Genomic DNA, 72,089 nt, shown 5'->3' on the forward strand with positions numbered 1-72,089 from the left:
ATTAAAAGAAATGATGCTTGAAGTATGCACTACTGTGGAAAAAGCGAAACACACAAAAAACATAGCAATGTTTTAAGAGTCAATTCGTTTAAGGGTTAGAAGAAATTAATACTAGAGTCTTAGAAGAATGATAATATTATATAGTGACAACATTTTGTAAAACTGTCCCTGTGATAAAGTGGAATGTAGTAATGTACTACTGAACTTGTATTTATAGGCGAACATTTTAGAAAATATAACCTTAGTATGGATGTATGGGTTATCAATTATTTCAATAGATAAAGTACTATTAAAAAGAAAAAGATGGTGCAGGATAAAATATGTAGCAAATTTGAAGGAGAATGAAAAAGAAAAGAGAGGCTAGAAATGACGAGGACTTGCAGAGTTGGAAAAGAGAGATTCTGTTCAACCCTCGAAGAGGAAAAAATAAGCTGACCAAAGGCCAGTGAAAACTTAGAATTAGGTGAAAGTTTAAATCAAAAGAAATTTGTTATTAAATTGTATGAATGAATTAAAGCAGTAACATTAAATCCTATCAATTAGACAAAACTAGCTCATGGAAAACAAGCCAAGGGCATATAACTCTCCTACCAAAGTCTAATAAATTCATATTACCCACATTAATAAAAGAGAGGGAAAGAAAAAGGGCAGAGTCTGGGAACAAAAAAACAATGAAACACAGTAGATATGAGAATTGTGTTGAGAAAGGAACTGTATGTTAGTCTTATAGCTATTTAACACATGGAATTGACTTCATTCAAATGGATAAGAAGCTGATTGTTAAATCAATATTTGTACCATCATAAGCAGCACAATCCTTTACTAAATGACACTAAAAGACTCTAGTGCCCACACACATTAACGTGCAGAAAATGGGCTAAGAAAACTGCTCAGCCCCAGGCCATATTTCTAGTTACCAACTTCCATTGGGGGCAAGGATCAGAATAGAAAGAAGGTTCACCCAGAAGTGAAGCCATTGGTCATGGAGGAAAATGAAAAGTTGCTTAAAAGAGCTGTGTCACCCCCTGGTTAGGGGGCCTACCAATAAATGCCAAAGGGAATTTGAGAATCACTACAAAAGTGACATATATGTACTATTTTTCACCTTTACAAATAGGGATGGTTTCTACAGTTAGAATATCTCTGTCGCACCATCTTATATGGGCTGCCTAAGGTACAGAATTCTTTTCCTTTAAGTTCACAGGCTTCTGGATCAAGAGAAGCCATCTCTGCACCTGATTTGGAGACCACCATGCATCACTGCCAGTGAAGAGAGTGTTGTTCAGAGCTGCTGAATTTTGAGCTTGATAGAATATTTGGATGGACTTTTTGAGTTACATTATTCAGGGAGAGCTGAGTGACGTTTGTCTTCAGAATGGAGAGTGAGACATCTTTTTGATGACCAAAAAGATGGAGTGTGTTAGTCATTAGTGTTGTTTATGAATTATTTCTGGCTTTTTACCTTCAGGGCACATTAAATTTTTGTGTCCTCTTTGGAATTAGCTGTGGCATGGAAATTGTTTCTAGAGAATAGAATGTGAAGGGAGGTGGTTTATTACTTCAGGGTAGATTCTTCAAGGGACAGTGCATTATTATCATTTTCCCCTTTCTGACTCAACAGCAGAAATTATGTTAAGATAACAGTTTCGAATCCTGAATAACTAAGAACAGACAAGCTACATAATGGAACCATGTAGTTAATATAGCATAAGCAAGACTTAAATCGTCTTTTCATAAGAACATTTAAATTTGAGTCTGTTTATTTGGTCATTTTGTTTATCATTTATTCATTGTGCTACTTACTACTTTTTATCAACTCCTATGAAATTCATCTCTTCATTTTTTTTTTTTTAATTGATGGGATGGGAGAGTAATCACCTTCACTAAGTTTTTTTGTTTTTTGTTTTTTTTAAGTTATTTCTTTATTTTTGGCTGTGTTGGGTCTTCGTTTCTGTGCGAGGGCTTTCTCTAGTTGCGGCGAGCGGGGGCCCCTCTTCATCGCGGTGCGCAGGCCTCTCACTATCGTGGCCTCTTTTGTTGCGGAGCACAGGCTCCAGACGCGCAGGCTCAGTAGTTGTGGCTCACGGGCCTAGTTGCTCTGCGGCATGTGGGATCTTCCCAGACCAGGGCTCGAACCTGTGTCCCCTGCATTGGCAGGCAGATTCTCAACCGCTGTGCCACCAGGGAAGCCCCAACATCTCTTGATTTTTTAAAGAAGAGTGAAAGAGTTTTTAATTATGACTTTGGCTTTGTCAAAATCCCTAGATTTCCACATTAAAATTTATTTAATGCAGTATTATATAGATCACTTATTGTTTTATCTTGTTAGAGTGCACTTTTCTCAAGACATTTTTTTATCTTCTAAAGATAATAAGTTTTTTCTTGAAATAATCTTTGAAAAATATTAATATTTCCCTTTCTGCTTTTTGTTGGCTTGCATTTGTTTTGTATATCCTGGACCATTCAATTATTTTCAGTTGTTTGTGGCATTTAATATAAACTCATTTCTCATGTTTAGTTTAAGTCTGTATTTGATTTGCTTATACAATTTGTCAATTTTGTCATTTAACCTGTGGATTTAACTCACTCATGATAAATGTATTTATAAATGTTTGGCTTTATTCTTGCAATCTTTACTTTTTATATTTTGTAGTTTTTCTTTTAATTTATTAGACATTTTTTACTGATCAAATGTTTTTGTTTATTGTTCTACTGTTTTGAACATTTTATCTAATTATATTTTCTAATATCACTCAGAAGTGTTTATCAATCGTATTTGGTCATAATTTTTAATAATAATTAAAATTATTAATAATAATTAATAATGTTTGCTATTAAAAATCATATATATTCTTTATTCATATTTATTATCAGTATAAAACTTTGCTTTTAGATGTATCAATTATATCTCATTTAAAATTTTACTTGAATTTTTTACATTAAATTTTAAAAATTATGTTATCACCTAGAGCCTAACATATAATTTTTGTTGGCTCCTCTTTTCCTGTTTCTTCCTGCATACTATGTATTCCACTTCTTGATTTGTATTTTATTACTTACTTTTTGTTTTACTAAATTTATTTTTAAATATATTTTTGGACACGTCAAGGATATTTCAGTTGCAAAGGGTGGAGAATTCACCATGAAGTAAGAGATAGATGAAAAAGAAATTTAATAGTTAGGTTATTATCCAAAATATCATAGATGGAGCTTTTCACAGAAATTATTTAGTCTATCTATCATCTATCATCTGCCTATCAATAATGTGTTCCTTTGTTTTCTACTTCTCTTTATATGTTGCATTTTGTCTTTCAAATTAAGGTTTACCACAAAGTTAGAACCATGATTTCTGTGTTGTCAATATTATATTATGGACAAAAATTAAAAGACAACCTTCCTAGCAAATCCAATGAGAAAGATACTGGAGAGGGGATCTAATTAGCTCAGCTTGAGCCCATGTTCATCCCTGTAACAGTTTATCTGCCCAGGTAAATTGGGTGGTGTAATTGTATCTGCTTGGCTTACCAGATAAACTTTTTGGACAGGTAATGAGATAATATTCCCCAACAGAGCAATGGCTGCAGTAGAATTGAGCAACTTCCCTCTTTCCAAAATTCTACCAGAATAACTAGTTATAAAGCAGAACAAAGGAAAAACTGTACTTATAGATCATTTATATTTTAGTCTTTGCGTATCAGATCTTTTCTACACCCTGTTCCATTTACTCCGTTATGGAATCCAAAAGTCACAATATTTTTCCATTAAAGACCTTAATGATTTTTCTTTTACATGGTCTTCCAGAACTTAATGTTCTGGAGGATATTTCTAAAGCTAACCCAATTCTCTTTCCTGTGTGACCATCTCCCCAAAATGGGAAGCTTACAGCCTTCCTTTTTATCCTTAGAATATGTAACTTTCACTGAGTAAGGTTTTGTTTTCTTTTCAGAATTGTTGTCCATTGTTCAGTGGCCTTTTTGGTATTAAAAAGTTGACTATTTTTTTAAATTTCAGTTTTCACCATTCATTTGATTATTTTATACCTCCCTGTCTACTCAGTTTTGTACTCCTGGAACTGTTTTTATGTGGATTTGGATGTTCTGGGTCCTACGTGTTGTGACTTTGCACTCAATACTTTAATCTCTGCTTTGTGTGTTAGTTCTAAATTCCAGTGGAAAATCTAAAGTTGATCTTCCAAGTCACAGTCAGTATTCAATATTATCCATTCAGTTTCTCTGAGTTTTCCCCATTATTTTGACCACCATGCATTTTATTCCTTAAATACCGTATTTCTCCAAGATTCTTTATTAATCACTTCCTTAGAAAAGAGCTGGGAGTCATTTTTATCACTAAGTTATATCTTGTTTTCTATAGTCAGGGTTTTTTTTTGAATATATAATATAATTTTTAATTACAAAGATAATAACAAGCCCTAGTGAGAATACAGACAGAAAGAAGAAAATGGAAATCAGTTCCTTTTTTCTTTTTTAGGTCTTTTATTTGTTATTAGTTATCTATTTTATACATATTAGTGCCTATATGTCAATTCCAATCTCCCAATTCATCCCACCACCACAACCCTTCCCCCTGCTTCCCCCCTTAGTGTCCATACATTTGTTCTCTACATCTGTATCTCTATTACTGTCTTGCAGTACCATCTGTACCATTTTTCTAGATTTCACATATATGCGTTAATATACGATATTTGTTTTTCTCTTTCTGACTTACTTCACTCTGTTTGGCAGTCTCTAGGTCCATCCATGTCTCTACAATGACCCAATTTCATTCTTTTTTATGGCTGAGTAATATTCCATTGTATATATGTACCACAACTTCTTTATCCATTCATCTGTCAATGGGCATTTAGGTTGCTTCCATGTCCTGGCTATTGTAAATAGAGCTTCAATGAATATTGTGGTACATGACTCTTTGAATTATGGTTTTCTCAGGGTATATGCCCAGTAGTGGGATGGCTGGGTCATATGGTAGTTCTATTTTTAGTTTTTTAAGGAACCTCCATACTGTTCTCCATAGTGGCTCTATCAATTTACATTCCCACCAACAGTGCAAGAGGGTTCCCTTTTCTCCACACCCTCTCCAGCATTTGTTGTTTGTAGATTTTCTGATGATGCCTATTCTAACTGGTGCATATTCAGGTTTTTTATCTATAGCTAATTGCCCTAATTAATCCACTTCATATCACAACTGTTTTGAAAATTTTCTGTTTTTCCTTATATGTCTGATTATTATTTTTTAAAATCTATCCCCTTTAGGGAAAAAAAAGCCTAGACTAATATATACTGATGGCTTGTTTAGCATCCTTCAAGAATCATGTCACTGTTAAGTATTCTGAAGGACAGGAATACATTTTCTATTTCAATTGGTTCATGTGGAAGCTGAAAAAAAATTAATGAAGAAATCTTCTCCCCAAATCCTTCAGAGGAAAGTAAATAGAGCATGCTTAACATAAGGCAATTAATATCTATGATTAAACCTAATAATTACTGGTGACAAAGTGAGCAAAGCTATTGTAGTAAACATCTAGCGGGCTGGTGTGCCATCCTTGTCCCTAAGGCAGGATACTCTCATTGTCCTGACATTTTTATTGGGATGATTGAGGCTATCAACAGTTAGAAGGTTAAGTGAACATCCTGGACCATATATGCTGACGTTATTTTGTGTGTCTGTCAAATGTGTTTGTTCCCAGAAAGCAAAAATGACACACTAATTCTAAAGGACATCATCAAAATGAGCAGAATGTTCAATAAGCCAATCCCACCCTTACTGGTCATTGTGCCAATGTTTTTCTTCTGAAACAAGTGTTTTCTTCTCAGATGCTTCATCAATCTTAGTGTCTATTCAGTTATGCAGACCTAAATTACTGTCTGGCTGCCTTATATAACTTACTGAAAAAGACATTAATAAATATTACTGGGGTTATGTGCAAACTTTTTACGTCATCTTTTTAAAAAATCATATTAATATCTTTAAAAAACTAAAATATAAACTAGATGTTTTACCTATTTCATCATCCTCCGAAGTGAGTCTATGAAAAAGATCACTTTCCTATCCATTCTGTTTATCAAATCCCAACAATTGAATTGTCAAGGGCTTTGTCCAATGGGACTTTTATGTGTGTGTTGGTTTATTTTATGGATGTTTGACATGAGAGTTGGTCTGTTTGGAAGCCTTCCAGCAGATAGTGAACTTCTTTCTTCAGTCAGGTCGTTGGCTATGGAGTTCTTTAAATGGCATGATTCTTTTTAAGTTGCTTTTCACACTGAGTGAAGCCTGAGTGTATGCATAGCTTATGGTTAGCTGTTCAGTGTATTGGTTACTGGAGGAGATCCCAAATGTCCTGTATTTGAACTCCCTAACTATTTTCCAAGCTGCCAAATATTCCATACTTTGTGAAGTATTAGGGTTGTTTATGTCCATTTAGTCTTAGTTCCAGGGTCCAGTAGGAAAGAAAATACCACATGATTCAGGATATTTTCCAAATATGCTAAATAACTTTTTTCTTCCAAATTTGTGTAATGGCACCCAAATGTTTGCAGTGGTAAATCTCTTCCTCTTTGTCTCTGTTGCCCACATTGACAGATTTCAATGCTATATCTCTCAGTTCATTTTTAAACACTCCCTGGCAGCTGGGATTGTACTAGGCACCTTGTGTGGGAATAGCTAGCTCAGAATCTAAATCCCTCCAGTTTCTGCCTTATTACCCAGCTTGCCTTGTTTCCAGTCCCTTCTGTTCTGAGCTTTGATTATTTTCAGGGCTTAGTTTAGAAAATCTGCTCATTTATTCCTCCAGGTTTTCCCCTTTTGCCTGCTTTGAATCAAAGTCTATTCTACACTGATGAGCTTTGTTCTCCATCTGTTCCTATCTGCTTCATGTCTTCCAGAAATTCCACAAAATTCTGATTTATTGAAGACACCCCCTCTTATGTTCCAGTGATGTTAAGATTTTTAAAAATTATTTCCAAATTTATTTTGAGAGGAGGAGGAAATTATGTGTGATAAATAAACTAATTTTTAAAAAGATAATTGAATTTATCTATCACATCCATGCTTCTGTCTCTCTTTTGATTTATTTTCTCTTCTATTTTGTATCCATATCTGCTCCATAGTGTTTTACATAAGGAGACAGTGATGAGAAATCTCAGATACTCATAGTCATAATTTTTCCTGATGAAAACTTCTCCATTCCTAAATTAAAAGATATTCCATTGAAAATCATAGTTTTTAAATTTAACATTGGTCTTTCTCTGTACTTTTAATTTTATTCTACATAGAAGTAATATAGCCTTTTCTTTTTTTTTTTTTTTTTTTAACATCTTTATTGAAGTATAATTGCCTTACAATGGTGTGTTAGCTTCTGCTTTATAACAAAGTGAATCAGTTATACATATACAATATGTTCCCATTTCTCTTCCCTCTTGCATCTCCCTCCCTCCCACCCTCCCCATCCCATCCCTCTAGGTGGTCACAAAGCACCGAGCTGATCTCCCTGTGCTATGCGGCTGCTTCCCACTAGTTATCTATTTTACATTTGGTAGTGTATATATGTCCATGACACTCTCTTACCCTGTCACATCTCACCCCACCCCCTCCCCATATCCTCAAGTCCATTCTCTAGTAGGTCTGTGTCTTTATTCCCGTCTTGCCACTAGGTTCTTCATGACCTTTTTTTTTTTTTTTTTTCCCCTTAGATTCCGTATATATGTGTTAGCATACTGTATTTGTTTTTCTCTTTCTGACTTACTTCACTCTGTATGACAGACTCTAACTCCATCCACCTCATTATAAATACCTCCATTTCATTTCTTTTTATGGCTGAGTAATATTCCATTGTATATATGTGCCACATCTTCTTTATCCATTCATCTGTCGATGGACATTTAGATTGCTTCCATGTCCTGGCTATTGTAAATAGAGCTGCAATGAACATTTTGGTACATGACTCTTTTTGACCTATGGTTTTCTCAGGGTATATGCCCAGTAGTGGGATTGCTGGGTCGTATGGTAGTTCTATTTGTAGTTTTTTAAGGAACCTCCATACTGTTCTCCATAGTGGCTGTATCAATTTACATTCCCACCAACAGTGCAAGAGTGTTCCCTTTCCTCCACACCCTCTCCAGCATTTATTGTTTCTAGATTTTTTGATGATGGCCATTCTGACCGGTGTGAGATGATATCTCATTGTAGTTTTGATTTGCATTTCTCTAATGATTAATGATGTTGAGCATTCTTTCATGTGTCTGTAGGCCATCTGTATATCTTCTTTGGAGAAATGTCTATTTAGGTCTTCGGCCCATTTTTGGATTGGGTTGTTCGTTTTTTTGTTATTGAGCTGCATGAGCTGCTTGTAAATCTTGGAGATTAATCCTTTGTCAGTTGCTTCATTTGCAAATATTTTCTCCCATTCTGATGGTTGTCTTTTGGTCTTGTTTATGGTTTCCTTTGCTGTGCAAAAGCTTTTAAGTTTCATTAGGTCCCATTTGTTTATTTGTGTTCTTATTTCCATTTCTCTGGGAGCTGGGTCAAAAAGAATCTTGCTGTGATGTATGTCATAGAGTGTTCTGCCTATGTTTTCCTCTAAGAGTTTGATAGTGTCTGCCCTTACACTTAGGTGTTTAATCCATTTTGAGTTTATTTTTGTGCATGGTGTCAGGGAGTGTTCTATTTTCATACTTTTACATGTACCTGTCCAATTTTCCCAGCACCACTTATTGAAGAGGCTGTCTTTTCTCCACTGTATATGCTTGCCTCCTTTATCAAAAATAAGGTGCCCATATGTGTGTGGGTTTATCTCTGGGCTTTCTATCCTGTTCCATTGATCTATATTTCTGTTTTTGTGCCAGTACCAAACTGTCTTGATTACTGAAGCTTTGTAATATAGTCTGAAGTCAGGGAGCCTGATTCCCCCAGCTCCATTTTTCGTTCTCAAGATTGCTTTGGCTATTCGGGGTCTTTTGTGTTTCCATACAAATTGTGAAATTTTTTGTTCTAGTTCTGTGAAAAATGCCAGTGGTAGTTTGATAGGGATTGCATTGAATCTGTAGATTGCTTTGGGTAGTAGAGTCATTTTCACAATGTTGATTCTTCCAATCCAGGAACATGGTATATCTCTCCATCTATTTGTATCATCTTTAATTTCTTTCATCAGTGTCTTATAATTTTCTGCATACAGGTCTTTTGTCTCCTTAGGTAGGTTTATTCCTAGATATTTTATTCTTTTTGTTGCAATGGTAAATGGGAGTGTTTTCTTAATTTCACTTTCAGATTTTTCGTCATTAGTGTATAGAAATGCAAGAGATTTCTGTGCATTAATTTTGTATCCTGCTACTTTACCAAATTCATTGATTAGCTCTAGGAGTTTTCTGGTAGCATCTTTAGGATTCTCTATGTATAGTATCATGTCATCTGCAAATAGTGACAGCTTTACTTCTTCTTTTCCGATTTGGATTCCTTTTATTTCTTTGTCTTCTCTGATTGCTGTGGCTAACACTTCCAAAACTATGTTGAATAATAGTGGTGAGAGTGGGCAACCTTGTCTTGTTCCTGATCTTAGTGGAAATGGTTTCAGTTTTTCACCATTGAGGACAATGTTGGCTGTGGGTTTGTCATATATGGCCTTTATTATGTTGAGGAAAGTTCCCTCTATGCCTACTTTCTGCAGGGCTTTTATCATAAATGGATGTTGAATTTTGTCGAAAGCTTTCTCTGCATCTGTTGAGATGATCATATGGTTTTTCTCCTTCAGTTTGTTAATATGATGTATCACATTGATTGATTTGCGTATATTGAAGAATCCTTGCATTCCTGGGATAAACCCCACTTGATCATGGTGTATGATCCTTTTAATGTGCTGTTGGATTCTGTTTGCTAGTATTTTGTTGAGGATTTTTGCATCTATGTTCATCAGTGATATTGGCCTGTAGTTTTCTTTCTTTGTGACATCTTTGTCTGGTTTTGGTATCAGGGTGATGGTGGCCTCGTAGAATGAGTTTGGGAGTGTTCCTCCCTCTGCAATATTTTGGAAGAGTTTGAGAAGGATAGGTGTTAGCTCTTCTCTAAATGTTTGATAGAATTCACCTGTGAAGCCATCTGGTCCTGGGCTTTTGTTTGTTGGAAGGTTTTTAATCACAGTTTCAATTTCAGTGCTTGTGATTGGTCTGTTCATATTTTCTATTTCTTCCTGGTTCAGTCTCGGCAGTTTGTGCATTTCTAAGAATCTGTCCATTTCTTCCAGGTTGTCCATTTTATTGGCATAGAGTTGCTTGTAGTAATCTCTCATGATCTTTTGTATTTCTGCAGTGTCAGTGGTTACTTCTCCTTTTTCATTTCTAATTCTATTGATCTGAGTCTTCTCCCTTTTTCTCTTGATGAGTCTGGCTAATGGTTTATCAATTTTGTTTATCTTCTCAAAGAACCAGCTTTTAGTTTCATTGATTTTTGCTATTGTTTCCTTCATTTCTTTTTCATTTATTTCTGACCTGATCTTTATAATTTCTTTCCTTCTGCTGGCTTTGGGGTTTTTTTGTTCTTCTTTCTCTAATTGCTTTAGGTGCAAGGTTAGGTTGTTTATTCGAGATGTTTCCTGTTTCTTGAGGTAGGCTTGTATTGCTATAAACTTCCCTCTTAGCACTGCTTTTGCTGCGTCCCATAGGTTTTGGGTCGTCGTATCTCCATTGTCATTTGTTTCTAGGTATTTTTTGATTTCCCCTTTGATTTCTTCAGTGATCACTTCGTTATTAAGTAATGTATTGTGTAGCCTCCATGTGTTTGTATTTTTTACAGATCTTTTCCTGTAATTGATATCTAGTCTCATAGCGTTGTGGTCGGAAAAGATACTTGATATGATTTCAATTTTCTTAAATTTACCAAGGCTTGATTTGTGACCCAAGATATGATCTATCCTGGAGAATGTTCCATGAGCACTTGAGAAAAATGTGTATTCTGTTGTTTTTGGATGGAATGTCCTATAAATATCAATTAAGTCCATCTTGTTTAATGTATCATTTAAAGCTTGTGTTTCCTTATTTATTTTCATTTTGGATGATCTGTCCATTGGTGAGAGTGGGGTGTTAAAGTCCCCTACTATGATTGTGTTGCTGTCGATTTCCCCTTTTATGGCTGTTAGTATTTGCCTTATGTATTGAGGTGCTCCTATGTTGGGTGCATAAATATTTACAATTGTTATACCTTCCTCTTGGATCGATCCCTTGATCATTATATAGTGTCCTTCTTTGTCTCTTGTAATAGTCTTTATTTTAAAGTCTATTTTGTCTGATATGAGAATTGCTACTCCAGCTTTCTTTTGATTTCCATTTGCATGGAATATCTTTTTCCATCCCCTCACTTTCAGTCTATATGTGTCTCTAGGTCTGAAGTGGGTCTCTTGTAGACAGCATATAGATGGGTCTTGTTTTTGTATCCATTCAGCCAGCCTGTGTCTTTTGGTGGGAGCATTTAATCCATTTACATTCAAGGTAATTATCGATATGTATGTTCCTATTCCCATTTTCTTAAATGTTTTGGGTTTGTTATTGTAGGTGTTTTCCTTCTCTTGTGTTTCTTGCCTAGAGAAGTTCCTTTAGCATTTGTTGTAAAGCTGGTTTGGTGGTGCTGAACTCTCTCAGCTTTTGCTTGTCTGTAAAGGTTTTAATTTCTCCATCGAATCTGAATGAGATCCTTGCTGGGTAGTGTAATCTTGGTTGCAGGTTTTTCTCCTTCATCACTTTAAGTATATCCTGCCACTCCCTTCTGGCTTGCAGAGTTTCTGCTGAAAGATCAGATGTTAACCTTATGGGGATTCCCTTGTGTGTTATTTGTTTTTTTTCCCTTGCTGCCTTTAATATGTTTTCCTTATATTTAATTTTTGACAGTTTGATTAATATGTGTCTTGGTGTGTTTCTCCTTGGGTTTATCCTGTATGGGACTCTCTGTGCTTCCAGGACTTGATTAACTATTTCCTTTCCCATATTAGGGAAGTTTTCAACTATAATCTCTTCAAATATCTTCTCAGTCCCTTTCTTTTTCTCTTCTTCTTCTGGGACCCCTATAATTCGAATGTTGGCGCGTTTAATGTTGTCCCAGAGGTCTCTGAGACTGTCCTCAGTTCTTTTCATTCTTTTTTCTTTATCCTGCTCTGCAGTAGTTATTTCCACCATTTTATCTTCCAGGTCACTTATCCTTTCTTCTGCCTCAGTTATTCTGCTATTGATCCCATCTAGAGTATTTTTAATTTCATTTATTGTGGTTTTCATCATTGCTTGGTTCCTCTTTAGTTCTTCTACGTCCTTGTTAAATGTTTCTTGCATTTTGTCTATTCTATTTCCAAGATTTTGGATCATCCTTACTATCATTATTCTGAATTCTTTTTCAGGTAGACTGCCTATTTCCTCTTCATTTGTTAAGTCTGGTATGTTCTGACCCTGCTCCTTCATCTGCTGTGTGTTTTTCTGTCGTCTCATTTTGCTTATCTTACTGTGTTTGGGGTCTCCTTTTCACAGGCTGCAGGTTCGTAGTTCCTGTTGTTTTTGGTATCTGTCCCCAGTGGCTAAGGTTGGTTCAGTGGGTTGTGTAGGCTTCCTGGTGGAGGGAACTAGTGCCTGAGCTCTGGTGGATGAGGTTGGATCTTGTCTTTCTGGTGGGCACGTCCACGTCTGGTGGTGTATTTTGGGGTGTCTGTGGCCTTATTATGATTTTAGGCAGCCTCTCTGCTAATGGATGGGGCTGTGTTCCTGTCTTGCTAGTTGTTTGGCATAGGGTGACCAGCACTGTAGCTTGCTGGTCGTTGAGTGAAGCTGGGTCTTGATGTTGAGATGGAGATCTCTGAGAGATTTTTGCCGTTTGGTATTACGTGAAGCTGGGAGGTCTCTTGTGGACCAGTGTCCTGAAGTTGGCTCTCCCACCTCAGAGGCACGGCCCTGATGCCTGGCTGGAGCACCAAGAGCCTTTCGTCCACACGGCTCAGAGTAAAAGGGAGAAAAAATAGAAAGAAAGAAAGAAAGAAAGAAAGAAAGAGGCTATAATATAGTGAAGTAAAATAAAGCTATTGTAAAGCAAAGCTATACAGACAAAATCGCACCCAGAAGCATATACATATACACTCACAAATAAAGGAAAAGGGGAAAAATTAATATATCCTGCTCCCAAAGTCCACCTCCTGAATTTGGGATGATTCGTTGTCTATTCAGGTATTCACCAGATGCAGGCACATCAAGTTGTTTGTGGAGTTTTAATCCGCTGCTTCTAAGGCTGCTGGGAGAGATTTCCCCTTATTTTCCCTGTTCGCACATCTCCTGGGGTTCAGCTTTGGATTTGGACCCGCCTCTGCGTGTAGGTCGCCTGAGGGCATCTATTCCCTGCACAGACAGGACGGGGTTAAAGGAGCAGCTGCTTCGGGGGCTCTGGCTCACTCAGGCCGCGGGGAGGGAGGTGTACAGAGGAGGCGGGGCGAGCCTGCGGCGGCCGAGGCCAGCGTGACGTTGCACCAGCCTGAGGTGGGCAGTGCGTTCTCCCGGGGAACTTGTCCCCGGATCACGGGACCCTGGCAGTGGCGGGCTGCACAGGCTCCCGGGAGGGGCGATGTGGAGAGTGACCTGTGCTCACTCACAGGCTTTTTGGAGGCGGCAGCAGCAGCCCCAGCGTCTCACGCCCGTCTCTGGGGTCCGTGCTGATCGCCGCGGCTCGCGCCTTTCTCTGGAGTTCGTTTAGGCGGCACTCTGAATCCCCTCTCCTTGCGCTCAGCGAAACAAAGAGGCAAGAAAAAGTCTCTTGCCTCTTCGGCAGCTGCAGACTTTTTCCCGGACTCCCTACCAGCCAGCTGTGGTGCGCTAACCCCTTCAGGCTGTGTTCATGCCGCCAGCCCCAGTCCTCTCCCTGCGATCCAACCGAAACCGAAACCCGAGCCTCAGCTCCCAGCCCCGCCCGCCGAGCAGCCAAGCCTCTCGGGCTGGTGAGTGCTGCTCGGCGCCGAGCCTCTGTGCGGGAGTCTCTCCGTTTTTTTCCTCTGTGCCCCTGTTGCTGTGGGGTCTGCGGTGATCGCCGCGGCTCGCGCCCTTCTCTGGAGTTCGTTTAGGCGGCGCTCTGAATCCCCTCTCCTTGCGCGCCGCGAAACAAAGAGGCAAGAAAAAGTCTCTTGCCTCTTCGGCAGCTGCAGACTTTTTCCCGGTCTCCCTCCCAGCCAGCTGTTGTGCGCTAATCCCTTCAGGCTGTGTTCACGCTGCCAGCCTCAGTCCTCTCCCTGCGATCCGACCGAAGCCGAGCCTCAGCTCCCAGCCCCGCCCGCCCCGGCGGGGGAGCAGACAAGCCTCTCGGGCTGGAGAGTGCTGCTCGGCGCCGAGCCTCTGTGCGGGAATCTCTCCGTTTTTCCCTCTGCGCCCCTGTTGCTGTGGGATCCGCGCTGGTAGCTGCGGCTCGCGCCCGTCTCTGAAGTTCGTTTAGGCAGCGCTCTGAATCCCCTCTCCTCGCGCACCAGGAAACAAAGAGGGAAGAAAAAGTCTCTTGCCTCTTCGGCAGCTGCAGACTTTTTCCTGGACTCCCTCTCGGCTAGCTGTGGTGCACTAACCCCTTCAGGCTGTGTTCACGCCGCCAACCCCAGTCCTCTCCCTGCGATCCGACCGAAGCCCGAGCCTCAGCTCCCAGCCCCGCCCGCCCCGGCGGGTGAGCAGACAAGCCCCTCGGGCTGGAGAGTGCTGCTCGGCGCCGAGCCTCCGTGCGGGAACCTCTCCGCTTTGCCCTCTGCACCCCTGTGGCTGCGCTCTCCTCCGTGGCTCCGAAGCTTCCCCCCTCTGCCACCCGCAGTCTCCGCCCGCGAAGGGGCTTCCTAGTGCGTGGAAATCTTTCCTCCTTCACGGCTCCCTCCCACTAGTGCAGGTGCCGTCCCTATTCTTTTGTCTCTGTTATTTCTTTTTTCTTTTGCCCTACCCAAGTACGGGGGGAGTTTCTTGCCTTTTTGGAGGTCGGACGTTTTCTGCCAGCGTTCAGTGGGTGTTCTGTAGGAGCAGTTCCACGTGTAGATGTATTTCTACTGTATCTGTGGGAAGGAAGGTGATCTCCGCGTCTTACTCTTCCGCCATCTTCCCGAGGACCTCGCCTTTTCTTTATCAGTATTTTCATTTACCAATTATGCTTTATGAGGTAGATTTTTCATCAGATTCAAATCTCACAATAATCTGCACTTTTTAACAATATAAGGGAGTGAACTCAGAAGCCAATACAGAGTGTTTCTCATGATGATTATTTGCATATGTTTAAGTTATTTAAAACATTTATGGGCTTTCTGTTAAGACAGTTCAAAAGCCTGTCTATTTAGTGTAAATATAAGTGTGTGTTTGCATGTGGATGTATGTATATGTGTGAGTGTGTGTGATTCACCATAGAAGTTCTATTTATCAGAGAAGCAGAGGTTGCAGTAGTGTATTCAATGCTGATATATCCTTTCTAGTCTACTCAGTTCTCATTGTAGTGCATAACTAATCTAAACTTTAACATATCAAGAAACTGTGAACTGTGAAGTTGATATTTCAAAGACTCTGTCCTCAGTGTAACTCCTTTATCACTATTAACAATATCTTTGGTAATTATTGGTTACTTCTTTGTCATTCTACTTCTGTTATTGCTACTCCTTCGTTCTCCAATAAACTTTAATTTTATGGAGATGACAAAAATTATATATTGTCAAATTTATTTTGTATTACTTATACGTATAATTTCAAAGTAGCTCTAAGTACTTGCAATGAAATTTGCCAACTTTTTTCTTTCCCTCCTTTTTTAAACTTTTGGTTGGGCTTATTAATACACCTCCTATGTTGAAACATATGGTGATAACTTGTCCAAAATTATTGTTTTTTGTTTGTCTATTTAATTAATAGAAAGTTATTCTACTATGGGCTCTGATGTTGAGTAATGTTACAATTGACTTCACGTAGCACAGTTTCTGTTAAGGTGACAGTATATTGTACTTCACACTAAATACTTAGAAAGATTTATATTTTCTAGTCCCAAAGCAAATTTTGTTCTAATTTTACAATGATTTCCAATTTGCAAAGTAGAAAATTATAAACATCATGTTTTTCATCCAGATTTGACTTTTAGTTGAATTGTTCTTAATTTGTTATCTCAGGTTAGTAGATCTCACTGAATTCATCAAGGCTTCGTCAACTTTGAGTATTTTAATGAGTATTGAGAAATAATTGTTGGAGGGCAAATTGAAACACCGTGCAATCAATCAAGAACCTCATTTACTATGTATTAAATTATTTATTTTACTAAATTATTACTTTCAGAAAATTTTTATATCTTCTCACATAGTAGTTGCAACATAATAGATTAGATGTTGGAAATTGAAAAATATTTTATTATATACTGATGATAGATTATCACACTTTTAACTAAACCCATGCCATGTTACAGGTGAGAAACTTTCCCTTTTGCAAAGTAAATTCCTTTGCTATTCCACTCAAATACGTTACTTGAAATGTCTTTTAGTGAAATCCCCATATCTTTAGCTATTTATCCATCAATGGCTAAGAGCAAGTTCTGTATTTTCAGAATATGTATCCTGTAATTTCATTTTGTAATCTGTGGACCAGGGGAATTACTTAATTGTTCTGATTTTTTAGTAGTTTCTTCTAAAATAGGAATCATAAATTTACCTTTTAAGATCTGAGATAAGTATTTATGACATAATTTAAGTAAAACTTCTAGAATGATACTGGTATTATCATATGTGCTAAATAAGTGTTACTTTCTTTTGTTCCATTTGCCTGTGTTGACTATCCTTCTAGCTTCTTATCTAGCTAGGTACATTTTCTTTTTTATTTTTTATGTCATGTGGTGGTGTCAACAAGTCAGTTGCTTAAAATAAACACAAATTTATTTTTTATTTACAAAATGTTCACTGTGGTTAGGGCAAACCTCTATAGCAGTTGACCCCTATGTTGGTTTATTATTTCAGGCTGCTTTTATCTGGGGCAACACCATATGAATGCTTACTTGAAGATCACAGTGACATGGCAAGAATCATCTTAACTGCTTTCACCTAGAAATGGCATTTATACTTAAGATCACAGTTCATTAGTCAATGAAGTCATCTGGCTATGTCTAACTTCAAGATGACTAGAAACTTCAGTCCTCTGGTGTGCCCAGATACGAAAAAGAACTAGAGATATTAAAAAGCAGTAATAGTATGTAAAAGTTTATCTACTGATTTTCTACTCTTCTACATTAAAATTGGAAGTGCGAAAGATACTGACCTTTGACACATTTTTAAAGAAGAAAGTTAAAATCTGGAAAGAGAAAATTATTTATTTAGAGTAATACAGTGTACAAGTAACAGAGCTAAGGCTCATAAACAGGACTTTTTACTCTTAGTTTTCAATATTTTTTCCACTACTAAAAATAAAAATAATTTCAATTGAATCTTATTAAAAAAATCTAAGAATCCAGTAGGTAATAAATACTTACTTGGAGGCCACAGAAATAGTAGAGCTTTAAGATGATCAAAACTATACAAAAGTTTTGGTAGTAGGTATGAAGAAGAAGAGACCACAAGGAAAACTGAAAATCTTGGCTAAAATATCTAACTAAGGAAATTGAAGTTATAGTATTCAGTATGAAAAATAGAGTTCCCCCAATCTGTGACTGGTAAGGGTTTACTTGTCCACGGTTTATTCCTTGCAATTTGGCCTCCTTAAAATCTCCATAATAATGATTACAGGTAATGCTTAGAACTATTGGTTCAGTAGACTGCTCAGGCATCCATTCAGGCCACAGGTCCTGTCAGGATGAACAGGTCAATATGGTGGCTGGATTCCGACCTCCTGGTTATGCCAGAGAGGGAGTGAGACTTCCTCAAGCATAAAGGCCAAGGTGGCTGGATATGTCAAGAGCCAAGTCTCTGCCACATCATACAGATGATGGATATCAGCCACTGATATCACATGGAAGGACGTACGGGTACTTCCTTCAATATGAAATTTAAACTCCCATAGCCCAAGTGTTGTTTCCCTACTACATTTCATTGTATTGACCTAAAAATAAAAAATAACTGGGGGAACCTACACATCCATTATTGATCCTCAGTATATTAATTTTCCTCAATAATTATGGACCTTGGGCCCTAGTGTGAGTTTAGTCAGGTTATTTCCCTGTATTTGTTCAACATTATCACAAAGCAGAATTAAGTGTTATGGTGGGAGAAGATTTCCATATACATAAATCTGAAATTGGAGATGAAAAGTTAAAATTCGTATCTAACCTGAAAATAAAGATTTGGGATTTATATAATAATGTCAATTATAGATTTGCTGCTTCCCAGCTCTAACTTTACCCCATTTGGCTTGTTTTGTAAAAATGAATCTTGATCCTTTAAATATTTTTCCTTTCCTAGCTGGCATTGAAGCTTTGCCAATAGAGAGTGCTGTAGAGACATTGCAGGAGGAAAGAGTTTGCTTCCTGATTTGGGCATTCTCACTTGTGGTCTCCTGCAGCATGTAGCTTTCTCCAGCACCAGACTCCTGAAATGCTGTCAGCTTCTCTATTGTTTGGCTTTGACAGGGCGCAGTAGCCAGCAACACTCAGGTCAGCAGCTTTCCTGTAGCACCCACCACGGGCAGTTTCTCAGAGGAGTACCTGCAGCTAGTACAGAGCTCACAGCTTCTCTAGATGCAGGCTTCTGCAGCACTGATAACTACTCCAGTGCCTGGCTTCTGCAGTGCATGGACCACAGCAGTGCCCAGTAGACAGTAGCCTTCGTCTTCATCCCCCTTAGACAGTTTTGTAGCACAGTGTCTCTGGTGATAGACTATTCCTTAAATATCTTTGTTAAGCACCATGGAGAACAGATTTAAAGTAAATTCCAGCTGTGCTTTTCAGCAGGATCTACTAACATGGCACCATAGTGACTTCTTCGCCATTCAGTGAGCCACAGATTCCCTCTCCAATAAAGTCTGGCTCTTAGTCCAGGGTGTCTCTTCCATGAGTGCTCTATCGTAACTGTAGGGGTAGTGATTGCTCTTTATATCTGCTATTTCTATGACTTCAGAGTTCTCTTTTGCTTCTTACTGGCCAATTCCTTATCATTTTAATCTCTTACTATGATTCTTTATATTAAACTTTCCCTATTCAAATTACTGTGTGGTTTTTCTTGTGTGGTTAGACTCTGACTGATATACAGCAAAACCTAAATTAAATACACAGCTCTGCTTAGGCCAAATGCTTTCAAATTTCTGAAGGTATTTGCTCTTCTGTTTAACTTCTACCAGAATAATAAAACCTCATATGAGAATTAAGGTAATATTATATACATTAAGGTTTAAAGTAAGCGCTCAACAAATGTTACATGAATCTGAATGATGAATTAAATCTAAATCTGAATTAAATAATATGTATCTAGTAAGGTACTGAACCTGAATTTAAGAAATTAAGGAAACCAGCTTCAAAAGATCTGTAAACTAAAGAAAAGGAAAGTTTGAGATTGTCATCTAGATTAAATGATTCTACCTTTTTATTTTGCTGTATTATAGTTGAGAACAGTAAATAGTAGATTGCAGAAAGGAAGAATCCAATTAAAAAAGAGACTCTCAAGATTCCACAAGCAAAAGTGTAAGTGTGAAAGTGAGTGTTTAAGCAAAATTCAAAGTTTATTATTCTGATAAAATTAGAAGCATTATATATTAACAATTTGCTATTAATGGCCTAATGGAATTCCAAGCACTAATAATGAAAGCTAATGTTATATGTCCACATTCTATCATAATTTTTGTAGTAATAATTTTTTAAATAATAACTTTAAAGTGTATGACACAAAGATAGAAAGGAGATTGCTAGACATCTTCCTAATTTTCAGGTAGCATTCTACAATATTAAATACTATTTAAAAACTAGACTTCTGTTATGAACACATGTGTGAGTCAGTGTTTGACTCAACATTGCTGTATATTTTGCTCTAAATTTGCACAATTGCTTAGAGAGGAATAAGTGCATGAAAAGTCTGCAACTTTAGGCCTTTTGCACTTTAAGTTATTTCACAGCAAAAAACTCCTATAGGAATGTGGAGAAACTTATAATTATTTTACAGTTGATTTAACTCAAAAATGGCTGAAGAAATTTAGCTCACATTTTTCAGCAACCTGAAAAATTAACCTTTCTGTGGTACCAATTCTAATATTCATGTCTCCAGAATGGTATTTTTATGTCATTGGTAAGTACCACCCTGAGTTACGTATTTGGTAATTTCTTCATAAATAAAGAAAAAGGTAAACAATGGCAACTAATAACCAACTTACCTCTGAAAGTAGTATTAAAAATAGGATATTTGTAAGCTAATTGATAAGTTATTTTTATGCTTATTTTTATGGTAAAATTATTTTGCTTAATTTACACTAGTGATAATAATATCTTACTCCACACTTACAGTTCCTTCTTAGCAAGACTGTCACCCTAAGTACCCCATCACTCTATTGCTTTTGCCCCTGTAGACTGCTTTCTCAGCCACTCTGAGCTAGTTAGATTTCACTCCCCCAAATGTGAGATTTCTCTGCAGATATACATGCTTAAAAGTTTATATAGACTCGCAGGCCAACATTCCCATATTGGGCTATCATATGAATATTTTCATATAGTGAAAGATGCCTAGAATTCAGTTGTTTGAAATGGTAGGCAAAATAAGTGTGTAGGAAGATCCAGAGAAGAGAAATGGAAAAACATCTGCTCTGCTGCACTCATCTTGTGGTTACGTGTTTTGTAGATTTTTTTCCTGAGGCTTTCTTTAAATGAGTTTTAATTCTTTGGAACCAAATAATCACAAAATAATATAATAAGACGTGTTTTTTAAAAAAAAATTAGAGAAGCTCAACAAATTGTTTTTTTCTTAAAGAAATCTGTTAGAAAAAAATAAAGACCTTAGTACCTATATTATTTGCCTATGTGTAATATATGCATTCTAACAATGAATGCTGCAGTGTTCAAGCACTCTTCATTTTTATTCCTAATCTGTGATTAGTCTTCATGTTTGTTCTACCCTACAAACTTCTCTTAAAACATAGGACAGAATACATAAGAATAAATCCTCATGTAGAAATATTTTATAGGAACTGAAGACCCCAATAGACAAAAATTTCTTAAAACATGTTATTGCTTTCTTAAAACTTTCTTCACAAGCTGGTCTAGCCACAATTTTCTCTATCACAGTTAATCACAAAACCATCCTCTGGATTCACAGGGAAAAAGAAAACAGAACAAAAGAAAAAATTAAATAAAACAACAAAAATCAAAAACTATACTTGTCTCATCTCCTTAACTTCTTACTTTAACCTCACAGATCCTATCAATCAGATCAATCAATAAGATAATCTCCATATTCAATTTGATTATTTCTCACCATTTCCACAATAACATTCTATTTTAATCTTACTATCTCTCCCTAAAAAGCTGCAATAAACTCCTAATTGGTCAATCTTCTCCCTCCTTTTTTTCACCTTAGTCTTTTCTAAATATAATAACAGATTGGTTCCACTGAAACATATCGGATGATACCACTCACTGCTCAGAACAAAACTGTCTAATGGTTTCCCATCTTATTTTGATTTAAAACTAAACATATTTTTAATAGCTTACAAGGTCCAACATAATCTAGCCTTGGTCGTTTATAATCATAGATGTGAGACGAGAAGGAATAGATTTCGTGTGGCTTTAGTTATAACTAAATTTTCATATTTAAAATATATACTTCAGTGTTTTAAATTTCTTTAATCTAATTAGGGTTCATGAGAACGATATATTAATTTCTATCAAATTCTTTACTTTGCTATGTATTAAAAATAACTCAAAATTATTAATAAATTTTAAAAAACAAATGCCACCTCTAAATTTTGTGGAAAAATCAATCAGCTATGTATTTTAAAACCAAGTAAACATTTTATTAAAAGGAAATTAAGTATTCAAATGGACAGGGCAAGTGAATTTAAGTACAATTAAAAGCACAAAACTAGGAGGGTGAAAACTGAGGAAGATATTATAGGAAAACATTAAAAATTATGACTATATTATAATAAAATTAGTTGGTAATCACTGTTGGTAATAATGCAAAGTAAAGGAACATTCCTTTACAAACATCCTGTTTGAAACTTAAATCTGCCTATTCATTCTGTACTTGTTTTTATGGGATGTCTAGACTCATTGAACTTATGTTGACTCGTCTATAAAATAGACACTGACCCAATGATCAGGTTGTTGTGGCTTCTAGTTTGTATACCTAAGGTGCCAGACACATGCTAAGAATTCAATAAATGGTATAAATCGATGGATACGTACCTTTTCTTTTTGTTTTCCTTCCTCAATAATACTTTTACTTAAATGTTAAAAAATATTTCCTTTATGGTCCAAATAATAAACAAATACCATTCTTTTAGTAGTGGGGAAGAAAATAATTAGTGTAAAATAAGAATAAATGTGCTGTTGGCTTTTAAGATGTACTGTTGCAGTTACTAGCTGAGAATTACTGATAGATACTAAAGGAACTGATCAGTTCTTTCCTTGGGTTATGCCCTTCTATCCAAATATTCCCACATGTATTAGCACTTCCTACTTATTTGTGTAGCACTTCCTACTTATTTGTGTAACATAACAAGTGTACAGAGCTCAGTAGCAATTGTATGTTGACATGAGCTTTCTGTGTGACCTTTGGTAAACTATTTGAACTTTTATATGTCAAACCTTATAACACATGAATGAGAATTATAATATTTATCTCATGGATTGTTGTGAGGGTTTAAAGAGATAATGAAGTGAGCCCATTTCCCCAAAATAAAGTAGCTTTATATTTTCTTTTTTAAATTTATTTCAGTGTGAGGTAATCATCTTCAATTAGCCACTTTCCTTCCTGAGGTGTTCTTTTCTCGGTGATGTTTTTCATTCGGAGTCTCGATAAATGATGCCACTTGATCTATCTTACTTTTCAAAATTAACTTTCAGGTTATGTCTACATAATTAGGACACAGAAATTAGATGTCACTAATAGAAATTCAACATATTCCTATACAAGATTGTTTTATCATCTTACAACTACTAGCTTCCTTGCATTGCCTTGAAGAAATATTAAACAGCTTCAATAAATTAATCTCTTCTTTATTTCCAGAAATGTGATCTTTTGTGTTCCCATATTAGAAACAGATCATATACTCCCAATGCATATCTTCAGATTTTATGACATTATTTTACATCTCATATTTGAAATCACTCTTATTTTTTTTTTTTCACAAATTGACTTTGTAACTATGAATTCTTCTACTCAAACACTCTTAAAGAAGAATTTTTGTGAATTTCAGTTTATGATTTCTTTTGGTTTTAATTACTCTCATTAAATTGATGTCAAAGACCTTGCAGGGCATGCTTTCTAAATGCCAAATAATTAAATTTTTAGTGAATTCATTTGTAAACATACCCTCCAAATGTTGACTTTTCAGATCTTCTTATACACTATGGAAAGGGATATAAAATTTTTATTTATCTTTTAGTGAAATTTTTAAAATAACATTTATTGAAATTATAATCAACATTTATTGAATGATTACTCTTTGTCAGACCATGTTTTACATATATTTACCTGAGTAATCCTTACAATGCTCTGAAGTAGACACTAATATCTTAATTTTACAGATGAGGAATCTGAGACCTAGAAAGGTTAAAAAATGTTCACAATGTTATGAGGTGTTGACCTGAAACAAATAGACTGCCAGATATTTCTCCAGAGAAGATGGGTTTATTTGGGATCAGCAGAGAATTGCAATTCAGTGTCTGCAACCATGACAAGCCACGTGCGGTGCAAGTCTTCACACGGCAAGGGAAGGAGAATACTTTTTATAGAGGGGAAAAGGAAGTTGGCATGGCTATAGTAAACAAAGAGTCCATGGCTTTTCTTTGGTTGAGTCCTTGCCAAGAAGGAAGAAGAATCTTTCTTCTGCCTGTTGGGCTCTGTTATCATCAGAGGGTGTGAGAGCTCCCCTTTCTTTCTCCCAACTCTGTTTAATTAAGGCTTCTGTTTATTAATTTTTACAGATGTAATTAAGTGACAAATCCGGAATCTGAAACAAGATCATGTGGTTCTAGAGTCAATACTCTAAATAATCAGACATTTTTGTTCTAAGAAAGGCAAAAGATGTTTTAATATTTAAAAATTTGCTTAGTTATTTTATGCTATGGTAATATTTAATGTAAATATAATGATCTGAGTTAACATTCAAATATTTTAAATTCAGTTCATCTGTGTAGCCAGAGAAAACTAACTGTAACACTTCTTTTAGTCACCCAGTCTTCCTCTTAATTATAATAAACCTTGCTGAGCATATATTATATGAAAGCCACTGGCCAAAGAACCTTACATACATTATCTCATTTGATATACATACTTGCTTTATATAATATATGCAAATTTTTTTCGTCTTGTACTATAAGTAAGATACTGAAAATTATCAAGATTAAAAATATGCTACTTGATGAATCTTATTGAATACCAAAAGTTTAACAGCATATCTGGATTATTTTACCTCTAACTCTTGCATTTGTATACTCTTCCCTTTGTATACACTTTGGCAACTCTGCATTTTCCTAACATTTTTAGCATTTGAAATACTGCAAACATTTTTTGTACCAAATAAATATATGCACAAGCATTGTCTTTTGCAAAGATCTTCTGATTAAGAAGAGGATGCAAGACATGAATATGGATAACTATCTCTAAGACTATTAGTCATAAAAAGATACATATCAATATATAACAAACATAATGCTCAATCATCATGCTTAAAAGAGTAAACCTCTGCTAAGAAACAGTGTTTGATTTCCTTCAATACTGGATTCAAATTCCTGATTCCATACCACCCTCTTTGTCTACAGATCATTCAATCAATTGCCAATTTATCCAGAATCCCTCTCCATGGCTACTAGTTTTCCAAGATAGTTTGTGCCTCCAGGGTGTCCACCCACCCACCATCTGCCATGTCAAGTTTTCTCTATTCGTTACTTAAGAAAAACAGCTTGTACAATTAAAAACAAAGTGTTCTGTTCAAATTAGGATATTTTGACACATGGTGTTTGCTTGAATTTGTGAATATGAGATCATACATTACCCATATTTTAGAATTTGAATAAAAATTAAAATTCAAAGTAAATTATCTTAAAACCACATAAATCAAATATACAAAAACAATTAAGAGAAACAGTGAAGAGAAAATATAACAAATCCATATAAATAAAGCATGAGCAAGTGGAAATATGAAATATTCTTGAAAAATAAAGATGAGGCACAAGTTTTTTTTTTAATCCAGAGACACACTTCTTCACCATTTTTATAAAAATGACTCAGATATTTACACAGAAATTAATATAAAGTTTATTTTAGATGCCTCACATAAATGATCAGAGATGTTTAAAAAAATAAACCGTTTAGAAACAAAAGTATAAAAATAATATATTGAGCTGTCATAATTGAGGTGTCATATGAAGTATTTTAATTTTAGAACATGTGTCAAAATAACAATGGCTCTATAGATAGAAAATCTTAAGTATTGTTGAATTGTGCTCAATTAACTGTACATTTTAAAGTATTTGACTAAGCAAAATACTTGATATTGAAAGGCCACAGTGTCTTGGTTTCTCAGAATGAGAATAAGATTCTTTCTATCATTTAAATACCAAAATCTAAGACTTTTTGGTTCAAGACAGAACCTAAGAATAGTTGCCTACTGAATACGAAGGCACATAAAATATCATTCTTGAATGTTAACTCTCAAAGCTGGCATGAGACTGATATAATTCCATATGTCAGATTCTTGCTGGGCCCTATTTTGAGCAAGGTTCTTGCTTGGCAGTGAGACCCAAAAATATATATAAGACAGATCCCTGGCCTCTAGTGTGTCAAACATAAATGACTCTAACCCTAAATAGACAGAGCCACATTACTTGGTGGAAAAACAAAATATGATAAAATAGAGTTTCAAGATACTGATTCTAGTTGAGAATATGGTGATCTTTAATTGATGATGTGTTGTTTTAATTGGGATCTTATGGATAAATGAATTTGTAATGGACCAAGGTGGAGAGAAAGGGAGATGGAGCATGTGCCCCCCAAAAAGAACAACTAAATTACAGAGACAGAGTAAGATTTCAGGATACATAAAACAGCAATGATATTTTTTTACAGAATTAGAACAAAAAACCCTAAAATTTATATGCAAACACAAAAGACCCAGAATTGCCAAAGCAATCTTGAGAAAAAAGAACAAAGTTAGAGGTATCACACTCCCTAACTTCAAACTATACCACAAAGCTATAGTAATCAAAACAGCATGGTACTGGCATAAAAACAGACATATAGACTAATGGAACAGAATCGAGAGCCCAAAAATAAACCCATGCACCTATGGTCAATTCATCTATGACAAAGTAGGCAAGAATATACAATGGAGAAAAGACAGTCTCTTCAGTAAGAGGTGCTGGGAAAACTGGACAGCTACACGTAAAAGAATTAAATTAGAATATTCTCTAGCACCATATACAAAAATAAACTCAAAATGGACTGAAGACCTAAATGTAAGACTTGAAACCATAAAACTCCTAGAACAGAACATAAGCAGAACACTTTTTGACATAAATTGTAGCAATATATTTTTGGATCTGTCTCCTCAGTCAAAGAAAATGAAAACAAAAACAAACAAATGGGACCCAACTAAACTTAAAAGCTTTTGCACAGCAAAGGAAACCATCCACAAAATGAAAAGATGACCTAATAAATGAGAGAAAATATTTGCAAATGATATGACTGACAAAGGATTAATATCCAAGATATATAAACAGTTCATACAACTCAATATAAAAAAAGAATTTTAATGGGCAGAAGACCTGAATAAGCAGTTTTCCAAAGAAGACATACAGATGGCTAACAGGCACATGAAAACATGCTCAACATCACTAATAATTAAAAAAATGCAAATCAAAACCACAATAAGGTATCACCTCACACCTGTCAGAATGGCTATCTTCAAAAAGAGCACAAATAACAAATGTTGGTGAGGAGGTGGAGAAAAGGGAACCCTCATACGCTGTTGGTGGGAATGTAAATTGCCGAAGCACTGTGGAAAACAGTATGGAGTTTTCTCAAAATACTAAAACTAGAACTACCATATGATCCAGCAATTCCACTCCTAGGGATATATCCAAAAAAATGAAACCATGCATGCAAAAAGATACATGCACCCCAATGTTCACAGCAGCATTATTTACAGTAGCTAAGATATGGAAACAACCAGTGTCCATCAACAGAAGAATGGAAAAAGAAGAAGGGGTATAAAAATACAGTGGAATATTAGTCATAAAAAAAGAATGAAATTCTGCCATTTGCAAGAACGTGAATGGACCAAGAGAGTATTATGTTTAGTGGAATAAGTCAGACAATGACAAACACTGTATGTTATCACTTATATGTGGAATCTAAAATATAAAAAACAAATGTATATAACAAAACAGAAACATACTCACAGATATAGAAAAACTAGCAGTTACCAGTGGGGAGAGGGAAGGAGAGAGGGGCAAAATAAGTGCATTGTATTAAGAGATACAAACTACTATGTATAAAATAGATAAGCAACAATACATTTTACAGCACAAGGAAATATAGCCATTATTTTGTATTATCTTTAAATAGTATATAATCTATAAAAATATTGAATCACTATGCTGTGGCCTGAAAATAATATAATATTGTAAATCAACTATACTTCAATAAAAAATTTAACTTTTTTTTAAAAAAAGAATAAAATACTAATTAAAAGAAAAAAAAAGATTTCAGGATACATGTAAAGACTGGCCAGTTGGCAATGTGGGTCATAAGAGGGAAATTAGAGGAAACATAACTGGAGATGGATTTTGAAAGATATCACTAAAGGAGAAGATGGGGAAGATGTTTTATCATAGGTTGATTTTGACTTTGCTTATATCTGAAGGGAAAGAAGTCAGAGAAAAGAAAACATTGACATTGATAGAAAGTGTAGAAATGATTGATGGTACATGACTGAAAAAAGTTGTAATAGCATTGAAAAAGATATTCTGGCTGCAGAAAAATCACAGATACAGAGTCAGGATTTCATAATACCTCCAAAATTTGAAAATGAAATGCATTTATTGACCTAACTTAATTAATTATATGTACAACACAATTATTAGATGATTCCAAATGGGGAAATATTTGGAGAGCTTCTTAAAAACTTGATAAGTTATAATTAGAAAAGATTTTGAAACTTAGCTTTATTCTTTTTTTTAATAAATTTATTTATTTTAAATTTTGGTTGTGTTGGGTCTTCGTTGCTGTGCACGGGCTTTCTCTAGTTGCGGCGAGCTGGAGCTGCTTTTCAACGTGGTGCTCAGGTTTCTCATTGCAGTGGCTTCTCTTGTTGTGGAGCGCGGGCTCTAGGCACGTGGGCTTCAGTAGCTGTGGCACACAGGCTCAGTAGTTGTGGCTCGTGGGCTCTAGAGCACAGGCTCAGTAGTTGTGGTGCATGGGATTTGTTGCTCTGCAGCATGTGGGATCTTCCCGGACCAGGGATCAAACCCCTGTCCCCTGAATTGGCAGGCCGATTCTTAACCACTGTGCCACCAGGGAAGTCCCTAGCTTTATTCTTAATAAGACATGGATTTCCAGAGATCAAAGAGACTATTATAGTTGACAACTTATTTAGGGAAACTGTGTTTTCCCTCCAGAAATAGCAGTCTGATATTCTTCCTGGGTGATCTCTTCTTACAGAACACAGTTCTCTTACTTATGGGAGCTATCTTGATAAAGGCATGCATTTAATATCAGAATGCATATTATAAAGTACACAGTTGAAAATAATTTATAAAGGCCATATAAAGTCATTCTTTATATGCATGTTTTGATATTCAACTAAAATAATGTATAAGTAAATGATCTGTAAATTGCAAGAGAATTTTTAGTGATATTGCTGCTTTTCTTCCACCATAATATTACATCTTTGTCCAAGAGTACTTCCTCTTTTTTAGGCCAGTTGGATACATTTATCCTATAGAAAGACTACTCATGTTTTCCAGATAGTTTCTTTCTTCATGGTCTAAAAGGAGCCTTTCCCTCTTCCTGACGATTGCTGCCATTCTGGCTATGAGGATCTGTACACAAAAAATGCAATCTCACACTTGCATTCAGCCATGACTACAACAGACATCCCATCACTCTGAAGAAATCACATCTTTCTTCACCCTATTCCCACACACTCCAGTTTGATTTTAAAATGGCTTGTTCATTGGACATTTATTCATTCTGTAATCCTGCCGTCATTTTTCTTGAAAGTTTAGGTATATGAATTTCTCAAAGCAACCCTCTATTTTATTCAAAACAGTGCCACATCTCCTGACTTTCCGTGAAATAATAAAGCATATAATTTTAACTCTTCACTAATTCCCTAAAATAGAAGCATAATCTCCCTGTCTTATCTTGTTTCAATGCAAAAATGCTATTAATCAAAATAATTATTGGATCATTTTAATGTCTCCTAGTAATGCTCAGGGTGGTAAAATTTCTAAGAAAACTGCTATATTTTGTAAATGGCTGAGACTGATAAAATATGAAGCATTTTTTAAATTCATTTTTTCTTATATGTAATTCAGAACTTACAAAATTCCTATTCTATATTTCTTCCTATAGTAATAAGGCAAGAGCTATCTTCTCCCAGATTGGAAAAAAAACATTGTTTCTTTTAGATACTTGTTTATATAATTTTAAAAATTTAAACATGACCTTGAAAAATGTTAATGTTCTAACTGCTCCCTACCCTTCCGATCTCATCTTTTACCATATTTTCTCCCCTCATCATACGAACTCAAGACATATTGACCTCCTTTCAGTGCTGGTATATGCTCCTTTTGGCACAGAGCTTTCCAAGTGTTGTATCCTCTGTTTGAAGATCTTTTCTTTCCCTTTTCTACTCATCTTACTTTTCTGAGATACATTTATATTTCCTTAGGGAGTCTTTCAGAAATTTCCTAAGTCATATTTTCTAAAACATGGTTTCATGACACCATATACTTACATTTCAGGGCATTTATCCCAGTTGAGATTTCACATTTACCTGTGAGATTTTTAAGTAATGGCTGTGTTCTCAAGTTTTGCTCATCTCTGAAGCTACCTGAATCGAAACAGTTGAGTTAATAAATGGTGAGCACTGTGTGTTTTTCCCTAGCGATTTCAAGATGTAGCAGGTGCCTTGTAACTACAAATGTATATTGCCATTGAGAAACAAAAATATGAACAATTATAAGCTTTGGTAAAACACAACTCTTTTAAATCAAAAATAAAAATATTGATTAGTATGTTTCCTTAAAGATATTCTAATATTCCAATAAAATGCTTGAAGCTTGCCAATAGTGCTGAGCACACTTAAAGTGCAAAATATTGAGGCATTTTCAAAAAGGCAAGGCAAGTTAATAAACAACTTTTTAATTATATTTCTAAGTACTTCTCATTATAACATAGGTATGGTTTACAAAATTAAAAACACAAATTATACAAAGCATTTTAAACAGAACAATTTAATGCTACAAAGAAAATTTTAACAACTAAATTCCTGTGATGAAAATCAGGGATTACACAACAGTACATATCTATACTTACCAGTTCTTATTTATTTATTTATTTATTTATTTATTTATTTATTTATTTATTTATCTATTTATTAATTTTTTTAATAGATATTTACTGGAGTATAATTGCTTCACAATACTGTGTTAGTTTCTGTTGTACAACAAAGTGAATCAGCTGTATGCATACATATATCCCTATATCCCCTCCCTCTAGAGCCTCCCTCCCAACCTCCCTATCTCACCTCTCTAGGTCATCGCAAAGCACCGAGCTGATCTCCCTATGCTATGCTGCTGCTTCCCACTAGCTAACTATTTTACATTCGGTAGTATATATATGTCGATGCTACTCTCACTTCGCCCCAGCTTCCCCGTCCCCTGTCCCCGTGTCCTCAGGTCCATTCACTATGTCTACGTCTTTATTCCTGCCCTGCCACTAGGTTCATCAGTACCTTTTTTTTTTTTTTTTTTAAGATTCCATATATATATGCGTTAGCATACGGTATTTGTTTTTCTGTTTCTGACTTACTTCACTCTGTATTACAGACTCTAGGTCCATCCACCTCACTGCAAATAACTCAGTTTCATTTCTTTTTATGGCTGAGTAATATTTCATTGTATATATGTGCCACATCTTCTTTATCCATTCATCTGTTGATGGACACTTAGGTTGCTTCCTTGTCCTGACTATTGTAAATAGTGCTGCAGTGAACATTGTGGTACGTGTCTCTTTTTGAATTATGGTTTTCTCAGGGTATATGCCTAGTAGTAGGATTGCTGGGTCATAGTTCTATTTTTAGTTTTTTAAGGAACTTCCATACTGCTCTCCATAGTGGTTGTATCAATTTACATTCCCACCAACAGTGCAGGAGGGTTCCCTCTGCTCCACACCCTTTCCAGCATTTATTGCTTCTAGATTTTTTGATAATGGCCATTCTGACCAGTGTGAGGTGATACCTCATTGTAGTTTTGACTTGACTTTCTCTATTAATTAGTGATGTTGAGCATCTTTTCATGTGCCTCTTGGCCACCTGCATGTTTTCTTTGGTGAAATGTCTAGTTAGGTCTTCTGTCCATTTTTTAATTGAATTGTTTGTTTTTTTGGTATTGAGCTCCATGAGCTGTTCGTATATTTTGGAGATTAATCCTTTGTCTGTTGCTTCATTTGCAAATATTTTCTCCCATTCTGAAGTTGTCTCTTCCTCTTGTTTATGGTTTCCTTTGCTGTGCAAAAGCTTTTAAGTTCAATTAGGTCCTATTTTTCATTTTTGTTTTTATTACCAGCACTATAGGAGGTGGGCCAAAAAAGATCTTGCTGTGGTTTATGTCAGAGTGTTTTTCCTGTTTTTCTCTAAGAGTTTTATAGTGTCTGGCCTTACATTTAGGTCTTTAATCCATTTGGAGTTTATTTTTGTGTATGGTGTTCAGTAGTGTTCTAATTTCATTCTCTTACATGTAGCTGTCCAGTTTTCCCAGCACCACTTATTGCAGAGGCTGTCTTTTCTCCATTGTATATTCTTGCCTCCTTTGTCGTAAATCAAGTGACCATATGTACATGGGTTTATCTCGGGGCTTTCTATCCTGTACCATTGATCTATATTTCTATTTTTGTGCCAGTACCATACTGTCTTGATTACTGTAGCTTTGTAGTATAGTTTGAAGTTAGGGAACCTGATTCCTCCAGCTCCGTTTTTCTTTCTCAAGATTGCTTTGGCTATTCGGGGTCTTTTGTGTTTCCGTATGAATTGTAAATTTTTTTTTTCTAATTCTGTGAAGAATGCCAGTGGCAGTTTGATAGGGATTGCATTGAATCTGTAGATTGCTTTGGGTAGTATAGTCATTTTCACAATATTGATTTTTCCAATCCAAGAACATGGTATATTTCTGTGTTTATGTCATCTTTGATTTCTTTCAACAGTGTTTTATAGTTTTCTGAGTACAAGTCTTTCACCTCCTTAGGCAGGTTTATTCCTAGGTATTTTATTCTTTTTGTTGCGATGGTAAATGGGATTGTTTCCTTAATTTCTCTTTCTAATTTTTCCGTATAAGTGTATAGGAATGCCAGAGGTTTCTGTGCTTTAATTTTGTATCCTGAAACCTTACCAAATTCATTGATTAGTTCTAGTAGTTTTCTGGTGGCATCTTTAGGATTTTCTATGTATAGTATCATGTCATCTGCAGACAGTGACAGTTTTACTTCTTCTTTTCTAGTTTGTATTCCTTTGATTTATTTACTTCTCTGATTGCCATCACTAGGATTTCCAAAACTATGTTGAATAAGAGTGACGAGAGTATACATCCTTGTCTTGTTCCTGATCTTAGTGGAAATGCTTTCAGTTTTTCACCATTGAGTATGATGTTTGCTGTGTTTTTGTCATATATGGCCTTTATTACATTGAGGTAGATTCCTTCTATGCCCAGTTTCTGGAGAGTTTTTATCATAAATGGGTGTTGAGTTTTGTCGAGAGCTTTTTCTGCATCTATTGAGATTATCATATGGTTTTTATTCTTCAGTTTGTTATTATGGTGTATCACATTGATTAATTTGCATATATTGAATAATCCTTGCATCCCTGGGATAAATCCCACTTGATCATGGTGTATGATCCTTTTAATATGTTGTTGGATTCTGTTTGCTAGTATTTTGTTCAGGATTTTTGCATCTATTTTCCTCAGTGATATTGGTCTATAATTTTCTTTTTTGTGATATCTTTTTCTGGTTTTGGTATCAAGGTGTTGGTGGCTTCCTAGAAGGAATTTAGGAGGTTCCTCCCTCTGCAATTTTTTGGAAGAGTTTGAGAAGTATCAGTGTTAGCTCTTCTCTAAATGTTTGATAGAATTCGCCTGTGAAGCCATCTGGTCCTGAACTTTTGTTTGTTTGAAAATTTGTAATTACAGTTTCAATTTCATTACTTGTGATAGGGCTGTTTATATTTTCTAATTCTTCCTGTTTCATTCTTGGAAAATTGTACCTTTCCAAGAATTTGTTCATTTCTTTGTGGTTGTCTAATACTTAGCATATAGTTTTTTGTGGTAGTCTCTTATAATCCTTTATATTTCTGTGGTGTCAGTTGTGATTTCTCCTTTTTTCATTGCTAATTTTATTGATTTGCATCCTCTCCCTTTTTTTCTTGATGAGTCTGGCTAAGGGTTTATCAATTTTCGTTATCTTCTCAGAGAACCAGCTTTTAGTTTTATTGATCTTTGCTATTGTTTTCTTCATTTCTATTTCATTTATTTCTGCTTGCTCTTTATGATTTCTTTCCTTTTACTGACTTTGGGTTTTTGTTGTTCTTTTTTCTCTAGTTGCTTTAGGTTTAGGGTTAGATTATTTATTTGAGATTTTTCTTGTTTCTTGAGGTGAGATTGAATTGCTATAAACTTTGCTCTTAGAACTGCGTTTTCTGCATCCCATAGGTTTTGGGTCACTGTGTTTTCATTGTCATTTGTTTCTATCTATTTTTAAATTTCTTCTGTGATTTCTTCAGTGATCTATTGTTTACTTAGTAATGCACTGTTTAGCCTCCATGTATTTATGGTTTTTAAAATATTTTTCCTGTAATTGATTTCCAGTCTCACAGTGTTGTTGTCAGAAAAGATGCTCGATATGATTACAATTTATTCAAGTTTTCTGAGGATTGATATGTGACCCAAGGTGTGATCTATCCTGGAGAATGTTCTGTGTGCACTTGAGAAGAAAGTGTATTCTGCCACTTTCAGGTAGAATGTTCTATAAATATCAATTAAATCTATCTGGTTTATTGTGTCAATTAAAGCTTGTGTTTCCTTATTTATTTTCTGTTTGGATGATCTGTCCATTGGTGTAAGTGGGGTGTTACAGTCGCCTACTATTATTGTGTTGCTGTTGATTTCCCCTTTCATGGTTGTTAACATTTGCCTTATGTACTGAGCTGCTCCTATGTCAGGTGCATAAATATTTATAATTGTTATATCATCTTCTTGGATTGATTTCTTATCATTATGTAGTGTCCTTCCTTATCCCTTGTAACAGTCTTATTTTAAAGTCTGTTTTATCTGATACAAATATTGCTACTCCAGCTTTCTTTGGATTTCCATTTTCATGGAATATCTTTTTCCATTCCTTCACTTTCAGCCTGTAGGTGTCTCTAGGTCTGAAGTGGGTCTCTTGTAGACAGCATATATATGGGTCTTGGTTTTGTATCCATTCAGCCAGTCTGTGTCTTTTTGTTGGGGCATTTAATCCATTTACTTTCAAGGTTATTATCGATATATATGTTCCTGTTACCATTTTCTTAATTTTGGGGGGTTTGTTTTTGTGGTTCATTTTCTTCTTTTGTTTCTCCCACCTAGAGAAGTTTCTTTAACATTTGTTGTAAAGCTGGTTTGGTGGTACTAAATTCTTTTAGCTTTTGCTTTTCTGAAAAGCTTTTGATTTCTCCGTCGAATCTGAGTGAGATCCTTGCTGGGTAGAGTAATCTTGGTTGTAGCTTTTTCTCTTTCATCACTTTAAATATATCATGCCACTCCCTTCTGGCTTGCAGAGTTTCTGTTGAGAAATCAGCTGATAACCTTATGGGGATTCTTTTGTTGTTATTTTTTTGCTTTTCCCTTGCTGCTTTTAATATTTTTTCTTTGAATTTAATTTTTGTTAGTTTGATTAATTTGTGTCTTGATGTGTTTCTCCAAGGGTTTATCCTGTATGGGACTCTCTGTGCTTCCTGGACTTGGGTGCCTATTTCCTTTCCCATGTTAGGGAAATTTCCACTATAATCCCTTCAAATATTTTCTCAGACCCTTTCTTTTTCTCTTCTTCTTCTGGGACCTCTCCAGTTCAAATGTTGGTGCATTTAGTGTCATCCCAGAGGTCTCTGAGATTGTCTTCAATTATTTTCATTCTTTTTTCTTTATTCTGGTCCTCAGCAGTTACTTCCACCATTCTGTCTTCCAGCTCACTTGTTCATTCTTCTGCCTCAGTTATTCTATTATTGATTTCTTCTGTTGTATTTTTCATTTCAGTTATTGTGTTGTTCACCTCTGTTTTTTCTTTAGTTCTTCTAGATCTTTGTTAAACATTTCTTGTGTTTTCTCAGTCCGTGCCTCCACTCTATTTATAAGATTCTGGATCATCTTTTCTATCATTACTCTGAATTCTTTTTCAGGTGGATTGCCTATTTCCTCTTCATTTATTTGGCCTTGTAGGTTTTTACCTTGCTCCTTCATCTGTGACATATACTTTTGCCATCTCATTTTTTTTTTTTTTATAAGTGGGATTGTGTTCTTGTCTTACTGGTTGTTTGGCCTGAGACCTCCAACACTGGGGTTTGTAGGCTGTTGGGACCTCTGGAAGAAAGACCAGGATGCCTGGCCCTGATTGACCAGTCTAATCCTCATCGTGAGGGCCTGGGCAATGTGCCTGGTTCAGTTCAGACCTTGCTCCAGGCATCTACTCTAGGAGCTAAGACTTAACATCCAAACATGATTAAAAACACTCAGGACAGTTATCCTGCTGAGCAGATAATGGCAGTTCTGCCAGACCCTGAGCAGAGACAGAGACCCAAGCTGACTGGGTGTGAGCATGTGAGAGCTGGGTCTTGGTGCTGAGATGAGGACCTCTGGAAACCTCATTCCGATGAATATTCCCTGGGATCTGATGTTCTCTGTTAGTCCAGTGGCTCAGACTCTGAGCTCCCACCACAGGAGCTTTGGCCCGACCCCCAGCTTGTAAACCAAGATCCCGCAAGCTGCGCAGGGTGGGAAAAAAAAAAAAAGAACAATAACAATGTAAAAAATAAAATTAGACTAGGAAACTAACAGATATGTTAAAAAGAATATAAAAATAAAAATATAGATGAAACAACAACTGGAATGTAAAACAGAACCACAATAGTAAAGAAGAGGAGGAGCAAAAAAAAATAGGTGGAAAAGACCTTTGCTCTGGAGGGCAGAGCCTAAGCAGGGATGAGTTTTGTGTAGTGGGCGGGGCCTATGTTTAGGACCCACAGGGCTGAAAAAGGCCCTGGGTAGTGTGGGGGGGTGGGACTTAGGCTCAACAGAACAGGAAGGGCCTAGGCATGCCTCCTGCCTCTGGTCTCAGAGGGCAGGGCCCCCACCTGGGAGCCCAGCAGGCTTCCTGGGCTCAATTGGGCGGGGCAAACACCCTCTGCTCCTCTCCTGCTCCTCCAGTTCTGGATGGCCCTTCCCACCTGCCTCTCCTGTTCTCTCCTGGCCTCCCTCCTACGCCCCCAGGACCAACCCAGCCAGAGGGACTTCTGAGGGCGTAGCACTCGGCCTGAGAGCTGGGCAGACTTCCCTGGCTGATTGGGCAGGGAAAAAGCCTGGCAGGCTCCCCACCTGATCCGAGCTCCCAAGGGTCCCTCCAGGCATTGGCCATCCTCCCCCCTTTCAGCCACCCCTCAGGGGCGCTGGTCCTGTCAGGCCTCCACTTCTCCTTCCCCCTCAGTCCCCCCATGTCCTACCAGTTTGGTTAGGGGTTCCTCCTATCTCCTTGGGAATTGGGGTCCCCCACCAGCATCTGGCAGGCACCCTAGTTGTGGGGAGATGTGAACTCCACATTTTCCCACACCGCCATCTTGACTCCATCCCATTTATTTATTTTTATGCAGTGATTCTTAGCCAAATTTTAAATGCCTTAGCTGAATTATATAATCTAAAATAAAATTCTAAACATATCTGATTTAGTGTTTTACCATTTAAAAACTCAGCCATTTTAAGATCAAATTTTCTTTATAACTTAAATAGTAGTTTAAATTTGTTTGTTGAAACATGCATGTAGCATCTACATATGTAAATATAGTCTGAAGATTTGGTACATATTCCTTCAAATACACTGTAGCTATAATCTGAGTGGTTACTGGATCAAACATAGGCTTTGACATCACATGCAATCTAGCTCTACCATTTTTAAGCTTTCTAAAATCAACAAATGCTTGACACTTTAAAAATATCTCTTTCATCATCTACATTCTGAAGGGATTAGCATTAGAACCCAAACTGTGGTTTCCTTTATGTTCAGATGTGCTTAGAGCCTGATAAAAGAGGCCTGCCAATGTCCTTTCACATGAAGGAGTCAACATTCAAATTCAAGTTCTTTCTATAGTTTTATTCTTCTTCCAGGACAAACAGGTACTAGAGCCTGTTCTTCAGACCAAATATAGAAATAATGTTTTGACTCCATACAACTTGCTACTATCAGATGGATTTCAATGAATAGACAGAAGATGAAAGACAGGAAAAATGTTTTTTCTACTCTCCAATACCTACAAACATCAGTGCCTCTTTCTTTATTCCTTATCTGAAGAATGTCAGTTATGTCAAAATACAGAAAGTATTCACAATGCTGCATGCCCAATTTTTTGCTAAAGAGGGTGATTTTTTAATTGTATAGGTATAATGACTTTCTGTTTGGTTTTGGTACTCTCTTCTCCGAAACTACTCATTACTAAGGGACAGGACAGACCTCCAAAATATATTGTCTGCTTTTCTACAACCATTTTTTAAGCAGAGATCCTAGATCCTGTTTTGTGTCTTGCTATAATCCCTGCCACTTCGTTTTTCATACTGTTATATGAAATGATTTCCAAACATATTTCACTCATTTCAGATTCCTGATTACACTTCTTTGGTTCTTCATCCTTGTTTTCATTATAAAATCAATTTCTGGAGCATGATATTTCTCCAGGTGCTTAAGATCTATCATAATTATTATCCTCTCTCTCTTATTTCATCATAAATATCCAATTAATCTTAAAGTTCTATCAATTGTTCCACCCAACTATCTCACTTTCATATTTGCATTCACATTGTATTTAATATAATTAAGGTAGCACTCCGAGAATTAAATAAGTATTAAAAAGTCACTGTATAAATATACTTAAAATTATCTACTTAACAACTTATCTTCACTAGAATTTAGGTATGCAGTTTTTACTGCTAGATCATTAAATACTAGTATATAGTAGGTGTTCATTAATATTGGTTAAATGAATGCATAGATTAGTTAGTCATTGTAATAATATGGATAAACAGTCCACATAGGAACTAGAGATTTATGTAAGGGAGAATAGCATAAGCTTTACAGATGAAATCTTTCTATTTTTAATTTTTTTTTCTATCCTTCATTATTATAGCAAGGTTTATTAGCTGTTATGTAATCATTTAGCAGAGGAAGATAATGGTCTCTTAGATTTTACTAAGGTAGAAACTAATTCATTGTTAATGAATGTTATATAACATTATTTATTGCAGTATTTATATTTCATTTGATGACAGTTCACCCCTTCCAGTTTTTCAGGAAAAAAATCTTTGGAGTCATTCTGTCTCCTCTTTTTCTCTCATGCCCCCTACATAATCATTCAATTCTGTTGTCTCTACTATTAAGTTCATTGAGAGTCTGTTTCTCATCATTTAACTGCTAACTCCCTGGATGAAGACATGACCTTCCATGCCTGTATTATTGCAATAATCTCTATCTCTAACTATCCCTGTCTCCCATTTTGGCTATTTTAAAGATATAAGTCAGAGTGATTTTTGTAAAAAGTAGTCCATATCATGTCATTCTATGGCTCAAAACTCCTCCATGGTTCTCAATTTCTCTAACGATAAGTGGACCTATAGGGCCCTGCATAAACAGCCCTTTTGTTACCTCCTGGTCTCATCTCTCAATACTCTCATTTTTCCTGACTCTACTCCAGTAACACAGGTCCCACTGCAGTTACCTAAGCATATAAAACATGCTCCATTAATGCCTTTTTCATTTTTAAAAATTTGTCAGATAAACTTTACTGAGAATTATAAAAGACCAAAATCTTGTTTTTTGCAAACTGTCTTTTTCAACAGATGATTTTCTTTTAATTACAAATACTGAATAAGATGTATTCTTCTGCAAAACTAATAAATAAAAGAACAAGTGCTAAACATAAATTAATTGTCTAAGATATTTGAAAAAAGGAAAATAGATGCCTGATATTCTTCAGTATTTTTTTACTCAGAATTTTTTCACTAACTTTTCAAAAAATAAGTCTGAAGGTACGAATCAGCTGGGAAAAAGAGAGAGAGAAAGAGAGAGTCAGCATCTTGTAGCTGCTTTAATATTTTTTGATAACTCTGATGTTTTTTCTGATGTTCACCTTTCTTTTATGGACTCATATCTACAGAAAATAGCTGAATTTACAATATTTCTAATGAATATTAATGGAGGAAAGATATTTATTGAACATATATATATATTATATATAAATAAACTTTACCATAAACAATTATACATATCAAAAAAACAATAAATTTTAAAAGATATCCCCCAATGTGAGGAAGAACATTCATTATAGAAAATAAAGTCAAACTTATTTAATTAAAAACACAGAATTAATAAAATTTATTTATTTAATACTGGCCCCCTTTCCAGATTTCCATGCAGCCAGCTCCCTCAATTCCTCAAGTTTTTATTTAAATGTCATCCACTCAGGGAAGTCTTTCCTACCTCTCTATTTAAAAGTTGCTTCAGGTCCTCACCTGGGATCCTATAATCCATTACCCTTCTCTATTTTTCACATTCTTGGTTTCATGTATGACTTGTACTTATTTAGTATGTTTGTTGTTCACAATATGTTTTTTTTCCTCTCCAATTCAGTAGTCAGGGAATCTGACTCTCACACCTTGATGGGTGAGAGACATGGTCACAGTGCAGAAGAGCATGTCTTGGGAGATAACATGGTGACCACAGCCAGATAGGCATGGGTATAATTAAGTGAAATTAAATGATCTGAGAACCAATATGAAAGAAAGCACATATTAATAGGCAGACATACTCACCTCAGCAGTTGTTGGTCTAGTACTGGTGGTTTACAGAGAAAGTCAATGTAGGGCGGAAGGTATTCCAAGATCACCACAATCTCCATAACAATGCTGATGTTGCAGGAAAAGTGTCTGAAAGATGGTATGGCATTACTAGAAATTATAGCTATCAACATTAGATATAAGATGTAACCTTCTATGAAATCAGGCAGAAAATAAAAATAAATAATGTAAAAGGTCAGCATCCCCTCTGGGTAGCACAGGATTTCAGAGGACAATCTTACAGGTGTATAGATGTTTTATCAAAACTGAAACACAGAACCTTCAGACAATAGTATTTCTCCTAGTAAAGAAAGCTCAGGAAATCAGTGGATGATTTTTGAAAACAGTGTATACTAAACATGCCTTCTCTTCCCTCTGCTCCTGGTATTTGACTCTGAGTTTGTAGGGATTTGTAGGTTATATTTAATACAAATTGTTCTGTATGAAGGTTAACTGTATTCCTTAATAAAGTTATAGAATATAGTGCAGGACTATGAGGGGTGGGGATTCAAAATCAGTAATTGTAAGAAAGAATAATTTCCTAAATTGTAAAGTATCCTCTCAAAAATGAAAAGTAAACAAAAATGAGGTTTCTGTGAGTCACTTTGGTCTAAAAATAAAACGTTTTACTATAAAAAAGAAATGTATAATACTCAAATTTCATTTAAAGTTAAATGTAAAAAGCTTTCATTCAAGATAACTCTCTAAGACATTAAGAAATACATATGAGTCATTTCCACTGACGTGTAGGTCAGTCATATGAAATAACAAGATTTTTCAAGTGAGAAGAAATATAAGAGAGTAGGCTCATAAATACACATTTAAGTGATAGTCAAGACAATGACTTATGGTTGAATCAAATCAAGGTGTGTTAATTATCTATGTGTGGGTGCATTTATAGTATTATATTAATATGTACATAGAGAAAACTTTGCATTGAAGGAATTTAAACTTTATTAGATGAAAAGCTGTTCTGGAGGCTGTAGTATAGTAGGTTATATATGATGAGGAGCATAGTAGTAGAACATGAACCTGGTTTTTTAAAGAAAGAAAATTGAATTTATCACAGGACATAGTGTCACTTGACCTCGAAGTATAAAATTTGTTTTCATAAGTATAGAAAGTGTGGAAATACGTATTTCAAGAAAGAGTGTTATAAAAAAAAAACAAGAAGCTGAGACTAAGCTGAGGCCAGGAAACCATGCACTTGGTGATTGGTGTGTAGTTCACACTATTTTGATCTAGATGGCTTTATAGTAAGAACTGAAACTAGAGAATTATAAGTCCTCCAAATATTTTCCTTTTATCAAATCATTTTGCATATTCTAGGACTTCTGAATTTCCAAATATATTTCAGATTCAATTTCTCATATACTTAAAGAATCTTGCTAGAATTCCAATTACGCTTACATTTATTTTTTTATTTTTTATTTATTTATTTGTATATTTATTTTTTTAAAGAATGAGGCTTGGCCCCATCTCATGTCTTACACAATTTTTTAAAAAATTTACTTTATTTATTTATTTTTTTGGCTGCGTTGGGTCTTCGTCGCCGTGCGGGCTTTCTCTATTTGAGGTGAGCGGGGGCTACTCTTCGCTGCAGTGTACAGGCGTCTAATTGCAGTGGCTTCTCTTGTTGCGAAGCACGGGCTCTAGGCGTGTGGACTTCAGTATTTGTGGCATGTGGGCTCTGTAGTTGTGGCTCACAGGCTCTAGAGCGCAGGCTCAGTAGTTGTGGTGCACGGGCTTAGTTGCTCCGTGGCATGTGGGATCTTCCCGGAACAGGGCTCAAACCCGTGTCCCCTGCATTGGCAGGCAGATCTTAACCACTGCACCACCAGGGAAGCCCCTTATGCTTACATTTAATCTACAGATGAACTGGAGAAGAATTTCCATCTTTACATAATTAATATTTAAATTGATAAATATTATTTATCTCATTATTTACCCTCTCCTTAATTTCCCTAAGCCTTTTACTTTTAATTTCCAGTATACTCAGCTAATCAATCCCCTGTTAAAGTATTCTCGAAACTTTAATTTAATGCTTTGTATATGATGTTTTAAATTTTATTTTCTAGTTACCCATTCATAGTATGTAACAATAAAATTGACTTTTGTAAATTAGCTGTGTGTTTTACTACCTAATAAAATTATTTATCAGTTCTAATATTTTTCTGTGAATTCCTTTGGATTGTCTATGTAGACAATCATGCCATCTCTACAAAAAGCTTTACTTTTTTCAAATTTTATGTGTTTTATTTCTTCTTTCTCATCTTTCTTTATACTGGCCTCTAGTACAAAGTTGGAAAGAAATAAGGAGAATATATATATATATATATATATATATATATATATACACATATATACTCTGTGTTCAAGATTTTAAGTAGAAACCATTCTTCCAACATTGGACTTTTTCTCTTCTATTCCTAGTTTTCTGAGAGGTTTTTCATGACTTTCTTTTCAAAACTGTGTTTTCATCTATTAAAATGATTATATGCTTTTTTTACTTATATTACTTTAATATGATGAAATACATTAATTTTTGTGTATTATGCTAATCTTGCATTTTTGGAATAAACTCCAATTTTTTTCAAGCTTTAATTTTTAAAATTATGCTAAAATAAACTTTACCTACCTACTCTGTTACTGACTGATTTGAGTTGATAATGGGCAAAGAAGGCCAACATATTTTTTCCTTCCATACTGGTTTTTTCAGTTATCTTTTTAATTTTAAAATAAGAAGATACAATACACAGAGTTCTCATATGCTCTCTCCCCAACTCACAGCTTCCCTTATTAATAACATTTTATTTTAGTCTGGTATATTTGTTACAAGTGATGAACCAGTATTGACATATAATTATTAACTAATTTCCATAGTTTATATTAGGATTCATGCTTTGTGCTTTACAGTTATATGGGTTTCTACAAATGAATAATACTATGTATCTGCTATTAGAGTAACATGCAGAATATTTTAATGCCCTAAAAATTCTGTTCCACATATTCATCCCTACCCCCTTCTTCCTTACCCCCAAATCTGACTTCTTACCCTTAGAAATATATATTTAATTTCCTCCATGTCTTTTTGTGGCTTGATAGCTCATTTCTTTTTATCAATGAAAATACTCCATTGTATGGTTGTACCATAGTTTGTTTATCCATTTATCTATTGTAGGACATCTTGGTTGCTTTCAATTTTTTGCAACATTCATGTACAGATTTTTGCATAGATATATTTTTTCAAGACATTGCATAAATTTCTAGGAGCACAATTGCTGGTTTATGTGATATGCCTGTGTTTGGCTTTGTAAGAGCCTGTCAAATGGTCTTCCAATGTAGCTCTACCAATTTGCATCCCCACTATCAATGAATGAGAGTTCCCGTTGCTCTGCATACTACTCAACATTTGATATTTCCAGTCTTTTGGATTTTAGACAATCTTGAATGTATAGTGGTATCTCACTATTGTTTTAATTTGTAATTCCTTAATGGCATATGATGATCAGCATCTTTTCATATGCTTATTTGCCATCTATATCTCTTCTTTGGTGAGATGTCTATTCTCATAGACATATTAGAGCTGCTTATTTTCTTACTGCTGAGTTTTAAAATGTCTTTTTATATTGGGATACCAGTATTTTATCATATATGTGTTTTTCAAATATTATCTCCTAGTTTGTGGGGTTTTTATTATATATTCCCTTAACGATGTCATTAACAGAGAAGACATATTTAATTTTAGATTAGTCAAGCTAATTTTTTTCTTCATGGATTGTGCTTTTGGTATTTGTGTCTAAAACTCATCATGAAACCCAAGGTCACCTGGATTTTCTCCTATGGTATCTTCTAGAAGTTTTATAAGTATTGCATTTTAAATTTAGATCTACGATCCATTTCAAGTTAATTTTAGTGAAATTTTGTGAAAGATGCAAGGTCTGTGTCTAGATTTATTCATATTTATTTTTTATTTTTGCGTATGGATGCCCAAATCTTCTAGCTTAATTTATGGAAAAGACTATTCTTTTTTCCATTGAACTGTCTTTGCTCCTTTGTCAAAGATCAATACACACACACACACACAGGGCTCTTTATTCTGTTCCATTGATATATCTGTGTGTTATTTAGCTAATACTACACTGCTTTGATTATTGTACTTTTATAGTAAGTCATGAAATTGAGTGTTGTCAGTCTTCTGACTTAGTTCTTCACCTTCAATATCATGTTAGCTCTTCTGGGTCTTTTGCCTTTCCAGATAAACTTTAGAATCAGTCTGTCACTTTCCACAAAATAACTTGCAGGTATTTTGATTGGGATTGCATTGAGTCAAGTTGGGAAAAACTGATATCTTAACAGTATTGAGCCTTCCCATCCTTGTATGTGAAATATTTAGATCTTTAATTTTTTTCATCAGAATTTTGTAGTTTTTCTCATATAGTTATTGTACACATTTTTCAGATTTATACCTAAGTATTTCATGAACTAAGAATAATATAAAGAATAAAAAATATTTTACTTTCATTTTTTCCTCTCTAACACTCTTCCTTTTTATGTAGATCCACATTTCTGACCTATTTTATTTTCCTTTCTAAATAATTAATTTTATCACTTCTTGCAAGACAAGTATGTTTTCTGAGTCTGTTTAAAAATTTTCTGAGTCTTCATATGTTAGACATTTGTTTGTGGAAAGTTGCTTATTTACCAAAAGAAAACACAAAATCTTATTTAACATTTTTCTTGAATATAGGGCTATTCAGATTTTCTATTTCTTTTTGGCCATTTGTTTATCTCAAATTATTTGCATATTTCATCTAAGTTGCTAAATCTTCTGGCATAAAATTTTAATAGAATTGTTTCATTATTTGTTTAATATCTATAATATTTGTAGAACTTCCCTCCTTTGTTGTTGATACTATTTACTTTGTGATCACTCTTATTTTTCTTTATTAGCCTACCTAGAAGCTTATCATTTTTACTAATATTGTTAAATCATCAATTTTTTGTTTTATTAATTTTCTTCAGTTTTTCTGTTTCTATTCCATGGTTTCTGTTCTTTTCTTTATTTTTGCTTCCTTCTGCTTACCTTGTGTACAATTTGCTCTTCTTTTTACATGTTTTAACCAGAATCCTCAGTCCACTGATTTTTTTATAATTTGTCTTCTCTAACATAATAATATACGGCTATAAATTACCTTGTAAGTGCTAAAGTATCTGTGTTTCATCCATTTTGAATGTTGTATGTTCATTATTATTCCTCTTGGAATACTTTATGATCCTTGTGGTTTATTGTTTGATTCACAAATTGTTTAGAAATGGGTTTCTAAATTTCCAAATTTTTGTCTCATTTCACACATATTTTTGCAGTTAATTTATAATTTAATTTCATTTTAGTAAGAAAACATGCTATACTCTTCCACAAGTTTAATTAAGGTTTAGGTTTCACTTGATTCACTGGAGAGGTCATAGGCTGTTGTTTAGGATATAGACTCAGAAAGGCAATGAATTAAACTCTCTGAGGAGACTCTCTCTCTCAAGGACTCAAGCAAAGTGTACACTTCTGTTTGAAATGAAGGTGTAGGCCCTGAGAACAAAATGATGTAGAGATGCCAGTTTTTGGAAGTAACTGAGAAGTTCAAACAAGGACCATTAGAAATGGATTATTTCGTATTTAGAGGTTCCATGATGACTGGAGACTGAATCCAATGTGACTTGACCTTGGAAGATATGACAAATAACTGCATAACTGAGCTCTCAGCTTGGCATGGAGAGAATGGTTATCACCAGCAGAATAAGATCAGAGGACATTTCTTAATCTTTCTGATTTTGTAATGAGAAGGGTCTTGATTATCATGTGGGAAGGAAGAGGAAAAAACATTACGGTAACTAAACTTCTTCCTATTCTAGCCTGAGTCCATTTTAGCAAGATTTTGTCAATTTAGAACAGTAAACATTGTGATGTTGCCTGCTTATGAGTGTTGAGAAGCAATTTTCACTAGATTTTGCAAAACCAGTAATGTTAAATATAACTGTACTGAAAATCACTTAACAAAGGATTAATTTCACTCTCTGCAGGTTAACTCAATTAATTTTTGACATATCATCTCTAACCCTTTGAGCAAACTAACATAAAGAGATGAGAAACCCCTAAAAGTCACTGTTGATTTGGGGCATGCTGCTAGTTTATTAAGAATTAAAATGATCTTGCAGAATGTTTTACAGTGCTGGGGCAGATAAAATGCAGGCAGATTTTGGCTCTTAAAAATAGAGCAATAAATGAAGCTTTATTAGAGGTTGCTGATAATATCAGTATTTTTCTCCAATACAAAGGATAATCCTGAGAAGAGGAAGTTCCAGGACAATGATATTAAAGCCCTCTAGGAGGTGCCTTCAAGATGGCAGAGGAGTAAGACGTGGAGATCACCTTCCTCCCCACAAATACATCAAAATTACATCTACATGTGGGACAACTCCTACAGAACACCTACTGAACACTGGCAGAAGACCTCAGGCTTCCCAAAAGGCAAGAAACTCCGTGCATACCTAGGTAGGGCAAAAGAAAAAAGGAAAAACAGAGACAAAAGAGTAGGGAAGGGACCTGCACCGCTGAGAGGGAGCTGTGAAGGAGGAAAAGTTTCCACACACTAGGAAGCCCCTTCACTGGCAGAGATGGGGGGTGGGCAGTGGGGGGAAGCTTCAGAGCCATGGAGGAGAGCACAGCAACATGGGTGCAGAGGGCTAAGCGGAGAGATTCTTGCACAGAGGATCGATGCCGACCAGCACTCACCAGCCTCAGAGTCTTGTCTGCTCACCCGCCAGGGCAGGTCGGGGCTGGGAGCTGAGGCTCAGGCTTTGGAGGTCAGATCCCAGGGAGAGGACTGGGGTTAGCTGCATGAACACAGCCTGAAGGGGACTAGTGCACCACAGCTAGCCGTGAGGGAGTCTGGGGAAAAATCTGGAACTGCCTAAGAGGCCAGAGACTATTTTTACCAGGTGCACCAGGAGAGGGGATTCATAACACCACCTAAACAAGCTCCAGAGATGGGCGCAAGCCACGGCTTTCAATGAAGACACCAGAGACAGACATGAGATGCTAATGCAGCTGCTGCCGCCACCAAGAAGTCTGTGTGCAAGCACAGGTCACTGTCCACAACTCCCCTCCTGGGAGCCTGTGCAGCCCGCCACTGCCAGGGTCCCATGATCCAAGAACAACGTTCCTGGGAGAACACACAAGTGTGCCTCATTTGTTGCAACATCACGCTGGCCTCTGCCACCACAGGCTCACCCTGCATTCTGTACCCCTCCCTGCCCCCGGCCTGAGTTAGCCAGAGCCCCCGAATCAGCTGCCACTTTAACCCCATCCTGTCTGGGTGGGGAACAGATGCCCTCAGGCGATCTACATGCAGAGGTGGGGTCAAAACCAAAGCTGAACCCCGGGAGCTGTGCGAACAAAGAAGGGAAAGGGAAATTTCTCCCAGCAGACTCAGGAACAGCGAATTAAATCTCCACAATCAACTTGATGTATCCTGCATCTCTGGAATACCTGAATAGACAATTAATCATCCCAAAATTGAGGCAGTGGACTTTGGGAGCAACTGTAGACTTGGGGTTTGCTTTCTGCATCTAATTTGTTTCTGGATTTATGTTTATCTTAGTTTAGTAGTTAGAGCTTATTATCATTGGTAGATTTCTTTATTGATTTTGTTGCTCTCTTCCTTCTTTATATATATATATATATATATATATATATATATATATATATATATATATATATCTTTTCCTATTTCTCTTTTTGTGAGTGTGTATGTGTATGCTTCTTTGTGTGATTTTGTCCATATAGCTTTGCTTTTGCCATTTGTCCTAGGGTTCTGTCTGTCCGTTTTTTTTTTTTGTTTGTTTGTTTGTTTATTTTTAGTATACTTTTTAGTGCTTGTTGTCATTGGTGGATTTGCTTTTTGGTTTGGTTGCTCTCTTTCTTTCTCCTTTTTTTATTACATTCTATTTTTTTATTTTTAATATTTTTTTAGTTTAATAACATTTTTTATTTTTATTTTCTTTCTTTCTTTCTTTTTTTTCTCCCTTTTCTTCTGAGGTGTGTGGCTGACAGGGTCTTGGTGCTCTAGCCAGGTGTCAGGCCTGAGCCTCTGAAGTGGGAGAGCCAAGTTCAGAACATTGGTCCACCAGAGACCTCCCACCCCACATAATATCAAATGGTAAAAGCTCTCCCAGAGGTCTCCATCTCAAAGCTAAGACCCAGCTCCACTCAACGACCAGCAATCTACAGTGCTGGGCACCCTATGCCGAAAAACCAGCAAGACAGGAACACAACCCCACCCATTAGCAGACAGGCAGCCTAAAATCATAATAAGTTCACAGACACCCCCAAACACACTACCAGACATGGTCCTCCCACCAAAACACAAGATCCAGCCTCATCCACCAGAACACAGGCATCAGTCCCCTCCACCAGGAAGCCTACACAACCCACTGAACCAACCTTACCCACTGGGAGAAGACACCAAAAACAATGGGAATTACGAACCTGCAGCCTGTTAAAAGGAGACCTCAAGCACAGTAACTTAAGCAAAATGAGAAGACAGAGAAATATGCAGCAGATGAAGGAGCAAGGTAAAAATCCACTGGAGCAAACAAATGAAGAGGAAATAAGCAGTCTACCTGAAAAAGATTTCAGAGTAATGACAGTAAAGATGATCCAAAATCTTGGAAATAGAATGGAGAAAATACAAGAAATGTTTAACAAGGACCTAGAAGAACTAAAGAGCAAACAAACAATGATGAACAACACAATAAATGAAATTAAAATTCTCCAGAAGGAATCAATAGCAGAATAACTGAGTCAGAAGAAAGGATAAGTGACCTGGAAGACAAAATAGTGGAAATAACTACCATAGACCAGAATAAAGAAAAAAGAATGAAAATAATTGAGGACAGTTTCAGAGACCTCTGGGAAAATGTTAAACACACCAATACTTGAGTTATAGGGGTCCCAGAAGAAGAAGAGAAAAAGAAAGGGACTGAGAAAATATTTGAAGAGATTATAGTTGGAAACTTCCCTAATATGGGAAAGGAGATCATCAGTTCAAGTCCAGGAAGTGCAGAGAGTTTCATAGAGGATAAATCCAAGGAGAAACACACCAAGACACATATTAATCAAACTATCAAAAATTAAATATAAAGAAAAAATATTAAAAGCAGCAAGGGAAAAGAAACAAATAACATACAAGGGAATCCCCATAAGATTAACAGCAAAACTTTCAGCAGAAAATCTCCAAGCCAGAAGCAAGTGGCAGGACATATTTAAAGTTATGAAAGGGAAAAACCTACAACCAGGATTACTCTACCAAGCAAGGATCTCATTCAGATTAGATGGAGAAATTAAAACCTTTACAGACAAGCAAAAGCTAACAGAATTCAGCACCACCAAACCAGCTTTACAACAAATGCTAAAGGAACTTGTCTAGACACGAAACACAAGAGAAGGAAAAAACGCACTAAACCAAACCCAAAACAATTAAGAAAATGATAATGGGAACATACATATTGATAATTACCTTAAATGGAAATGGATTAAATGCTCCAACCAAAAGACATAGACTGGCTGAATGGATAAAAAAACAAGACCTGTGGCTGGCCTTGAAGAAGTAAGATGTCAGCAGTTCTACAGCCGCAAGGAAATGAATTCTTCCAACAACCGTGTGTACTTGGAAGAGGACCCCAAGCCCCAGATGAGACCCCAGCTCTGACTGACATGTTGATTATAGTCTTGTGAGACCCTGGAGAAGAGAACACCATGGCTGCACCAACTTAAAAAACAAATGGGACCTAATCAAACTTACAAGCTTTTGCACAGCAAAGGAAACAATAAACAAAATGAAAAGACAAGCTATGGAATGGGAGAAAATATTTGCAAGTGATGGGACCGACAAGGGATTAATCTCCAAAATATACAAACAGCTCATGCATCTCAATATCAAAAAAACGAACAACCCAATCCAAAAACGGACAGAAGACCTTAATAGACATTTCTCCAAAGAAGACATTCAGCTGGCCAGTAGGCACAGGAAAAGATGCTCAACATCACTAATTGTTAGAGAAATGCAAATCAAAACTACAGCGAGGTACCACCTCACACCAGTCAGAATGGCCATCATTAAAAAGTCTACAAATAAATGCTGGAGAGTGTGTGGAGAAAAGGGAACCCTCCTACACTGTTGGTGGGAATGTAAGTTGGTGCAGTGACTCTTCGTTTTCAGGATGAAATCCAAACTTTATAGCAGGGTCCACAAGGCTCCCACAGTCTGGCCCTGCCAGCTCTCCTGTCCCCTCTGCTGTCACTTTCCACTGCAGCTTTTGACTCCAGTCATGCACAGCTTGTCCCACGTTTCCTCTGTGCTCTTGCTTAAACCATCTCAGCTGCCTCAGAGCCTTCCCCTTCTGCCAGTCTCTGCCTTCTTTCAGTGTTCACTTCAGGCATCATGCTCTCTAGGAGGCCTGGCCTGACCCCATCCCCACCCCCAGACCAGCCTACAGATCCCTCCTGTGGGTGCCATACACCCTGTGCAGTTACCATTTTATGTTGACTTAAAATTTTTTACTTTTCATTATTTTTTTAAAATTGATAATATATTCACATGGTTGAAAATTCAAAAGGCTCAAGAAAGTGAACAATATGCCTTTTTACCCTCTCTTTTGGCTACCCATTTCCTTTCCATAGAGACAATCGACATTACCACTTCCTCATGACTCCTTTGAGAGACTGACTAGTATATTCAGTTGACCCTTGAACAGCATGGGGGTTGGAGTGTCAACCCTCCATGCAGTTGGAAACCCCAGTATAACATAGAGTCAGTCCTCTGCACTCCCTGCCACCCCTCACAGCATCTCTGATTGTCATGTAGTAACCTGTGTTGTTCAACTGTACAACCAAACGTATGTATTTAGACTCTATATTCTTTTTTCTCCCTTTTAAAAATATAAATGGCAGCATATTACATAAAAAAAAAAAGACCTGTACATATACTATCTACAAGGGACCCACTTCAGACCTAGGGACACATACAGACTGAAAGTGAGAGGATGGAAAAAGATATTCCATGCAAATGGAAATCAAAAGAAAGCTGGAGTAGCAATTCTCATATCAGACAAAATAGACTTTAAAATAAAGACTATTACAAGAGACAAAGAAGGACACTACATAATGATCAAGGGATCAAACCAAGAAGAAGATGTAACAATTGTAAATGTTTATGCACCCAACATAGGAGCACCTCAATACATAAGGCAAATTAACAGCCATGAAAGGGAAAATCGACAGCAACGAAATAATAGTAGGGGACTTTAACAGTCCACTTTCACCAATGGACAGATCATCCAAAATGAAAATAAATAAGGAAGCACAAGCTTTAAATGATACATTAAACAAGATGGACTTAATTGATATTTATAGGATATTCCTTCCAAAAACAACAGAATACACTTTCTTCTCAAGTGCTCATGGAACATTCTCCAGGATAAATCACATCTTGGGTCACAAATCAAGCCTTGGTAAATGTAAGAAAATTGAAATCATATCAAGTATCTTTTCTGACCACAATGCTATGAGACTAGATATCAATTACAGGAAAAAATGATGTAAAAAGTACAAACAAATGAGGCTAACCAATACACTACTAAATAACAAAGAGATCACTGAAGAAATCAAAGAGGAAATCAGAAATGCCAGAAACAAATGACAACAAAAACACGATGACCAAAACCTATGGGATGCAGCAAAAGCAGTTATAAGAGGCAAGATTATAGAAATACAATCCTGCCTCAAGAAACAAGAAACATCTCAAATAAAAAACCTAACCTTACACCAAAAGCAATTAGAGAAAGAGGAACAAATAACCCCAAAGTTAGCAGAAGGAAAGAAATCATAAAGATCAGATCACAAATAAATGAAAAAGAAAAGAAGGAAACGATAGCAAAGACCAAAAAAACTAAAAGCTGGTTCTTTGAGAAGATAAGCCAAATGGATAAACCATTAGCCAGACTCATCAAGAAAAAAAGGGAGAAGACTCAAATCAATAGAATTAGAAATGAAAAAGGAGAAGTAAAAACTGACACTGCAGAAATACAAAGGATCATGAGAGATTACTACAAGCTCCTATATGCCAATAAAATGGACAACCTGAAGAAATGGACAAATTCTTGGAAAAGCATAACCTTCCAAGACTGAACCAGGAAGCAATAAAAAATATGAACAGACCAATCACAAGCACTGAAATTGAAATTGTGATTAAAAATCTTCCAACAAACAAAAGCCCAGGACCAGATGGCTTCGTGAATTCTATCAAACATTTAGAGAAGAGCTAACACCTAACCTTCTCAAACTCTTCCAAAATATAGCAGAGGGAGGAACACTCCCAAACTCATTCTATGTGGCCACCATCACCGTGATACCAAAATCAGACACAGATGTCACAAACACAACTACAGGCCAATATCACTGATGAACATAGATGCAAAATCCTCAACAAAATACTAGCAAACAGAATCCAGTTGCACATTAAAAGGACCATACACCATGATCAAGTGGGGTTTATCCCACAGATGCAAGATATCTTGAATATACTCAAATCAATGAATGTGATACACCATATTAACAAATTAAAAGAGAAATACCATATGATCATCTCAATAGATGCAGAAAAAGCTTTTGACAAAACACAACACGAATTTAAGATAAACACTGTCCAGAATGTAGGCATAGAGGGAACTTACCTCAACATAATAAAGGCCATATACGACAAACCCACAGCCAACATCATTCTCAATGGTGAAAATCTGAAACCATTTCCTCTAAGATCAGGAAAAAGACAAGCTTGTCCACTCTCACCACTATTATTCAACATAGTTTGGAAGTTTTAGCCACAGCAACCAGAGACGAAAAAGAAATAAAAGGAATCCAAATTGGAAAAGAAGAATTTAAACTGTCACTGTTTGCAGATGACATGATGCTATACATAGAGAATCCTAAAAATGCTACCAGAAAACTACTAGAGCTAATCGATGAATTTGCTAAAGTCGCAGGATACAAACTTAATGAACAGAAATCTCTTACATTCCTATACACTAATGATGAAAAATCTGAAAGAGAAATTAAGGAAACACTCCCATTTACCACTGCAACAAAAAGAATAAAATACCTAGGAATAAACCTACCTAGGGAGACAAAAGACCTGTATGCAGAAAAATATAAGACACTGATGAAAGATATTAAAGATGATACAAACAGATGGAGAGATATACCATGTTCTTGGATTGGAAGAATCAACATTGTGATAATGACTATACTACCCAAAGCACTCTGCAGATTCAATGCAATCCCTATCAAACTACCACTGGCATTTTTCACAGAACTAGAACAAAAAATATTACAATTTGTATGGAAACACAAAAGACCCTAAATGCCAAAATAATCTTGAGAAAGAAAAACTGAGCTGGAGGAATCAGGCTCCCTGACTTCAGACAACACTACAAAGCTACAGTAATCAATACAGAAATATAGATCAATGGAACAGGATAGAAAGCCCAGAGATAAACCCATGCACATATGGTCACCTTATTTTTGATAAAGGAGGCAAGAATATACAATGGAGAAAAGACAACCTCTTCTATAAGTGGTGCTGGGAAAACTGGACAGCTACATGTAAAAATAAAATTAGAACGTTCCCTAACACCATCACAAAAATAAAGTCAAATGGATTGAAGACCTAATGTAAGGCCAGACACTATAAAACTCTTAGAGGAAAACATAGGCATAACACTCTGTGACATAAATCACAGCAAGATACTTTTTGACCCACCTCCTAGGGAAATGAAAATAAAAACAAAAATAAACAAATGGGACCTAATGAAACTTAAAAGCTTTTGCACAGCAAAGGAAACCATAATCAAGACGAAAAGACCACCCTCAGAATTGGAGAAAATATTTGTAAATGAAGCAACTGACAAAGGATTAATCTCCAAAATATACAAGCAGCTCATGCAACTCAATATGAAAAAAACAAACAATCCAATCCAAAAATGGGCAGAAGACCTAAACAGACATTTCTCCAAAGAAAATATACAGATTGCCAACAAACACATGAAAGGATGTGCAACATCACTAATCCTTAGAGAAATGCAAATCAAAACTACAATGAGGTATCACCTCACACCGGCCAGAATGGCCATCATCAAAAAATCTACAAACAATAAATGCTGGAGAGGGTGTGGAGAAAATGGAACCCTCATACACTGTTGGTGGGAATGTAAATTGATACAGCCACTATGGAGAACAGTATAGAGGTTACTTAAAAAACTAAATATAGAACTACCATACGACCCAGCAATCCCACTACTGGCCATATACCCTGAGAAAACCATAATTCAAAAAGAGTCGTGTACCACAATGTTCATTGCAGCACTATTTACAATAGCCAGGACATGGAAGCAACCTAAGTGTCCATCGACAGATGAATGGATAAAGAAGATGTGGCACATATATACAATGGAATATTACTCCACCATAAAAAGAAACTAAATTGAGTTATTTTTAGTGCGTTGGAGGGACCTAGAGACTGTTATACAGAGTGAAGTAAGCCGGAAAGAGAAAAACAAATACCGTATGCTAACACATATATATATAATCTAGAAAAAAAAAAAAAAAAAAAAGGTTCTGTAGAACCTAGGGGTAGTACAGGAATAAAGATGCAGACGTAGAGAATGGACTTGAGGACACAGGGAGGGGGAAGGGTAAGCTGGGACGAAGTGAGAGAGTGGCATTGATATATATACAGTACCAAAGGTAAAATAGATAGCTAGTGGGAAGAAGCCACATAGCACAGGGAGATCAGCTCAGTGCTTTGTGACCACCTAGAAGGGCGGGATAAGGAGGGTGGGAGGGAGACACAAGAGGGAGAAGATAGGGGATATATGTATATATATATAGCTGATTCACTTTGTTATACAGCAGAAACTCACAGAACAATGTAAAGCTGTTATACTCCAGTAAAGATGTTAAAAAAAAAAAATGTGGAGATATAAATTTTCTTCAAGTCCAAAGGCCTAGAAAGCTGATCTCCAGAGTCCCTCTTTTAAGAAACAGATGTTTACGTGTTAAAATCTGCACCAAACAGGTGACTGTGTCGTTAATCAGTATTACTCCTTAGCTGTTGTAGCTGGGTGAGGGTTAGTGGTGCTTTCAGAAACTTATGGCACCGTGTGAGGAGATATCCATTTCTCAACTCACACTGCGAAAAGAAGTTAGAAGTACACCTCCTATCCCACCAACATGTTGAACTTTGGCCTAGCTGTATCTACACAAACAGTCCAAACAAACAAAAACCCATATATGTACAACTATAACAACTATAAAATGGCTGATTGGTTAAACAGACAGAGAGTTGAGTTTTACCCCTACTCTTTAACTATAAGAGCAAGTAGCATGCAATTTGCAAAGTCTTCCTTAGAAATCAATGAATTTGGCACTTAAAGAACTATGCATTGAACAATGTAATAAACAACCATGATTTTAGTACATGGACTGGCATTCTTACATAGATGAAACGAGAAAATGACAGCTGAGGAACCACAGAAAAGGAAGTAGGCAAGTTATATTTTACTAGAATACGGATTATACTGATTTTCACAAATTCCTTGTTAATTAGATATTAAAGTATAAGCCCATTATATATTCTCTATATTTAGGGATACCACGTAATTTATCATGCAAACCACGATTTGCTCATAATGAGAAGAAGCTCTATTCATATTTCTCTAAGAGAACAGATGAAAAGCAGGACTCTCCTAGGCAAAGCAGGATACATGATTATTTTATTTATAGTTGTTACATATTACTATAACCAGGATGTAGAAAGACGCCTTGAAGTTGGAGAGATCATGAGTTTAAATACTGGTTCAACCATTAGTTGTGTGATTTTAGGTAAATTATTTAGTTACTTTGAACTGAAAAAAGAAAAGAAGAGAAATACCTAACTTAAATAGTTGTGAGGAGACTTCCCTGGCAGTACAGTGGTTAAGAGTCCGTGCTTCCAGCGTAGGGGGTGCGGGTTCGATCCCTGGTCGAGGAACTAAGATCCCACATGCCATGCAGCACAGCCAAAAGATTAAAAAAAGAAAAGAGTTGTGAGAATTAAAAATTATATGTACCTCATGAATAACACAGTGCCTGGCATGTTGAAGCTGTTGATGCAGGAAATTTTCACATACTGAGATATGGGGAATCATTCTGGATATACGTGATTTGGCTTGAACTTTATGCTAACTAGAATAGTCTGTCTTTTGGCCTGTCAGGCACGCATTGTACATCTGCTTTAACCATTAAAGATTGCATTTTTTAAAAAATGGAGTAACTGTGGTTCAAGCATCCAAAATGGAGCTGGGTGGCCATTGAGGATGTGGTTTCAGACACATTCCTGCATCACTGAGAAGTTGAATTTTCTGAACTGAATCAAACTCAAGGACACCACCAGCCATTCTCAACAATTTCTGCTAGCAGCTGCCAGATGCAACCTTATGGTCTCAAAATCTCCCCTTGTATCTATGCAATTATTTAGAACCCCAGCCAATCCTTGCTTAACAAACACCCTTCTTGCCAGCTCCAATGCTAATTAAAAAACTTATGTAACTTTTATGGGTTTTGCCTATATAAGCCTCCCCCATTTTGTAGTCAGCTGGAACAGAATCCACGTGCTTCTTGAATCTGTGTCTCCAGGGCTATATGGTCCTCAGTTTGGCTTAAATAAAACTCTTTTCTTTTCCTATTATAGATTTTTCATTGATTATTTCTGTCAACAATATTCAATAAGTGAATATGTTTAGAATCCTAGTTCTCACTGTGTAGCTTAATTTATTATCATCCATCTGTTTGTAATATTAACTTAGCTCTGAGAGATGGATCCCATGTTTTGAAACCTGAAAGGGGTAGAAACCCTCTGATTCTAACATACAAAACATCTATGCTCAGATTGGTCAAAAGCAAATCATATTCCTTAAAAATTGTGTCTTCACACAATTAATTGTGTTTAAATGTATTGACTTAAAGGACCAAAGTAATGATATTCTACTTTGACTAGTGAAAAGCAATAGAATGCTCATAATAATATGATCAGAAGAAAACATTAGAATTAAACTGCTTTAATAAAGTCCAATTAATTCACTAATCTGAAACAATAAATATGCTTTTTTATATAAAATAAAATAATATTTTATTATTCATAGTTAAAAAACATAAAATAGACAGTGAACTTCAGTTAATTCATACCTGTGAGATCAGATTTTAGAAACACGAATGTAAGATGTGGAAACTGCAGAAAAGTCAAGCAGAATTTATTTCCAACTTTTAGTAATATACGTAGTTGACCTATCATAATCGAAAGCCATTGTTTTTTTTTTTTTTTAATAGTTATGGACCTATATCCACATTTGGGCATGTCCATGTCTAAGTGGGGATTTTCTTGCATATACTATATTCTGTTCACCTCAGCATTATTATAATGCCAATTGTGTAATTTCAATACTAAGAAATTGAACTGGCTGAACTCTTAATTAAAACATTATTGTTTTTAATCAACATAAGCTAAAGAATCAATGTTGTAAGAGAAAATATAAAAGAGTATGTATAATTTTCCTAATATACTACTGTTGTAACTTGTGTATTCTCACAGCAATAACACAGCATAGTAAAGTGCAAACAAGAGGTGATTTATTTTTCTCAAGAAAGTTTTAAATATATGCAATTTAAGACCATAGTTTCCTCATTTTTCACAGCGCAATCCATTTGTCAACCCTTTTAGCCTTTCCCTTTTCAGAACCCTGAATTACCAAGCCACATCTTACTGTGAACAAATTAGTTTTGACACCTTGAGAGATTTAATTATTTGCAACAGTGAGTCAGATGAAGGTGAAGTTGAGAGAAACTTTTCAAGCTCTAGGAAGATATATATGCTCAAAATGCCATTTTAGTATATTTTAACTCTGGAAAGCCAATTAATATGCATAATAAAAATGTATAAATGTTTGTACATTTTTAGGAGAAGAACATATTACAAAACAAGTAGAAATGTAAGGTTTAGCAGTTAATCATATTTTTTTACATCCTACTATTCAGAACAGAAAATCTCAGAGAGGGAAGTAAATGTAATGTTCATTTAGCACAGCCATTCATTTTACAGTTGAGGGAACTGAGGTTCAGAGAGGTTAAGTGATTTGGCAAGGTCACTTGCCAGTTGCTATTAAACTCAGAGAGAAACAAAATCTAGGTTTCTTATTTGACCATTATTATTTTATTAATTTCATTTGCCAGTAACAATAGCAATTTAGGGATGGGACATCCAAAGTCTGTTGCTGTGGATAACATTTTTAATGAGAAAGTTGTACTAATTAAATTTATATAATTATAAAAATAGTACAATTTTCCCAAGTTAGTCTATGGATATGCTGATTTATATGGCTGAAATTAGAAATTTCTGATAATTTTTAATCTACTAATTATTTTATTCATTTATTAATTAATAATTATTGACTTTTTATTAAATGTTCTACTTCATAAATATATGTATGTATGTGTGTGTGTTTCTGTATGTGTGTGTGCAAAGTTTGTTTTTTCTCACAGTTTTTAAAATCTTTTTAAAAAATCTTTTTCTTCTGAAAGTGATAATTAGTTGAATTTGGTACATAAAATAAATATTTCAGTTTATATTTATTCATATTCAAACATGTAAGGTAAATATTTTAAGATAGTCATCATTCAATGTAAAATATGTCATGAAAACACAATTATTTGGTATTTTAGCCAGTTTATATATTTAATATATAACATGAAATATAATTAATATAATTGATTAAACTTTTAAACTAAAGTGTATGGGAAATGTTTAGCACTTAATTTTTATCATTCTTATAAGTGTAAGTATATTCAGCTTGAAGTTGTTAAAAATAAGTGCATATGAATCTAGAAAGATATGTAAATAGAAAAATATAATAAAAATAAATATTGAATACTATAAAACGATATGTCTAGGGAGAAATATGCTTTGCTTCTTATACATGCTATTTTTCTGTCCATAATTCACACATGAATATTCTGCATGAATTATATTTCTCAATTTTGAAATACTTGAAAGTTTTCTTTAAATGTGCCTAAATCCAAACTTACTAATTGTTTTAATGAATGCATCCCCTTCTGTTTTCTAAATGAAATGCATGATTGTTATTTTAGATATAGTTCAGACTTTGATTCCTATCTGATAATATGCCTGGCTTAATTGTCATAGTCATTTTCATTTTTCCATTTCATTAAAGTATTATGATAAAGTCTCCAACTATAAAAAAAAAAGATGGACTGATATCTAACTCCTTTATATAGTACATACTATCACCTTTGTTTTGTAAAATATTTTTTTAAATGCTCTCCTTTTATTTTGGCTATGCTGTGAGACATGCAGGATCTTATTTCCGTGACCAGGGATCAAACCCGTGCCCCCTGCAGTGGAAGCACCAAGTCTTAACCATTGGACCGTCAGGGAAGTCCCTAAATGTTCCCCTTTTTATACTGAGTGATGGAACTGTAGGATAGATTCCATATCTAGGAAGCTTTGCATTATCTATATATCTCACTATGCATGTCTATTTATTGCATTATTAATATATTTTTACCAAAAAAATCTCTTAACAAGGTTATAACTAAAATTACTTCGATTTTTAAGAACAGATCCTTTTCTGATTAATGATATAAAAAATTCTGCTCAAAGTTTCTCAACCATTTATTAAAATATTTTGATATTTTATAATTATTCTGATTATACAGAATCATGTGTAATTTGCTTTTCTATTTCATTATTTTAATTGATTTTTATTAATGCAATTTTCCATTTACTTGTTTGAAAAAAATCTATGTTCAGAATTAATTTGAACAAAATTTTATTTCTGTCTCTGGAAGGGAAAATAGGGAAAATTGTCAACACATTATATAACTAGAGAGAGTAGTCAATACGTTAAACGAAGATGAGAGTACTCATTTTTTCAGACAATAATTAGCAGCAAATACCTCAAAACAATAAATGACATTCATAAACTACTTTCCTTGAAACATCTAAAAGTAATTTGTAGAAATTACTTAATTAGCCTCTCAGCAGCTCCTGGTGGTAGATATTTTATTATAATTTCAATGTACTTTGTATTAACAGCATTAATGGAGAATAGTAGTGCAGATAATCTGTACAGAATTATACATATGCAAAGGAAGCTAGTTGTAGGTAACACTGCACAAACCTGAACAACACAGGGACTGACAAATACATGCTGCCATGGCTTCTCAGTGCAACACAACATTGCTGCTGAATTGAGCCCTTCTCTTCCAGGCAGCTGGTGGGTGGCTGTATAAGGTCTACCATCCAATGACCTGCACAGGCTGCCATGGAACTTCAAGGAAGGATGAGTCTACCCATTAAGAGCTAAAAGACCTTCCAAAGAAAGCATGTGTTTTTCTCCCAGCGTTAGAACTTTCACTGCAAACTAGTTGCATTTTGCTTTCCACACCAAGTAACCAGAAGGTGAATCCTTCACCTCGTGAATTTGGAATTACTGTTTTATATTTCATGGGAGTGGAAACTACATGGGTTTGTGCAGGCCTAGAGAGAGGAAATGGAATGTGGAGGTTAGGGCCATCAGTGCTTTCATTAAGAATTAGAATCATATATGTTATGTTTAGAATGTATATTAGAATCATATATAAACTACATATTAGAAATATCTATGTGTATATATATATATACAACATTCAAACACATATTATAATTTCAAGTGTATATTGGAAATATATGCTAGAATATTTGTTAGAATAATATAATATATCCATATATAAAATAAATATAATTTATAAAGGGCATTTTATTACACATGGTTCCTTAGCTTTCTAAATAAAAGATCCCTACCTAAAAGTGTTATCGCTGTAGTCATTCAGGTTTGGGAGCATAAATTAAGTTTGAACAGTTTATCAAAATAAACATGGTATAACGATCATTTTATTAAAAGTAGTATCTATATAAGGTGTTTATAAAGACTTCCAATTGATTCTCATGGTCTCAGCAAGCAAAAGTTGGATCTGCTATTACTATTTCAGTCTTAAAATATGTAAGACTACAAAAAAGACTTGTATTTTTTGGTTTTATTTAGTTGCTCAACCATCATTAATTTAGCACATACTCTGTTTTGCATTTTTGCATGGTCGCAGGGAACAGAGACTGTGGGCAGACAGAATTTAGAAGCTAACAGCCTAATAAATGAGCCAAGACATTCAGAACTACCAAATAACAATACAATTGGACATATGAATGGTGCCAGACTCAAGAACTGTATTAGAGTAGTAAAAGAGAAATTGGAGCAAGTTAAAACTTTTCCTTATCTACCTATATAACCTATGGCAGATATCTGAAGACTTTGAAATTCTGCCAAAAAAAAAGAAAAAAGAAAACTTAGCATTTTCAGAACAAATTCTCATTGAGAAAAAATCTATAGTTCCTTATTTCCCAAGTAATATTAGGATATTTCAAATAGCCCTAGCCCGGAGCTTTAATAAATATACTTACATACATATCATATTTTCTGTAATGGATATATTCCTAAAGATTACATTAACACAATGATATGGATATTAATGTTTTAAATTTAAAGTGATCTTCTTGCAAATTAGTCTGTAAATAGAGAATCATTTTAGTTTTTTAAGTCACTTTGTTTTTTTTGAGAATATAGATTTTTGGTTTTATTGGTGTTTCTTTTCCTTAATTTATTCAACAAAACTATGGATTGCCTTTCATGTGCAGGAGGGGTAACAAGCAGAATGAAATGAAGGGATAAAATGAGGTATAATGAACACTGATTATATGCTGGAGGAAATAATAACTATATCTCATATGGGTGGGATGTTTGGAAAATTAACTCACTGAGAATATACTCTGTATGTTGAGTTTTCATAGGCTGAGAAAGAAATAGACAGAGGACCGAGAAAGGGAGATGGATAGAGGAAGAGTTTAAATTAAAGAAAAAGCATTGGCAAGTGAAATTAAATGTCTAAACCATGAAAGTTTATAGAAAGTTCAGAAAAATGCTTGTTATATTTGATGAGTCCATAGTAGAAAACACATAGGAGGTGTCAAATTGAGTAATTGGACCAAATACTTTTCTCCTTTATGTATATATGCCCTTTGTCATGTAAACCTGCATTTTCTCCCATTAGAGGCAGAGGTTATTTTTCTTCCCTTGGTCTTTGGGCTAGGCCATGTGGTGTCCTCGGTTCAACTGATGCTGGCAAACTTTGCCAAACACAGGCTTAAAATGAGCTTGCATAGTTGGACTTTGTGCAGTTCTTACATTGCCACAAAAAGATGATGGTCTCTGCTAGCTTACCAATACATAGGTACATAGAAAATGGGAGACAGATGGACAGACTTGCAATCTCCAGCTTGGAAGCAAGCTTATATGAGCCCACCCTAAATAAACTTACCTACAAATGCATAGAAGAAAATGAATAATTTCCATCTAAAGATACATAATTTTGCCAATAGGATAATTATATATGATGACACTTCAGTTGAGTACAATGTTTTTGCAATACACTTCACTGTATTTGATCATTTATCTAAGGTATTCACTAAACTGGGAAGCTAAACATGTATAAATGTGCATTCTCCATGGTTCAGAGTTGTCCCATCCCTCACCTACCAAGTACAAAAGAAGAGACGTGTAGTTTTCCCAACAAATTTTACAAATCTTCACAAAATACTATTATAAATATTTTTATCAGCTATATTTTAACACTAAGCAAATGACCTATATAAAATTATATAAATAATTCCTTCTTCAAGACTTGATTTGGTGGTAAGTGGTTTTAAGTGTGTCTAGTGGAAATTAGAAAGGTCTTTCAGTTTAAATGATAATAACTTTGTTATCAGATGCTATTTGCCATAAATAAGCTCTTATTTATCATAATAAATTAACATAATTCTGCAAGACATGAAGTTTTGTATTGTGAAATATTTGACCTCTTCTAAATAGAGACACTATGATTTATGGTATGATTAATACATAAAATGCACCCCCATGTTTAGCATAATAATTTCCTTCTTTTATCTGAATTCCTAGGGTCATAAGTAAGCCAGAAACTGATTCACAACATTATTTCTGTAGGTTTAGCCATTTGTTTAGAAACTGACACTGGGCTAAATTTCTCTCTCAATCTTTAAGAGTTTGGTGTGTTTATCTGCTGCAGGTATAAGGATACATGAAATTGAAATGTTGATTGCCAATGCTGGCATTGACATTTTCAATCAAAATCAGTAAAAAAAAAAAAAAAAATCTTCTACTGATATTAACACATGATAAATTGATTACATGCTTTAAAATTATTAATTATATATTTTTCAAGAAAATTTTATCAGCCTGCACTTGAAATGTAACAAGTATTAGAAAGTGCATGTCCAATTATCTCTGTCCATTGCCACGGCAGATGTCTGATTCGGTATTAAATTAATTACCAAATGCCTTTGCTTTTTGAGTGTTGGATATTTTAGACTCCAAAGGCAAATAGATTTTGAGGCAATATAATAATAAGCTTAGAAGTGTGAAATGCAACAGAGCTGAAAAGTGAAAACTCAACAGGCTCAGCTGTTAATATCTTCCAGAAGAGTTAATCAGTGTGACAACAATAAAAAGTACAAATCATATGTGCTATAAATATAATTCACTTTAAATCAAATTTTTGTTTTGATATAACATTAATAAAATGAATTTTCAAGATGGCACATTATTTTACAAATTGATTTCCAGTTAAATTTATATATTTCTAAATGCCATCCTAGAAAGTCATCATATTTCTATAATTTTTTGTTGTAATTAGCAGTAAACATATGAAGACTGCATATTTTAGAAGTGTAATCACTATTCACTAGAGGCATTTCCCACTACACTATCACTGCTGCCAAAATTTCATTGTTTTACTGTCAGTTCAAAATCAATAAATATTTTTGATCATTCATGCAATTGCATTAGATACAAAATAGACATAGCATACTGATTATAACTTATGTGAATTATTTTTATAAATATTAGAATGAATTAATCTGCATATTATAGTCTAATGTTTCCGAATGAGGTATAATTTTGAAGCTCATCTATAAGCTTACTTAGTGAGGTTGATTATTAATTGGCTTACCATGAAAATTAGACCAAAGACTAGGAAATGACTACTTTTGCATCTGTAAATATAGCCTATTTTAACATAAATAGGCTTAAACTACTCATTCCAAAAACATCTAAATGCTTGATCTTAGTTATTTTAAACATTTATCACAGAAACTTAGTTAACTAAAATAATTCATGTACATTCTCTCAAATAATGTTTAAAGGAAACTTTTTAAGAAAAAATGAGAAAATATTTGCAATACTTTATTGTGATTAATATATTGATTACTCAGTAAGTGTTTATTTAAATGAGTACTTGAACATCAAAAATACCTAGTTTGCTAAATATAAATTATTTGTGGAAGGTCTAGTATTAATTATTCTCTAATCTATGAAGCTACAGATTTTTAAAATATTTCATTTGTGTATTTAGTATGTCATTTAATATTTACATTCACATTTTCCTCTTTCAAGTTTCTCTCTCTCTTTCCTATAACACCTAGCCCTTTTCCTTTGTAATGGTAGGAGAAACTCATTTCATGAAAACACTATGAAAGGAAGAAAATATTTAGCAAATAATCTGTAACATTTGTAGAAATATTAACTTACAAGCTAATTACTTTAGTTAAAACTAATAACTTTAGTTAAAAATGTAATAATATGTACATTTCAAATAGTTTATTTTTTTCAGGTGTAAAAATATACTATAGATATAACATATAAAATTTATGCAATTAAATAAGTAGGCAATTCTTGTAATGCTCCTAAGTTATTTTTGGATGCAAACACATAGCAGTGATCAATTTGGAGCTTTGTATTTATTAAATAATTCAAATAATATTCAAGTAAATATAGAATGACTTTCACAGAATTTGTTGACTATCTTTCTATAACAGCATAGAATCTTGATTTATCATTTAATTATTATTTACATTATATAGTTACTATAAATAAAATATATTGAGTAAAGTTAGTTAAGCCCAGATAGAATTATTTTATGAGATTGCCCTATACTATAATTACTAGTCATATTGTCACTATTTGTGAAAATAGGTGCAAGAGACATGTTGGAGAAAATGAAGTTCACATAAACTCAGAAAGTGGCCAAGGCCAAAAAGTTAATAAGCTTCAACACAGCATGATATTTTCATGCCATGTCATTTGAATTAAAATATGATTTCTCATTTGCAAGATAAAACAAGTCACAATCTATGATCTATATGACATGACCAAAGTAGTGAGTGCTTGTGAAACAAAAGGTAGTAATAAAATTCTGTGAAAAGTGGATAGAAAGCAACAGCTGTGATTTAAACAAGTTGTTTTGAAATTTGTAATCCTTTTATAAAGGTAAAATGGAAAGGACAACTACAGACTTCTAGAAGGCACAAACTATACATATATATATATATATATATACACACACACACACAGTATCACATATTTACTATGATATAGCAATTCCACTCCTAAGTATATAGCCGAATACATTGAAAACAGATTCAAACACATCAGTGTATATCAATGTTCACTGCAGCATTATTTACAATAACCAAAAAGTGGAAACAACACTAGTGTCCATCAAAAAATAAATCAATTTTTTAAATGTGGTATAATATTAATGGAATACTATTCAGCTATAAAAAGGAGCAAAGTTCTAATATATGCTACAGATGACTTGAAAATATTTTGCTAAGTGAAATAAGCCAAACACAAAAGGACAAATACTGTGTGATGTCACTTATATGAGTTGTTTAAAATAGGCAAATTGGTACTTCCCTGGTGGCACAGTGGTTAAGAATCCACCTGCCAATGCAGGGGACACAGGTTCGAGCCTTGGTCTGGTAAGATCCTACATACTGCGGAACCACTAAGCCCATGCACCACAACTACTGAGCCTGTGCTCTAGAGCCTGTGAGCCACAGCTACTGAGCTGGCATGCCACAACTACTGAAGCCCACGTACCTAGAGCCCCTGCTCTGCAACAAGAGAAGCCACCACAATGAGAAGCCCACGCACCGCAATGATGAGTAGCCCCCGCTCGCCGCAACTAGAGAAAGCCCGCATGCAGCAACAAAGACCCAATGCAGCCAAAAATAAATACATAAATAAATAAATTTATAAAAAGAAAAAAAAAGAATAGGCAAATTAATAAAGACAGAAAGTAGACTAGAGATTACCTGAGACTGAGGAGAGGAAAGAATCATTAGTTATTGTTTAATGGATTTACAGCAATATTGTGAGTGTAAGTAATGTTAAAATTGGTTCATCTTTTTAATTTCATGACATTGGCTTCTTGTGATCTCAGGATAATTGTCATAGAATATGCTATTTCCTAACACTTCCTCCCTCAGCCAAGCTATGCTAAAAGCTAGAGTTTCAATAGGTAAGCCTGGGTAAGAATACTAGCAGCTTTGTTGCAAGAAGGAGTAGATATATTTTTGAGAGGAGGTGGGGCATGAAAAACAAATGATTTTGTCAGATAAAAGTTAGTTGTGTTATGAAAAGACATGGGAAACTTGCAGCTTTGTGAGATTGAAACTGGTTAGCTTGGCGTGAGCAGGGAACCAGCCAGAAACTTATCAGGGTTATCTTGGACAAGAGATACAGAAGGGCTAGATAAAGTCTCCCCAAATCCTTGCCTGCCTGGGACATTATATGCACACATAGGAGAGGCTCACATGGTGGTAAGAAAAACCAAGGAAGTAATGAGAACCAACTTAACTTGGAATGTGCTTTCGACTTCCCACAAAGATGATTGTCAGAGAGTGGAAGGAAGCCTTCTGAGGTGTTTTCTCAAATTATTGGCTGAACACAAAGCCATAAAGACATAGTGGAAATCTACAGAAAGCCAGGCAGCTATAGCCTTATGAGATGTATTTCATAAAGAAAAAGACTTGAAGTCAAAATTACTTCTAGATCCATGGGCTGCAGAATGGATATTGTGTTAGCAGGCATGAAAACATTAATCTCTTTGTACATCTTCTTCAGAGCTATTGGGTGATCAAGGGCTTTGTCAATGAGTAGTTATATTTTGAAAGGAATCTTTTTTTTTCTGAGCAGAAAGTCTCAACCGTGGGCTTAAAATATTCAGTAAACAATGTTGTAAACAGATGTGCTGTCATTCAGGCTTTGTTATTCAATTTATAGAGCACAGGCAGAGTAGATTTTGCATAATTGTTAAGGGCTTTAGGATTTTTGAAATGGTAAATTAACATTGGCTCAATTTAAAGTCACCAGCTGCATTAGCCCCTAACAGAAGAGTCAACCTATCCTTTGAATCTTTGAAGCCAGGCAGTGATTTCTCCTCTCAAGCTATGAAAGTTCTAGAAGTCATCTTCTTCCAATAGCAGGCTATTTTGTCTACATTGAGTCTGTTGTTTACCGTAGACACCCTCATTAGTTATCTTAGCTAGATCTTCTGGTTAACTTGCTGCAGCTTCTACATCAGCACTTGCTGCTTCAACTTGTACTTTTATGTTATGGAGATGGCTTCTTTCCTTAAACTTCATGAACCAAACTCTGCTAGCTTTCAACATTTTTTTTTTTTCCAGCTTTTTCACTTCTCTCAGATGTCACAAAATTGAAAGGAGTTAGGACCTTGCTCTGGATTAGGCTTTGACTTAAGGGAATGTTGTGGCTAGTTTGATCTTCTATCCAGACTACTCAGATTTTCTCCATATCAGCAATAAGGATGTTTTGCTTTCTTATCACTTGTGCATTTACTGGAGTGGCACTTTTAATTCTCGCCAAGAAGTTTTCCTTTGCATTCACACCTTGGCTAACTGTTTGGTGCAAGAGGCCTAGCTTTCTGCCTATTTTGGCTTTGGACATGCCCTCCTCACTAAGCTTAACCATTTCTAGTTTTCAGTTTAAAGTGAGAGACATTTGACTCTTTCTTCCACTTAAACACTCAGAATCCATTGTAGGGTTATTAATTAGCCTAAGTTCAATATTGTTTTGTCTCAGGCAATAAAATGGCATGAGGAGAGTGAGATGGGGAAATAGCTGGTCTGTGGAGCAGTCAGAACACACACAACATAAAATTAAGTTCACAGTCTTATATGGGTGTGGTTCATGGTGCCCCCAAACAATTACAATAGTAACATCAAAAATCACTGATTACAGATCATCATAACAAATATAATAATTTGGGAGAATTCTCACAATATAACATAATAGTATTGTGAGAATTAACAAAATATGACATAGATACATGAAGTGAGCAAACGTTGTTACAAAAATGGTGCCAATAAACTTGCTTGATGCTGGGTTGCCACAAACCTGCAATTTGTAAAGAATACAGTATCTGTGAAGCCGCAATGAAGCAAAGTGCAATTAAACAAAGTCTGACTGCACCTTGAAGACTGAGAAGTGGAAATTAGTCAATATTTTGAAAAAAAGAAGAAATGAAGACAAATGAAAAGTAACAGAAAACTGTGAAACAAGTGCACCAATGTAAGGATAATGGGAGTTCAGAAAGGAAAAGAAGTAAAACATATTCTAAGAAATAATGGCAGAAAATTTGCCAAATTTAATGAAAACCATACCAGCCATAATAAATACAGAGATCCACAGTTAGCCACACCAAACAACTAAAGAAACAACTAAATATTAAAGAGAAATAAAACATCTTGAAAAGGAAAGAATATCTCATCACTTTCAGGGAAATAGTATTGATAATATTACCAATGGCTGATGTCTCTTTAGAAACAAGAGAGTTCAGATGTCATTAAAATGAAATATTCAAGTACTCAGAGAAAAAACTGTCATCCAAGAATAGTATATATAAGTTATTATTAAATTATTTTAATTTAATAATAATAATAATTTTATTATCAAATTATTAAATTATTATTAAATAATTATATTATTAAATACATAAGTTATTATTAAAGAATGAAGACAAATTTAAAACATTCCCAGATAAATAAAATCTGAGAAAATGCATGGCTAGTATACCTACCTTAAAAAAGTATTAAAGGAGTCCATCTGGCTTAAAGGAAAGAACAACAGATAGAAACTCAAATATGCATGAAGAGTTGAAAAGCTCCAGAAATGATAAATATGCAGATAAATATAAAAGGCTGTGTTATGGCCTAAATTCTTTCTCCCTAGAATTAGTGTATTGAGTTCTTAACTCCTCATGCCTCAGTGTATGATTGTATTTTGAGATAGGGCCTTTAGAAAAGCAAGAAAGGTAAAATGAGATCATGTGAGTGAGGACTAATTCAATAAGACTTGTGTACTTATAAGAAGAGAAGAGGCCACAGACATGCACAGAGAGGACCATATGAGGACACAAAGAGAAGACAGATACAAGCCAAGGATAGAGACTTGAGAAGAAACCAACCCTGCTGACACCTTCATCTTGAACTTCCAGCCTCCAGGACTGTGAGAAAATACATTTCTGTTAGTCCAACTAGTCTGTTGTAATTTGTTATGGCAGATCTTTTTGTATACTTTAACTAACACAAAGTATACAAAAATATTTTTCACTTTTATTCTGTTAATGTATTTGAAAAATAGTTGATTGTTTAAAGCAACATTTATAATATTGCATTGTTAAGTTTATAACATACAGAGATATAATATATGAAAATAATATGACGTATAGGCTGTATTGGAGCAAAATTGCTATATTTTAGTAGAATCAAGTGAGCTTTAATGTGAACTGGACTGGGAAAAGTTAAAGTTCTCTATTTAATCCCTAGAACAGCCACTAAGAAAATAACATTAGAATATAGTTTAAAATCAATAGAGAAATTAAAATGGTATAGTATAAAATATGTGTAATAAAAAGACAATAAAAGGGGACTAGAAGAACAAAAATACATGAAATATATGAAAAACAAGGAACATAACAGAAGATGTAAATTCAAACATTTTAATGATTATGTTAAATATGAATGAACTGAACATTCCAATTAGAATTAATCAATTCTCACACTAGATAAAATAATCAAGTCTTAATTATATGTTCTCCACAGTGGTACACTTTAGATACAAAGACACAAATAACTTGAAAATAAAGTATGATAAAGATACAGCGTGCAAACACTAACCATAACAGGGCTGTAGTGGCTACATCAATACAAGAAAAAAACACACATCAAAACAAGAAATATTGTAACAGACAGAAAGGTCATTTCATAATGATAATAGGTGCTGTGAATCATAAAGATGTAATTGAAAATGTACATGCACCTAAACATTGAGGCCGCTAAATACATGAAACAAAAATGAACCAATTGAAAGGAAAAATAAACAATTCAACAATTACAGTGTCAGGTTTCAATATCTCTGTCTTAGAAATAGACACAAAATCAGTAAGTATATAGAAGAGGTGAACCACACTATCAACCAACTTGTTCTCACTGACAGATATAGAACATTCCAATAGATAACAGCAGAACACACATTATTTTAAATGCAAATGAAACATCCACTAAAATAGAACCTATGTCAGGCAATAAAAAAATCTCAATAACTTTAAAAGGATTGAAGTCACAATGTGTATGTCATCTGTTTGCAATAGATGATTAGAAATAATACAAATAATTTTAGGGAATTTCCAAATAATTGAAAATTGAAAAACACATTTTAAATAGTCTAAGGCTCAAGTAAAAAAAAAAAATCACAAAAGTAATTAAAAAGATCTTTACTAAATGAATTAATAACTTTACTTTTTCCTCAAGCAACTATATAAAGAACAAACTGAACCCAAAGCAAACAGAAATAAATAATGAAGATTATAATGAAATTAAATGAAAGAGAAATCAGAAGCAATTAGAAAAATAATAAGATGAAAAAGTAATTTCTTTGAAATATAAAAAAATTGACAAAATTTTGCCTAGACTTACCAAGAAAAAAAAAAGAGAAAAATCAAGAATGTAAGAGAGGACATCACTATCATTTAATTATATAAATAAATTGAAAGGTATTAAGAGAACACTATGAACAATTGTTTGTCAACAAAATTAATCATGTAGATGAAAAGAACAAATTGATAGAAGGACACAAATTATCATACTGGCTCAAGAAGAAATAGAAAATCTGAATATACATATAAAATTAACAAAATTGAATCAGTAAATTAAAATCTCCCCAACAAAAGCCCAGGTCCAGATTATTTTTCTAGTGAGTTCTACCAAAAATATTGCCAATGCCTAATAAGCGCATGAAAAAGTATTTAGTATAATTAGTTATTAGGGAAATCATTCACTGCATAAGATACAGTTTCACACCCCCATGATAAAAAAGACAGAAAATAACACATGCTATCTGTAAGTTTATTTTTACTCATCTATCACTATTACCCTAAGTTTTTCAAATAAAATATTTTAAAGGAATACACTTTATAT

General features: G+C 35.0%; 1 long non-coding RNA gene across 1 annotated transcript; it reads right to left on the reverse strand.

Annotated features, from left to right (window-relative positions):
• Positions 1 to 4,556: 4,556 nt before the first annotated feature.
• On the reverse strand, positions 4,557 to 31,429 carry LOC309659164. The gene is made up of 2 exons (XR_014262644.1): positions 15,101 to 31,429; positions 4,557 to 7,301 (listed from the first exon to the last, which is right to left on the reverse strand). It is a non-coding gene; the product is annotated as an uncharacterized lncRNA (long non-coding RNA).
• Between the last annotated feature and the right edge of the window lie 40,660 nt (positions 31,430 to 72,089).

This window comes from Balaenoptera physalus (genome assembly GCF_965194825.1).
Source record: "Balaenoptera physalus genome assembly, chromosome: 4".
NCBI classification, from domain to species: domain Eukaryota; kingdom Metazoa; phylum Chordata; class Mammalia; order Artiodactyla; family Balaenopteridae; genus Balaenoptera; species Balaenoptera physalus.